Here is a 72,089-nt window from a genome sequence, read left to right as displayed (position 1 = left end):
AGATTGAGGTGGAACGGTGAAATGACTTTTGGAAGGAATTTGGGGTTTATTTTCAGAACCACTTTGATGTGATGGAGTTGTATGAATGGTTCTTGAATTGTTAATGCCTGGATCTCACTTACTCTTCTGAGTGAGGTAATAGCAATTAAAAAAGCAACTTTCCATGAAAGGAACTGTAATTCACACTTATGCAAGTGTTCAAATGGAGGACCCATAGGTCTAGTGAGAACAATATTTAGATTCCATACAGGGGAGGGTGGTACCCTGGGAGATATTATTCTTTTGAGTCCTTCCATAAATGCTTTGATGGCAGGTACTCTGAATAATGAGAGAGGTCTGTTTTGAAGGTAAGCTGCTATAGCAGCAAGATGGAACCTGATCCAGGAGTACGCTAAACTACATTTTTGTAGATGGGGCAGGTAACATATGATGTTTTGGATAGAAACATCCAGTGAGTTAATGTTATTTGTGCAATACACAACAAACCTTTTCTGCTGCATGGGGTCCGGATGCATGATCTCTCCATCGTTCTGTGTTAGTAGGTGTGGAGAGGGTTTTCATTTTTGATGTGGTACTACTGAGAGCTCTAGTAGTGTGGTGTACCATGGTTGTCTTGCCCACGTTGGTGCAATGAGAATCAATGTGAGGGAGTGTTGCTGTAGCTTGCGCACAACTAACGGAATGAGTGGGAGAGGCGGAAAAGCATACGCAAATCTGTCTGACCAACTCATCCATATCGCATTGCCTTTGGACAATGGGTGTGGATACCTGGCGGCGAAGCTTGGTCATTTGGACTTGGTGTGTGGCGAACAGATCTATCTCCGGTTGGCCCCATTTGTGAAAGAAAGGTTGAAGAACTTGAGGATGAAGTTCCCACTCTTGTATCTGTTGTCTTTAACTTAACAGATCCGCAACTTGGTTGTGAACTCCTAGTAGATGCTCTGCGAACAGAAAGATTTGAGGAATGGCCCACCTCCATATCCTCTGCGCTAGCCGGGAGAGCTGTAACGGCATCGCTGCGGCGGCTTTTCCCGCTGTGTGCGACAATTTTCAAAAAGCTGCGTTACATGACGAGCTCAGCTCGTCATCAGCACACGACCGCTGTAGCTGATGCTGAGCTCGTCATCAGCAGCGAAGAGGTTAAGGAGTGTGTTCCTCCCTGTTTTAGGGTGTAGTACATGGCTGTCATATTGTCGGTACGGACTAATACAGCCTTGACTGATAGGTAATGTTGAAATGACTTTACATATAGAAAAATAGCTAACAACTCCAGATGGTTTATGTGGAGTAGCTTTTGTTGTGGTGTCCATGTGCCCTGTACTGTGTGCTCTTTTAAATGTGCTTCCCGGCCTGTGAGAGATGCGTCTGTTTTTATCACCACCTGTGGAACTGGCTCTATGAACGGCCGGCCTTTTGAAAGGCTTTTGGTGTTCTACCACTGCAGAGAGCGATGTGTCCAGTCGTCCACCACCACCAGATCTGTTAGTTGTTGTTGACCCTGGTTTTGCAGGTGGCGTATTTGGAGTCTTGTGTGTGGCACTAAGAAGATGCAAGATGCCATAATTCCAATTAATTGCATCAACACTCAAGATGGTAGTGAGTGTTGCGGCTGGAATGTTTTTATAAGAGCTTGCATACTTTGTATCCTTGCTGGATTGGGGGATGCAATTGCTTTGGAGGTATCTATTGTGACACCCAGATACTGTTGAGACAGGGATAGTTGGAGATGTGACTTCTTTTGATTTACTATAAAGCTGAGCTTGTGTAGCAGGCAGATGGTCTTATTCCTGTGCTCCACGTACTGGTGGTATGACTTGGATTTTATTAGCCAGTCGTCTAGGTATGGGAAGACATGAATGTTGTCCCTTCTGAAGTGTGCTGCTATTACTGCTGCTAGACACTTTGTGAAAACTGGAAGTGCTGTAGTTAGTCCGAAAGGAGTACCTTGAACTGGTAATGCTGACAGTCTAGTACGAACCGAAGGTACTTTCTGTGAGCTTGGTGGATGGAAATGTGGAAGTAGGCGTCCTTGAGATCTAGGGTGGCAAGGAAGTCGCCTTGTTTTAACAGAGGAAGGATCTGCTGTAATGTGACCATATGGAAGTGGTTGGACTGAATGTAAATATTTAGGGATCCCAGGTCTGAGGGAGCCGTCCTTTTTTGAGATAAGAAAATATAGGGAGTAAACTCCTGTGTTTCGATGGTGTACTGGGACTGGTTCTATTGTATTCTTTTGCAGTAGAGAGGCAACCTCTTGTTTTAGGAGTGTGAGATGCTCCTGTGACATGGGACGCTGTCTCGGTGGTATTGTTGGAGGAGTGGAAGTGAGCTCCCCGCAATAACCTGACTGAACTATTTGTCTCACCCATCTGTCTGTGGTGATGGAGTTCAAGACAGGTAGGAACTGTTGTAATCTCCCCCCAACAGGAGTGGAATGGTCTGGGGGGAGGGGAGGGAAGTCACTGCTTAGGAGTGGAGGCATTGCAGTTGTTACCTCTGCCTCTACCTTTAGTGTTGTTACCTCTATATCCTCCTCTGTAATAACCTCTATTGGGCGGGGATTGGGCGAACGCCTTGTAAGAAGAGGAGGCGTTGTCTGTTTGAAAACCTTTGGAGGCGCCCCTATAAGAGGAGCGACGAAAGGACGCTCAGGGAGTTTGAGTTTTTAAGGCTCCCATGTATTTAGCTGTGTCCGTATCCTTTTTCATTTTCTCCATTGCATTATCAACTGTAGGACCAAAAAGATGTTGCTGGTCAAAAGGTTGATCAAGGAAACTGGTCTGTACCTCTGGTTTGAACTCAATGCGCAACCAGGCACGACTACGTAAAAGTACGGATGTATTTATTGCTCTAGAGGCTGTATCAGCAGTATCTAAAGCACAACAGATTGAGGTATTGGTAATGACCATGCCTTCTTGTATTAAGTCAGAAGCCCTGGCCTTATATTTGTCTGGAAAATGTTGCATAAGTGTTTCTAGCTCATCGTAATGAGCTCGATAATATCTTGCTAACAGGGCTCGAGTGTTAGCAATTCTCAAGACATTGGCTGCTCGTGAGATGGTGCGTTTTCCTGAAGCATCTAAAAATGTGGACTCGTTATCAGGGGTGGAGCATCCCCCGTTATCTACGAGTTTGCTCTTTTCCTAGCGTTTGAGACTACTAATGAGTCTAATGGCAACTGGCCTTTGATGTATGCTGGGTCAGTTGGAGCTGCTTTATACTGCTTTTCTAATCTGGGATTAATTACTCTGGCTCTGATAGGGTCTTTGAATACCTCTGGTGCGTACTTTACCACTCCCTTAAGCATTGGTAATGTGGTTGTGGTTTTATGTGATGGTAGTAATGTATCCATCAGGAAGTCTTCCTCTGATGGATCAGTGTGTAAATCTACCCCATGAAAGGTGGCTTTCCTATGAATGAGTTGCGTAAACCCTATAGTATCATCTGGAGGAGATGGCCTAGAAGGGTATGTGTCATCTAGTGGCAGATCTGGGGCATCTGGTGCGTTATAATCTTCCCAGGGATCATCTGATGGGCCAGGAATATTGTCTGGGTCATCTATAGGTTGCTCATTTTCTACCCCCTCTGAATAGTTATCCTCATCCTCAACATCCTCTGCTGGTGCAGGGCTGTGCGTTGTGGATGGTGAGTGTGCAGGGGAAATGTCCAGTGGTAGCTCTGGCAGTGGTGAAGGAATTCTTATGGGAGAAGTTTGAGCATGTTTTTTGAGAGGAGCTGGAGGTGTTTTGGGAGGGTCTAGTTTACTTTTTTCAGGCACTGTAATTATAAGTCCAGTTTTTGGATGACTAAGAAGTCTTGTTTAGGATCTGGGCGGAAAAGCTCTTCTGTGGAACTATCCTTTTTCGGCATTGACTTGTCTTGTTTGGAGCCGAGTTGCTTTGAAGGTCTTGCTGTGTCCATTACAGTCTTTGGAGCAGATTTTGGTTTCAGTTCCGAAGACTTGTGGTCAGAATCTTTCTTGGTGTCGTGTCTCTTGTTCGGATCGGATGTTTTCGGATCCGGAATTATTGCTTCTGAAGCACGTTTCGGGTCGACAACTTTAGGTGCCGAAGTGTGTTTCGTGGGGAAGTGGACTTCGGGTCGACTTGTTTCGGTACCGGAGTTGGCTTCGGTTCGATAGTCTTGGGAACTGTTTTCGGTGCTGAGCGTATTTTCAGCTCAACCAGTTTTGGTACCGAGGGTTGCCTTGGTGCCGTAGTCCGTTTCAGTTTAAGGACCTTTTGCTTGTCGGGACAGACAGGCTGAGTCCAGCCCGAGACGCCTAGAGGCTTTTTAGGATTCTTCGTTGCCGAGCCGTAAGGCGGGGCGTCGGAAGCTTTTGGCTGGTGTGCACCTGGACCCGAAGGTGGAAGTGGAACCGAAGCCTGGCCCGGTATGGGCGTGTGAACAGGGTCGACGCTTGTACGCACAACCTGTTGACCAGCTGGAAGAAGATAGTCATCTTCTGATTGTCCTTCGGCTCCGGAAGCAGAATCCTCGGCTTCAGAAACGACTCCGTCCTGCTGTTGTTCTTCGGACTCTAGATCGAATGGAGCCTCGTCTATGATGAGATCGGGTGTAGATAAAGAGGACTGCGCCATGACTCTTCAAGCTCTATGATCTCTGATAGTTTTCTTGGACCGGAACATAGTACAGGCCTGGCAATCTCGACTCTCGTGCTCTGGGGACAAGCACAGATTTCACAACTCATATAGAGCAGTGTGGGGAAATTTGTGTCCACACAGAATGCACTTCTTGAAGGGTGTTCTTTCCATGAGCCAATGGCACAGTTGGGCCCGACTTCCACGACGAGTGCTGGAATCGAGAAGCGCAAACCTTCATTTGACGGGAGTAACAGGAAATCGCAATCGAAGACTATACCGATGGTATGATGGAGGACTGGAAGTCGAAAGGAGATCGGTAACGGGACCGAACGATAAACACATCCGTGCCCGATGACGGAAAAAAACAATCTGAAGATGGAGTCGATGCCCATGCGCACTACACTCTACAGGATTCATCATCTACCAAACAAAGACACTTCCAAGACAACAACAAAGTGTAATGATCCGGGCCCACCACCAGATGGCGTTCTATGCACTAGTGTGTGATCTGCAACCCATAGGCCTTGAACAAAGGTTTTTCCTCTTCCCACCTCTGAGTGAGACAGAAGTATAGGGCTTACCTCCCTTTATACTCTATCCTCTTCTTTTTGTAAGCTGGGAGGGTACACATTCTAAATAAAATTATTTCAGCGGGAGTGTGTATCCCCTCGCCTTTCTTTCTTGAAATGATCTCTCCGCCGTCTATGGCTTTCTGGGGTACCTTCCTCAGACCGTAAGTGTTGAATAAGTGCCTTTGATTGTGCAATTGCCAGAAATATTGAAACCAAAGGAAGAACACAGAGTGGATGTAGGGACCAAACTTGTAGATAACAGACACAGTAGTTGAGAAGGTTCCTGGTAATGTCAAACGAGATGCAGCATTATTAGCTATTCGCCAAAGAGACACTGCTACTCCACAACATCAGAAGGAGGTAGAGCTGTAAAAAAAAATCTCAAATTTGTCTCTATTGGGAAAGACACCTTAGGAGTGAGTCCACAGAGACCCCTATGAAGCGCACACCTAGTAAGCTACGCAGCTGCTGGTAGTATGCTCATGCCATTGTGCATTTTTTAGGTGCTACCAAGAACATACAGAGGCTTGCAGCCTGGCCTGTGCTTACCATTGGCTAGCTTTTCTGTCACACAGGTGCCTGCTCCTTATTTGTGTTCCAGCTGGTCAGTCTGTTCTTTCAAGGTGCATTGCCTCGATACTATCTCTTGATTGGCTGGATTCTATGCTTCCTCCACTTGCCTTTTAGGCACTACCTGTTTCATTTTGGTTAAGCACTCTAAGAGAGTGCATGTGTTTTGCCACAGTCTACCTCTTAAATTTCCTTACACTCCATGTTACTCAGTCACCTGTGAGGTTCTCCTCTACCCCTCCATGTTGCGTTCACTCTTGTGACGTCCTCCTTTGCTTTCTCACCCATGTGCGTGTTTCCCACCCATTCCTTGTTGATATCTCATCAGTTTCCGCTCCCCAACATCGCCTAGAGATCCTCGAAGCACCTGTACTCCTCAAATCCAGATTGATAAGAGTGCATGTCTACAAAATGACCCGGTCCACTTAATTTTCTTATTTAGCTATGCTGCACAGCACTGAGGAGGCTACACCCACTGCGCTGAGGAGGCTGCACCCACAGCGCTGAGGAGGCTGCACCCACAGCGCTGAGGAGGCTGCACCCACAGCACTGAGGAGGCTACACCCACAGCACTGAGGAGGCTACACCCACAGCACTGAGGAGGCTACACCCACAGCGCTGAGGAGGCTGCACAGCGCTGAGAAGGCTGTACAGCGTGGCTAAAAGCTATTGACAAAGCCAAATCGTTGCAAAGGCAAGATATTTGCTATCGCTTGCAATTTTCTTTTCTGATGCTGCAGAGCATTTGCAGAGAGCATTTTGCTGATGAATCAACGCTGCACACCATCGGCAAAATGCACTGGCAAAGTTAATAGGTCACAAAGGTGAGTGCGGTTGTTGGTGTCAATTATTCTTGAGTGAGCTCTCCACATAAAGTAACATAACCCAAGGTGAGGGAATGGTGGTGGCTTCCACTTCCACTGCCAAAGAGGGACATAAATTAGATAGAAAAATAAAATGACTGGACGGTTCTCAGATTTTGTATTGTAAGACTTCACTCCGCTAAAAAGTGTCCCTTTGCAGCTTTGGACACGCCACATAAAGCTGCGCAGCAGTGATAAATAAAACAAACCATGAAATCGACCTCGCATTCTCACAGTTACAAAGTATGAACCATACTTGCTACCCATGGACGCCTAGCAGTCTCCTTCTTAAGGGAGGCAGCATTCAAAACGTGGAGGTTATTTGAACGTTTTTTCTGGAAACTAACATCTACAGATCCACTCAGATATTAACACAAAAAAAAAAACATTCGAAAGCAGTTGATAAATACCTTATTTTTTTATTTATATACACAGTATATTTAAAAATAGCATTTACGATTTAAACTTTCTGCAGAAAAAAAACCTACTTCAAATGACATTTAGAGCTTACTGAACTGAAAAGCAAGCATTTCCTTCGACACCATAGAAGGTTGCTGAATTTCGGGACACAAGCCATAAGTTAGAAGGTGCACGTCTTAATTCTAAATGAAATGCAAGGGACTGTGCTACTGTGAACACCTAAAGGCCCCCAGAAGGATCCGGAAGGCTTTGGTACCTATGAGATTACAAAGCAGACTGCTGTAAGCAGTAACAAAAACAAAAAGAAGAATTTTAGAAAACACACAGACCTGCAGCAAGAGGTAGGCTAAGAAGGTGCATGGTGCAGAAGGCCTACACTGACAAGCCATAAAAAGGTATATACATTTTTCACTACAAGGCATGTGAAACAAGCTGCAGGGCTGGAGACCCTAGTGTACCCTACTGTACAAGAAAAATGTGTCTTCAGCAATTGTGATTGAACACATGTGCAAATACAAATGGCACAAAGTCGAGCTTTGTTCTCAACAACCATCAGGCTAACAAGTAACTGGGAGAGGAGGTATTGCTCATGGAATACTACACATATTCAGGCAATACAAAGTCAGCTCTAGATTACCAACCGCTACGTGGTTTGGTCATTTAACTTGGTTTTGGTTATTCAGTTAGACTCTAATGCCATGTACCACTTCCTTGTAATTAGGTAGCCAAAAGGATAGGTTTTACATTACTTAAAACAATCTCTACTTAAGTACAACTGGTTTTGAAGCTATTATCCCATATTTATTAACACCTTAGCTGCGTGTAAACATTTCTCCCCAGTGCTGCGCTGTCCATTAGAACTAGTGCTGAATGGACGTTCAATGGTCGTGCGCAGCACTGGGGAGGTAGCGCTGCTGACGACCATTGGCCGTCAGCAGCACTTAAGGGGTTAATAAGGAAAGCAGAACAAACCAAGCAGTCCTTATTCGAGAGTTCAAGTGAATACTGTTCATAAACCCAGTGTGCGAGCATCTCCCCTTCTAACAAGTTGGCATGACCTGGAAGCATAGATGCAAGTACTGTTTGCAGCCAACTCTAGAGGAGCCATTTTAAATCCAATGTACCAACTCCGCCCACCACTCTAGATGGCAATCTGGTGGTGTTAGACAATGTACTAGCATGGAAAGCCATTCAGAATTCAGGCATCTGGGGGGGAACCCAACAAATAAGGCCAGACTAAATATCTAGACATTCACACTATAGACGTGAAGCATGTTTCACAATAAAAAATATATACCTGAATGCTGAATGGCCAACTGTGTCTGAAAGTTTACATAGTGCTCCAATGTGTTCTAAATAAGGAAACAAGTATAGACACATAACCAGACATGGTGACCAACTGGAAGAAAGTCTGGAGTTCTGTAGCAAAATATTGCCTGAGCATGTATATAAGGAAGCCAAAATGCTGGTTCAATAGCTCGATGACTTGTGTATTCCCTGGAACTAAAAGAAAACAGCCTGGTTACAACTATTCTGAAAGGATTAAGTGATGAAAAACTACTTGATTGAGACCTGCGAAATGTGTCTAACGAGCAGTCTCAATTGATAACTTAACGGTGTCAGACAACATTGCAAGAAAGTTTTGTAGTCAGGAGTGAAAAAATAGTATTCTTTTCCATGCCACCTCTTATCGCACTTGGGACACAGACCTACATTCAGAATTCAACAACAACAATACTCGATATGGTCTGCAAAACTGTGCTCAAACAGGAGGCCCAACTTAAACCATTGACCACCATATGCTGTTATGCAAAAAAGCATAAATGAATGCAGGGTCTTCATTGTATCGACATAACGTGCACCTCCAACTCGTTCCAATAACACAAAACAGGATAATTGCATCACACAGAGCCAATTACACAACACTACATGAACGCACATAGCAATTAATAATATAAAGGACTAACTAATATTTTTGGCAATTACATTTTAAGCTCAGTTTCAACAGTTTGGCACAAGTGAGCTAAGTTGCATATTAGGAGTAGGCGCAGTGTAATCCAGGACTTCCATTTGAAATATGGCAAACTATCCCTCTGCACTTACAGACAGGGTTGGGTTATGGATTCAGATATAGAACTGTTATTACAGGACAGAAACAGCAACATTTGGGGTATAAAAGTCTCAAACCTCACAAAGAATCTGTCCATGATAAGATCAGAGGTGTAATAACGTTTAAGGCTTATTACTGAGTGACCATTCACAAAGAAACACTGAAGTGAGTATCAGTGGAAACCAACGGAGGGGTTTTAAAGGTCCACGAACATCAAAATGATGATTTTAAGCCCAGAGGGATTCATGAGGATATATTATTAAATAAGACCTACAGACGATGCAAAGCTGAGTGTACACCTCAAACAGGAGTGAAAATGGCAAATCATTTTGCATAAGATTGTGGCCAGTGCATAAAAACACCACACGACCAAATACTCAAAATAACGACAATAGGCACCTCTAAAGCTGTGGGGCAGATGGTTAAGAGCAGGGGAACTAACAATGCTAGCAAATGTGAAGGGACAAAGGGCAACACGAAAGAACCCATAAATTAGGGGTCTATATATTATGAACTGCCAAAAATCTTCAGTCTAATAGTCTAGCAGAAAGTCTCCAATCTACCAAAGTGCACCCCACTTTGGGTCTTGGGCAGAGGACTGTGCTCGTACTGCATCACCAGAGAAGAGGGCTTCGATAGTCCAGCAGAAAGTCTCCATGCTACCAAAGGGGTCCTAATTTTATTGCTGTGCTCCTACTACATTAACACAGAAGGGAACACAGACAGTCCAGCAAAAGGTCTCCATGCTACCAACGGGTCCCCCCCGTTTTAATTCTAAGGCAGACGGCTGTGCTCGTGCTGCATTTCCACGGAAGGAACACAGACAGTCCAGCAGAAGGTCTCCATGCTACCAACGGGGTCCTTGTTGAATTAAAAGGCAGACGGCTGTGCCCGTACTACATTAACACGGAAGGGAACACGGACAGTCCAGCAGAAGCTACCAACAGGGCCCCCAGTTTAATTCTAAAGCAAATGGCTGTGCCCGTGCTACATTACCACGGAAGGCAGCATGGGCAGTCCAGTAGAAGGTCTCCATGCTACCAACGGGCCCCCCTAGTTTAATTCGAAGGCAGACGGCTGGGCTCGTGCTGCATTACCACGGAAGGGAACACTGACAGTCCAGCAGAAAGTCTCCATGCTACTAACAGGCCCCCCTGGTTTAATTCTAAGGCAGACGGCTGTGCGTGTGCTGCATTACCACGGAAGGCAGCATGGACAATTCAGCAGAAGGCCTTCCATCTACCAATGGGGCTCCACCAGTTTAATTCTACGGCAGAACAGACTGCTGTCCTCGTACTGCATTACCACTGAAGGTGACATGGGCAGTCCAGCCAAAGGGCTTCATGCTCCCAACGTGGCCCTAGTTTAATTCTAAGGCAGATGGCTATGCTCGTGCTGCATTACAACTGAAGGGAACATGGAGAGTCCAGCATCAGGTCTCCACGCTACCACGGGCCCCTAGTTTAATTCTAAGGCAGACGGCTGTGCTCATGCTGCATTACCACAGAAGGGAACATGGACAGTCTACACAGAAGGTCTTCCACCTACCAATGCCCCTCAGTTTCATTCTAAGGCAGAACAGACAGATGTGCTCGTTTTGCATTCCCACGGAAGGGAGCATGGATTGTCCAGCAGAAGGGCTCCCAGCTACCAACAGGTCCGCAAATCAATTCTAGTGCAGATGGCAGTACTTCTACTGCATGATGGGGAATGGAGCATTGCACTACACAATTAAAGAAAGGTAGCCAATGAGACCAGGCTTGATGTCTTGAGGAGACTTTAGGCAGCTGCCGTTGTCAAAATATATAAAATGCAGCGAATTGTCTCCTTGTGGAATACATGACAATGAAGAGCATGTATAAGTAGAATTGTGGAGAACATTACCTGAACATGCCTAGTGTATGGTATTTGCCACACTACCAGATGTCATCTTCTCTGTGCAGAATCACTACCTCATCCACTGGAGATCCAAAGGTTGGCAGTGTCAGTCTTTCTTCTGAATGCCTGCACCTTTGGAAGTCAATTCAGACAACGTCGAAGGGCACTCGCCCGCTTTCAGTTTCATTCAAGAGACCAAAAGGAGGGGAGGAGACATTCTGAGGATTAAACACCCAACTATACTGTAAAAAAAGCTCTTAGTGGACGGAATAAGGCCGAATGCAGAAGGCATTACACAGGAGGGGGATCTAGTCCTCTACAAAAATAGGCTGACCAGTGGTGTTGAGGTTTAATGTGAATATGTGCACCCTGATGCATTCACATCACAGTAACAGACTTACAGACCGAGAAACAGATCAGGGACGACATAATACAAGAAGTCACAGTACAGCTTGGACAGAAGGTGTGCCATATTAAAATGAAGCATGGCTGAAGAAGCCACTTCGCCACAGAGTAACGCTCATTTAGACAGTTGTCAGAAGAAGCAAACAAACTCCCACAAGGTGATATTTTTCTATTAGGAGTCCGCTAACACCATTGCTCAGGAAGTTCATACATGGGTCACCAAAGAGTTAGTCCGTGCTGATTCACACAACAGAACTGTCAAATGGCCCCTCTTTATGGGAAGACCAGGAGAGGTTACCTAGCCATAGGAAAGGTTCATTTACAGGCAGAACCGTGCCCGCCAGCAGGATCACAGGTGGTCCTCGTAGGCACAGCCAATAATGTTAAGTAAGGTGGGCTGCGTTTTTAGAGGAGCATGACGCAGGAGCGAATACACATTTAGTTATTGCTAGAAATACTGAGCGGGACTGACCCAAGGCGTCCGATTGAAATATGAAGGACAGTAAGCAATGTGTCAGTCTTCCTTTGTTGAAAGAAAGCAACTCTTTTTTTGCCACTCTCTGGTTCACCAACAGGAAGGTGAGCAGAATCTGTAGCCCTTCTGTCCTTCACAAGTGAGAATAAAGTATTTGCCAGTGGGGGAAATGTTCTTTAGGATCAGCAGTGGGGAAAAAGAGGAAGCATGTTCGAGATACAAGCAAACAAATGCATAATATAATGAGGTGCGGGTAATCATCTGATAAAACCGTTAATAGTTTCCACATTTTCAAGGTGCACATTGTCTCCAGCCAAACTAAACCGGGTCTTACTCCAGAGAAGGTTTATTTGATGTAGTGAGATATTTATTATTAGTGAACTTCTTTTTGACACTGGTTATTGCAAATTCCAGATATTAAATTAAATAAAGCAAAGTAAAATCTTCTGTCAATAAGCTTTTTTTATACAAAGAAAAAAACGTTCTTTCTTGATCTATTGTGGAACTACAAAAACTCAAAAGGCAGCATGGTGACTTAGACAATAAGGAAAATGCTACTTACCAGTATGCATCTGTTCTTGGCATGTAGAGCTGCAGAGTTGTACACTTAGCATTAGATCGCCACCTGGTATTGGGCTTAGATTATCATGTATGGCTACTGCCTAGAACTTACAGCAACCCCTCCACACATACCACCCAGGCAGCGTCCAATGTCTATAGAACACCTTACTCTGCTCAAACAAGAAGTTCTGTCACTTCTACAAAAGGACGCAATACAAATAGTTCCTTTACAAGAACAAGGAACGGGTTTACTTGCTGTACTTTCTAATTACCAAGAAGGACGGGACACCAAGACCAATTCTCGACCTCATCCCCTCAATCATTACATACAATCAGATAATTTACATACAATCAGATCATTTACATACAATCAGATCATTTACATATGATCACTTTACAACAAGTGCTCCCACTGCTGCAACAAGGCGATTTCCTTACAACACTACACCTAAAGGACGCCTTCTTCCACATTCCTATACATCCTGCTCTCAGGAAGTATCGAAGGTTTGTACTAGAAGGACAACATTACCAGTTCAAAGTCCTTCCATTCGGAGTGACAACGGCACCACGAGTATTCACAAAGTGCCTAGCAGTAGTAGCAGCACATCTCAGGAGACAACAAATACATGTCTTCCCTTATCTAGACAATTGGCTCATAAAAGCCAAGTCATTCAATCAGTGTGTTCAACACACTCAGACAATTCAAACATTGCACGACTTAGGGTTCACAATCGACTACACCAAGTCGCACCTGCAACCCTCTCACATACATCCATATCTAGGGGCTACAATAAACACGTCTACGGCTCTAGCGTATCCCAGTCCAGCAAGGATACAGAGCATTCAAGCCTTAGTCACAGCTTTTCAACAGCAACAATCTCTGCAAGCCAGAGTGTTCATGAGATAAATAGGCATGATGGCATCTTGCATCTTCATAGTACCATATGCAAGACTGCAAATGCGTCCGTTACAGGAATATCTAGCACAACAGCGGAACCAGGCTCAAGGTCAAGTAACAGACCTGGTGTTGGTAGACAGCCGAACACATCGCTCTCTGCAGTGGTGGAACACCAAAAACTTGACAAAAGGGCGGCTGTTCCTCGTACCTTTTCCACAGCTAGTGCTCACAGTAGACGCATCCCTCACAGGATGGGGAGCCCATCTCCTACATCATACAACTCAAGGACAATGGAACAGTCTACAAAAATTGTTCCATATCAACCATCTAGAGCTGCTAGCAATATTCTTAGCACTCAAAACATTACAAGTACAAGTACAGAACAAAGCTGTCTTGATCCGGACGGACAACATGACAGCCATGTATTATATACAAAAACAGGGGGGGGGGGGGGGGGGGGGGGGGAGGACACAGTCTACAACTGTCCCAGCTCGCACAGAGAATTTGGAGATGGGCCATTCCACAGAACATATCTGTTGGCAGAGCACCTTCCAGGAGTTCACAATCAGATAGCAGATCTGTTAAGTCGGCAGACACAACAAATTCACGAATGGGAACTACATCAGCAGGTTCTTCAACCATTCTTTCACAAGTGGGGTCATCCAGACATAGATCTGTTCGCCGCACACGAAAACGCAAAATGCCCAACCATCGCAGCCAACAATCTAAGGATGGAGCCGATGCCCATGCGCACTATCGTCCAAGGGAGGAGTCACCTATCTCGTGACTACAAAAACATCTTCCAAGACGACAACAACATGCAATCATCCGAGCCCAACACCAGGTGGTGATCTAATGCTAAGTGTACAATCTACAGCTCATATGCCTCGAACATAGGAATCCATCACTTAGCCCGATCATAGAACATGTGATGCTCGACATCCTCGAGTCTAGGGTGCACATTACTCCAACCTCGCACCTCAATTTATGGAACGGCAATGGATTTACATCAGAGCGTTCAAAGTAAAGTAAAACATTATCTATAGTTATCAACATGGTGGCCATATTTTTTTAGGCTGTCTCACCCAATCAAGAAAAGCATTACAAAGAGTCACATAAGAGGTGCGTCAGCTTGTGCGGTATCCGATCAATGCTTTTGTCATTTCCCTAACAGCTGTATCGCTGGAAGAGAAGTGCTCTCCTCAAGTGTCTGCTCCTTGTTTCAGCAGATGAAACTCAAGATAGGTTCTCGCCTTTTAGCAGTTCTCCATTTGCTTGGCCCGAATCTGCAGTTCATCTCCTTGCCTTGGGTCATCTCAACCCAGAAGAACCTTCTGCATGCGACGAGCTGCCTTGCTAGTCTCGTCCTCGGAGTCCGACTCGCTCTGCGAGGTTGAGCTGTTGCTGCAGGGAGAAGAGCATTCAGGGGAGCACAGGTAGTGCATCAGGGGGAGCCGATACTTCCCACAGAAATCAACAAACTTGATCTGTCGGACACAGCTGTCGAAGTAGACCCCTGCAGGATGGAAGGGACAGGCATTTAGTGATAAGAAAGTTCATTTTACTCCGGGGATGGAACCCTCTGCCTAGGTTCCATCCCCAGTAGTACCCTCTAACACAACAAAGAACCAGAAATGGAACATTACTGCGAACAGAGTAGCATCGGACAGAGGATTGCAATGCACTCTTGCTTGCAAAAGTCTGTTGTGTTCTGTAGCATGGAAGGTGTTAGTCAACACACACTTTCAGTTTAAAACAGGGATAATGAACTTGTACCCAAGCAACTATCTGTACATGAACATATCCATAAAGCCCAGCTCCCAGAAAGTCCTCTTTTAAAACAACCCTGCACACTGTTCATCTATGTTCTACTATGACCAACTAGAGGTTGAGATTAATGAACAACTTGTATGGATTAAACCAGACAGCAATGAACATCCCAAACTGTAAAGATGATGCATGTATGCCGCTTATTATTGTACTTCTGGAAGATGGCTAATAAGATCCTTGGAGGAGGATGCATGTTCAATGTCAAGAACATCTGCAAATAAAAGGTTAGTACCCATTAACAACGGTGTATCTAAGGGGACCATTTGAACATCTCCTGTGTTTAGGCACAAGTACTTTGCTAAGAAGCCTTTAAGTGTGTTTGTAGCAAACAAGCTTTCTCATAAAGTTTAATCAACCAGAGCATTCAATCTTGAACTTTGTTGCAGCATATAGTGCTGACATAAGGGATATTAAGCAGTCAACACGTAAAGCATAAACTAGTGTAAAGTAACAATTGTTATTTACAACACTTTGGTATGGGTTGGAGTGCTGTATAAAAAACAATTTGTCACCTACAGTGACAAGATGCAGGAAAGCTGTAAGCCTCCTTGGCTCCACTAGCGCATGCTTACAGAGGCCGTTCATCATTCTGTTGCTGGACGTGCTCATGACAATTCATATCAGTCAATCAATTACAGCTTTACAGTGCTAATTAATATTAAGTATGACATATCTTATATAACACTTCACACTGTACTTCTGTCATTTCTGCACACACTAAATAAGGATTATGTTACTTACCCTGTAAGCATCGGTTCTGTAGTGCTATAGATTCACATGCTTTGCATACTCCTGCCATCTAGTTTTGGATCCGGATGTGTGGAAGCCTTTCTTTGAACAGCTCTTTCGAGTCAAAAGTTAGAGTGGCTCTTCTTCTTGGTGATAATGTGTAAGGGCATCGATTCCATTGTTAGATTGTTTTTTCACAGGCAGGTGAGAATAGAGTGTAAAGTAAGTGTAGTAAGGAGATGTCCAATCATAGCAAAAAAACAGAAGGTAAAGGTAACTACAACAGCCACAGGTGTCCAGGGGAAGAGGGTGCATGCATGTGAATCTACAGTAGTACATGCCACAAACAGATGCTTATACGGTAACAATTTGTTTAAGGGATGTGTAGCTGTAGATACACATGCTTTGCAAAGACTAAAGAAGTGCTACTCAAAGCGGTGGCTATCCTGTGGGAGTTCCAGTTGTATGAAGTGTGTATGTAGCTCTGCCTGTCCTACATAGTTTGTGAAGTTGTGTGGTGTAGACCATGTAGCTGCCTTGCACATGTCAGCTAGTAGGAATTTCCAAGGAAAGCCATAGAAGCCCCCATTGTTTGAGTATTATGTGCTCTAGTGGGTGAAGGTAAAGTAATTTTGGCTTTAACGTAACATGTTTGAATGCACTTACCTATCCATCGGGCTATGCCAGATTTAGATATTGGCTTTCCTTGTGATGAAGCAAAAATGCAACAAAAAGTTGCTTTTCTTTTCTTAAAGTTTTAGTTCTTTCAATGAAGTACATGATGGCTCTTGACATCTAATATATGGAGATTCTTTCTGCAACAGAGTCTGGTTGTGTAAAGAAAACTGTCAACTCAATTGATTGGTTGAGATGAAAGTGGGAAGAAGACCTTTGGGAGGAAGTTTGGTTAGGTGTGAAGGACAACCAAGTCCCTATGACGTTGGAAGAAAGGTTCTTCTAAGGTTAATGCCTGGAGATCACTAGCACGTCGTAGTCATATAACGGCATTAAAAATGCCACCTTACAAGAGACAAATTAGAGGGGAGAGTTATATAGGTGTTCGAATGGAGGACCAATGAGTCTTGTGAAGAAAATGTTAAGATTGCAGGAGGGTGCAGGTGGAACCCGGAGTGGATTCACTCTTTTAAGAACCTCCATGAAGGCTTTAATAACTGGTACTTTGAATAAAGACAGGTGTTGTCTATTTTCCAGATAGGCAGCTACTGCTGCAAGATGTAATCTAATGGATGCGAATGTGAGCCCAGAGAGCTGTAAATGCATTAGGTAAGTAATAATGTTTTGTACTGTGGCATTAAATGGATTCATTTGTTTAGTGTGACAGTAACAAACAAATCTTTTCCATTTATCTGAATAGCATGTCCTTGTGGTACATCTACAATCTTCTTCGAGAATGGTCATACATTCACGTGGGAGATTGAGCGGACCTCAGGAGCCACATCACTAGGTTCAGTGTCTTGGGATTTGGGTGCCAGATTTCTCCATGGTTCTGCCCGAGAAGGTCTGGCCTGTAGGGGAGCTTCAGGTGGGGTACTACAGTCTAGTAGTGTGGCTGTCTGGCCCATGTGGGAGCTATTAGTATGAGTGTGAGATGTTTGCCTGAGTTTCCGAACCAGAAATGGAAGGAAAGAGAGGTGGTAAAGCTTAGGTAAAAATACCCTTCAACAATTCATCCATACAACATTGCCCTTGGATAGTGGGTGTAGGAGCCTGGAGGCAAAGTTTGGGCATTTTGCGTTGTTTGCGGCTGCAAACAGATCTATTTGTGGAAACCTCCATTTGTAAAAGTAGGGGGAGGAGGACTTGGAGGTGGAGTTCCCATTCGTGGACTTTTGGCCGCATCCTGAGGACATCCGCAAAGTCATGGTCTGTTCACAAGAAGTGTTCAGCTAACAGATGAATTTTGTGATGTAGAGCACAGCGCCAAATGGTCCGAGATATGCGAGAGCTGTGGAGAGAGCGAGTCTCCCTGTTTATGTAGATAGTACATGGTTGTATTGTCCATCCGAACTAGGACAACCCTGCCAATTAGGTATAGTAGGAATGCTTTCAATGCGGAGTGAACAACTTGAAGCTCTAGGTAGTTGATATGAAGAGCTTGATGCTTGGAATCCCAAAAACTCTGGTCTGTGGGGTCTTGTAAGTGTTGACCGCAGCATGTGAGTGATGCATCTGTTGTCAGTGCGATGTGGGGAACAGGGTCTAGAGAAGGCTTCCCCTTTAAAAGGTTATTGGTGTTCCACCATTGCAGAGAGGGACGAGTGCGGCTGTTTATCAACACTAGATCTTGTAACTGACCCAGTGATTGAGACCACCGTTGCTCTAGGCATTCCTGCAACAGGTGCATGCATAGCCATGCCTGGGGTAATATGACAGTGCAGGAATCCATCATGTCCAGGAGCCACACGATTGTTCTGTGATCTGCTGATTGGGTAGAAATTGGGAATTGAACATTTTGAATTCTTGCTGTAATGGTATAAGCTAATCCTATTAGTGAATTGAGGATAGCTCCAGCTGAATCTGTGGACGTTGAAGGTGAGATTTTGTTAAATTGACGCTGAAACCTAACTGATGAAGCTGATCTATGGTGGCATGAGGGTGTTGCTGGCATAGATGATGAGTACTGGCCTTGATAAGCCAGCTGTCTAGATAGCAGAAGACATGGATGTTTTGTCTCCACAGATGTGTTGCAACAACTGCAACTTGGTGAGTTAGAGGGGCAGGAATTGGTAGCGTTTTCCAGCTATCACAAATCATAGGTATTTGCAACAGGCTGGGTGTATTGGAACGTGGAAACAGGCGTCTTTCAGATCCGGGGCTATGAGGAAGTCACTGTGTTGAAGAAGTTGGCTCATGTCTTGGAGTGTGACCATATGAAAGCGCTCTGACAGGATGTAATGGTTTAGTGGCCTTAGAGTTAAAATGGACCGTAAAGATTCACCCTTTTTGGGGATTAGAGAGGATATCCCTTACCCATGATGGTGTAGACAGACTGGTTCTATAGCTCCTTTGGGAAGTAGAGCTTGAACTTCCTATTTAAGCAGTGTTTGATGTTTCAGTGATAGCCTGTGGGTGTAAGGTGGAATGTTTGGAGGTGTGGTGATGATGAGCGCTAGACAGTAGCCATGTTGGCTAATGTCCAACACCCACTGGTCAGATGTGATGGACTGCCATGTGGGTAGAAAATGTTGTATACGATCACGGACAGGTATTATATAGACAAGGGGGAAGGTGAGGAAGTCACTGTTTGTTGGTGGGCGTTTCACAGCATGGGAAAGCACGTTTGCCTCGACCTGTGGTATTGTTGCACCTGTAGGAGCATTTGCAGTAACCTCTGTTGGAGGAGTACTGATTTTGGCTACGTTGGTAAGAGGTGGAGGTTTCAGGAGTTGTGGTTTTGGAGCCCCCACGATAGCCGGAGCGGCAAAAGGAGCCCTGAGGTATAGCGGTCTGAAAGGCCCCTATGGATCTCGCCATTTGTCTTTTTAATTTTCTCTAGAGCCTCATCGACTTGGGGCCCAAAGATATTCCTTATCAAGGGTACATTTAAGAGATTTTGTTGTACCTCTGGCATGAAACCAGAATTACGCTGCCAAGCATGGTGGTGGAGCAGGATGCTAGTGTTAATTCCTTGTGCCGCTGTGTCCAAAGAGCCTAGCGCACAACGCATAGAGGTGTTAGATATAAGTTTGCCCTCTGCGACAAGTTCTTGTCTCCGTTTCCTGTGGTCTTCAGGGAGATGTTGGAGGAGCTACTCCATTTCGTCCCAGTGGGCATGGTCACACCTGGCCAGCAAACCCTGTGAGTTGGCGATCCCCCAATGATTTGCAGATTGGGCTGCCACGCTTTTCCCTGCTGCATCAGTGCATTTGAACTCCTGGGGGGGTGTTGTAATGTGCTTATTACTAATGCTGTCTCTCCACTGTGGTTCTCTCTCTGCCTGCTCAGCCTGATGTGATGTCACGTGGAATGTTGCGGTTGCTTTGTATGAGGAGAGATTCAGTTGGTGTGATGGGCTGAGCAGAGTGGACCTTGCTCCTGGTGGGGCATTACCAGAGATTACCAGATATTACTATTGATCTTCTTGTAACTGTGAACCTGTAGTTTACTTCAAGAATAAATCTTCTAACACCATCTACAAGACATGTCTGTGCCTCCTACTTCGTTTTAACACAGGCAACGATTTAAAAAGAACCCATGGAGTTACCTTGGATGGATTTGACTTTTGAAACTGAAGTAGATGAAGTAGCGCTTTTAATAAGGATATAAAGACTTGGAACTTAAAGACTTAAAGACTTCAAGTAAGTGGAATGGATGAAACTAGGCACCCCATATGCCCCACCAGTGACCCTGTCAACGGTCGCTCTTTGACTAGATTGTGCCAGTTTCTGTTTACCTGTTTGCTACCGTGGGAAAATGACTGACAGCTTCTGCTACATTGTCCCTGCATTGACTCAGACTGTCTCTTCAATAAGATTGGCAGTTGTGATGTGTGCTTAAGGAAAACTACATTTCAACTAAGCTGTTTTTTTATTTAATGCCTCATCACTCCAGTGGAAGTAGCGATGTGTGCTGGGCATTAACATCAGTATGGAAAGCAGCGATGCGCCATGGCTTTTATCAGCACTGGATGCAGTGATATGTGTAGGGAAAACTTGCATCCCTGTAAGGATTTGGTTGTATTTTTGGATATAAAGACTGCACTGTGAATTTGGGACTGAATTGAAATGCTCCTGCTATTTGTGTCCTCGTATTGTGCTCTCCCTAATTATCAAGTGACTAGACTTTGAGTGGAACCTGACATCGACTTGCTTTTTACCTTGCCGCATTTGGTTTTTTTTTCATGGGGGAGAAAGAAGACTAGCTGCATTTATACATATTTGATTTTCACATAGTTTTGGAATTGTTGTTGAGACTTAACATCGATTGTTTGTGCAACGGCGAGTGATGAACGTTGCCGTTTACCTTCAAAAAATGGTCGGAGCTTGGCCGAACTGCAGCGCGTGTTCTCCTCTCGTGAACAGTACCGCTGATGTCATACACAATACTTTCTGAAGAGTCTTGACGAGCCTTGACGTTACGCACAAGATATGCATGACGTGTGACGCTCATTCCCGTTGTTGTGCGGCCATTTTTTTCTTCACGTTTCCATGGTAACATCTCTGAAGCTCCAATACTTCTCCGGGAACTATGAAAACTACGTGTATATCACTGTTTTCAAGGAGATTGTTGTTTCCAAAGGCGGAAGATAATTTACTCGTCATGTGATTTTGAATATCACAGTTTTCAACACTTAAGGATTTTGGGCATTTTTAAATTTTGGAATTGATTTTAATATGGGGAGTATGTGACGTTTCCAAGCTATCAACAAGGACTCATCACAGTGTGGTTCTCGGGTGAGTCATCGCTCACCGGTGCTAGAGATTTATTAGCACTGAATGTTGTTGCGAGGGGGGGGGTTGCTCTGTTTTCTATTTATAGGTGATGGCAGTTATTTTTTTTTTCTCTGACATGCTTTGAGTTATAGTAAACTCGTTTGTGTATTGTTGTGTAGGCGTATGTCCTTGTTGTGACTGTTGGGACAGCATGGTTCTCTCATCCGGTAGCACAGAATGGGAACATTTGAGATATTGTCTTTTCTGGTTGCGCAGTATAGGAGGTGTGGTGTAGTGTTGTGTGAGTGTGTGTCCTCACCTTTATTGGTTGTTTTGTGTGTGCATTGCTCAGTATGTGGGGTATTGCGAGTCTGTCGTGGGTTTAAGGTTACCCCAGGTTTTTGATTTGCCTATTGTTATGTATTCATTTTATATAGGCTGTGTGTGATGTGATAACTACATATGTGGGGTAAGGGATACCCTAGGTTTTTGGTTTGCTTTGTCGTTTGTTTATAGGCTACATGGACTGTGTGTGACGGGTACACACATGGAGAGTTACCTCAAGTGTAGTGTAACTTCTCTTATCTGTTTAGATTTACCCTTAATTTTTGGGATTTCTGAGTTTATTCATACTCATTGTATTATTCGGGTGTGTTTGGGGTTAATAGGATACCCTAGTTTTGTTTTGGGTTAAGGGTTACTCTAGATTTTCAAGTTTTGTCTTGTGTTACATACACGTTACGTAGACTGTGTGTGATGGGTACACACGTGGGGGGTTACTTCTGTTATGTGTAACTTCTCCTATCAGTTTTGCTATTGTATTTTACCCTTGGTTTTTGACATTTCTGCAGCACTTTAGGAAATTTGTGCGCTTTTGGTTTCTTGCTATTTTTTTTTGTCTTGATCATTTTCTAGGAGAAGGTTGTAAGGATGTATTACTATGTTTTGGTGGTGCGTCCTCTTCTCCCTGTCAAAAGTGTGTTTACCATCTTGTTGCACTTTTGTGTTTATGATCGTTATTAAGGGGGAAGGATGTGTTATATATTGTTTTAATGCATTCTTCTTTTCCTGACTTGTGTGGGGAAAGGATGTGTTATATATTGTTTTAATGCATTCTTCTTTTCCTGACTTAATTTTCTGGATTTTATCTGCTTCTATTCCTGACTGGTGTATTCTCTTTCCAGACTTGTGCTTTTGTATTTTCTTTCCAGACTCGTGTATTTTATCTTCTTCTATTTCGTGATTTTTATCTTCTTCTGTTTCTATTGAATGTTTGATTATTAAAGGGGGAGATGTGTTGTAATGTGCTTATTACTAATGCGGTCTCTCCACTGTGGTTCTCTCTCTGCCTGCTCACCCTGTGGTGATGTCACGTGGAATGTTGGGGTTGCTTTGTATGAGGAGAGATTCAGTTGGTGTGATGGGCTGAGCAGAGTGGACCTTGCTCCTGGTGCGGCATTACCAGAGATTACCAGATATTACTATTGATCTTCTTGTAACTGTGAACCTGTAGTTTACTTCAAGAATAAATCTTCTAACACCATCTACAAGACATGTCTGTGCCTCCTACTTCGTTTTAACAGGGGGCATTACCGCTAACTTGCAAGTTTGCTCTTTGACGAGCGATATTGACTACTAGCGAGTTAGGTGGTACCTGTCCTCTGATATAAATGGAATCTGAGAGAGGGGGTTTGTATTTTTTTGCCCTCTTTTACAATTAACCCTGGGTGGTATTATTGGAGCCGTAATGGGGCGTTTGAAAATGTCGCCCGTATGATGTAACATACCCTTCAGGATAGTTAAGTTTGGGTGCCTATGTGTAGATGATAACGTTTTGAAAAGGAAATCCTCTTCTAGAGGTACTTTGTCTAGTAGGACGTCATGAAAAGCAGCAGCCCTGCCTATTAACTTCTAATATATGGTGGAATCATCAGGAAGTGATGGACGTGCAGGATATAGGCCAGGATCAGTGTCCCCTGGAGGGTCCACATCGTATGCGTTCCAGGGGTAATCATGTGGTGGTGTTCCAAATATGTAATCCCCTGCACCAAGTCCACCTATGTCATCAAAGTGGGATCCCTGAGGTGAGAAGTCTTGGGAGATCTTCAATAAAGTGTGGTTGAGATGGTGAATCTGGTGGAGGTGGTGATTGAAGTGGTAGAGGACTAGTTTTGTCCTTTTTTGGTGAAGTAGGTAAATCAATTGCCTTTTGAAAAGACCGCAGTCTTTTTGATGATGGCTGTGGTGTTGTAGTTGGCAGCCTTTTGGGGATCCATCCAGTCTGAGGCTGGATCTGCTTTTGTTTAGCGTCCAATTTCTCATGTAGTTTATGGAGAGTTGGTTTGACTGAGCTTTCGGCAGTCTTTTTCGGAGTCAGTCTGGAAGGTTTTGGATCTGAGCCATGTTTGGGTTTCGGCGCCGAAGATCCGCTTTGTGCCGAAGCAGTAGATTTAGAAGGTCAGCTCGGCACCGATGGGCGGGTAGGTGCCAGAGTTGTCTGTGCCGAGCCAGAGGGCAGGGCTTCTGAACCAGCCGTTCGATACCGACCATGGCCATGAGGCAGTGGTGGTCTGAAGGTCTCTTGTTCTAGAGGTGCTGTGTGTCTTTTCAAGTGTTCAACACAGGATTGAGGGGCAGGGGCTACACTTCTCATTGCTTCGGCCTTCAGTGTGATGTCAGTTACCTCGAAGTAGAGTTTGTGTTCGGATTGAGAACGGTCTTCAATAAAGAACGACTCTTCTGCTATAGAAGATTGTGGGTGGTTTTCTTCTGCACTGATGTCTCCATGGCCGAAGAGGTTAGAAGTGTCTTCGGTGCTCCTCAGCTGCATCTCAGGCTGGCGGTGCTCGACGGTCTCCAAGGGTCTTCAAGCGGAAAGGGTGACAGGCCTTGCAATCCGCCTCCCTGTGTACCGGTGACAAACAGGTTAAGATCAGATGTGAGCAAGACTGGGGGTATTTGTGTGGCAGTGGGTTGGGGGGGGGGAGAAATGGTAAGGCATCTGTTCCATTGCCAGCAGGGCCTTTTATGGAGGACGTGGTGGAGACAGAGTTCAGAGGCCCTGAAGGGGCCACAGAAGAAGCATGTCGACTCAAGTGATTGCCCCGCGATACGCACAGTAGTAAAGTGCGATCGAACAAAATACTGGTGCAATTTAGAGTGGATTGGGAACCGAAGAGCAATCCAGAACGGTCTCGACTTGGAGTGCAAGTACACATGTCTGAACCAGTCAGAGGAAATAAAACAATCTAACAATGGAGTCGATACCCATGCGCATTATAACCAATGGGAGGATTCCCCTAAACTTGTGACTCGAAAGACTTCTTCAAAGAAAAATAACTTGCACACATCCGCGGCAAACACTAGATTGCAGGAGTATGTGTATCAACTGCTGCACATGCCTCGAACCAGACGTTAATATTTCCCAATATAAGGAAATCACTGGGCCCAGTCTCTCTTTCCATATTTCGGCACTATGGCCTTTAGATCACCAGTTAACACCGAAGAATATTCAGCTCACCGAGACATGCCCTGGCATATTTGGTAGTATAAGGGATAAAAGGAGGGAACTTCCCAAATTAATATCATACAGTAGAAGAAACCACCCTTTCAACTACAGGTTGATCCGAAGCCAGTTTCTTGAGTGAGGCACTCCAATGCCGTACATAGTCTATGAGTGGAGGCGGACATGTTTATACACTGCAGGGAAAGCAAAGATTCACTCAAATTTCAAAAGTGCGAACTATAGCCTTGGCAAAGAAGGATGCATGGAGGCAAGTGATTTACAATCTCAAAGTCCTTTGGGACTTCAACATTTGTGCAAAGTACTATGAGCAGCAGAGTCAATCAGTTAATGAGGTTAGAAAAGGAAACTAGCCTCCATGCACCAGATTCAGGAGTGGAACAAAAACTTCTCCTGTCACTTTATGTTCCAGCGGGATCCAGCAGAAGGATTCCCACTTCGATGCCCAGCCTGCCCATTAACTATGTGCCCCCTAAACTAGTACCCATGTGTAGTTTCTGCCTATTCTGGCAAGAGCATGGAGAAGCCCAACCACATGAAATCTTGGTTGGGTGTTGGGAGGGAGGGAGAAACTGAATTAAAAACTTAGCACAAGGATATTCTTCTTTGTGGTTGCTTGCACTCTAGAAGTTGTTTGAATGCAACAAAATAGAATACGAATCACAGAAGCCAGAATCACCATAAAGGTAATTATTCCATACCCTTGAGTTCAGGTGCCATGTCACAGTCTCACTATGCCTGGTGTGCATCACACCACTCCCCTGTTTGTTGAATACGATTGCCCTACAATTGATGGCTTGCACCCAGTGAAAAACAGATAAACTGAGTCAACAAGCTTTTCCACATGACCGGCGAATAACAATCTTTTAAGCAAGTTGGAGTTGGGTTTTTACTGTTTTGACATTTGACCACTCTGTTTGATGCTTGGAAACACTTTGAGGACACACATATACGAATGCTTAACAAACTGACTTTTTTTTAAATGTCAATAATCAACAGAATGCCTCGCGATGCTCCGTTAATCGTTTCTCTAAAACCAACGCTTATTTAAGGAATATTGAGTGTTCTAATGACACAAGTCCAATGTATTGTGGGAATTGTAGGCGTTATACATGAGGTTGTTTCCGGATATACGTGGGTCCATAAGGTAGTTACATTTGCAGTATAATGTGAAGGCGGAACTTGGTTAGGAGAGTGTGTATAAAAAAACAGGTTGTTGCAATGAAGGGAACGCTTTTTTGAAAATCAAAGTCGGCAGTGATGGTTGGCAGGTATGTTTGTTTCACGGCATTAGGAGCAGTGTATCACAGAGTGTTTGTAGTGAGAGGAAAGGATATTGGTGAGACATGAGGAGCAGGTAGAATGGGGGAGTGGGAGGTAAAGTGAGATGTGAAGTAATGGGTGTAGTGCGAATGAAAGGAGGTGTGTGCGTGGTACAGAAAGTTTTAGAACATGATATGCGGATGTACTGTGGAAGTAGGGGGACAAGATCAAGGGAGAAGGCATCGGGAGCCGCTAATGGAATGGGTTTTGGAGAGGAGGATGTGATAATAATTTGTTTAATCTCACAGATTACTGTTGTTCTATTCAAATGTTATGACCTGGGGGCAGTCATGGGTGGCATTTTCTGTGACATGTTTTGTGGGGCTGAATACATAGAATATGAGAGAAAAGACTTATGATAAAAAGAATGTATTATATTTAGTGGTTATAGTTAATTAAAAAAGCTAGCATTCAGTATAAATTTTGCAAAACACACATGCACATGTAATGAGAGTGATTATTTGTCCATTTACAGTTACCCCTGACGAAGGGTTTGAGTCGCCCGAAATGCATTGGGTTTCAATAAAAACAACACTGCTTTGAAGTCAGCATACGTACGTTTCCATCGTGTTCTTGTACGAGGCCTGGAATGGGCACACCTTGAACATTTGAAACTAGAGAAACAGTATGGCACTATTCATGTGGATTTAAAATGAAGAAAAGAAAAAATCTGGAGTAATATTGTTTGAACACAAAGTTTAATTGGTTGAAATTAAGCATTGGTGTAATTACACTGTTTAGCTGTGCGACTGGGTTGGTGTGACAGCGTCGCACCACACTACCCGTGAAGGGGGAGACCGCATAAGCCAGACAAGCCATCAAGGAAAAAGGCTGTGCAGAACTTCCATGTTAAAAGCTGCACCTTCTGAAAGAAGACAGCCAGTGAGTGGTAGCTCAAATACCTTCTCAACACATTCCTGCAATGAGAACTGGTGCAGCTTTAGCTCGGGTAGAATTCACCTAATTGTTGGAGTTTGTTGAACTCTTCACACAAGCTTTCTATATATAGTAGAAAAAAACAAACAGTGAATTCTAACTTTGATGCCTGGAGTGAACACTATTGCATATAAGAAGATACGATTTCCAAACGTCAGTCACTCTTTCAAGGTACAACGTGAAGGTCATGAAAATATTCAAGCTGCCAAAAGTCACATTCAGCAATAAAACATGGTTTTGTCTGGGAAAACAATGGCTTAGAGGGCAAGCCAAAGTCATAAGAGAATCTTAAGAATTTAAGAGTGACTGTTCTCTGCTCCTCTGTGTCTTTATGGAAAAGACCAGGTCTTCCAAGGAAAGAGTTTGAAGCTTTGCCATCATTCTGGATGGTATAGCAACTTGAAAGGGAGCTAACCTACTTAACAGGTGAACAGACTCCAACAAAAAAATTATCTTTATTTCAAAAATGAGTCTGTTAAGAGTCTTTGTACATCCTCTAAAGGAGAAAATGTCTCCTGATCTATGAAGAGAGGCAGCATAAGCAGAGATTGTGGTGGTAGGAAGCAGCCAGGTATGTCACTAATGTTAAGGCACCATTTAAATGTGCCTACAATATGTTACGGCTATGACCTGGGGCCCAAAAGCAAATGAAGAACCATCTGCATTATACTGCCACTAGAGGAGTCTTTTTGGGCTGAATGCATGACAGTACTGACTGGGTCTGAGAAACCTAGGTTTATAAATACTATTTCTCAAGCCAAGCAATATCAGGATGTCCGTAGAGCCATCTGCTCAAGGGGTTCCAGGAACCAATGAAGCTCCAAGAATTTGTTAGTGGAGAGGCAGGATCAGGTCTTTACTTTCTAGACATTTCTGTGAAACAGGTGGGGAAATGTAGAGAGGAATTTGCTCTGACCAATTGAGATGAAGAGCATACACTAGTCAATTCTCTCTTTTACCCAAGCAAGATTCAAGTCAGAGGTGGTGGTGGGGGAACAGAACAATCTGAAGAAGCCCTCTCCTGTTTTAGCCCGACCACACAACTTGCTGATTTATATGCTATTCATGAGGAGCTAGGTATCCTCTTCTCAAGTTCTCCACTTGCATACTGCTTTTCTCCTTTAGATGAAAGGCCGAAGGAAAGATGCTGCCATGCATCATTTTGTTCCACAGCTGAACACTCAGTTGAAAAAGAGAGTGCATTTGCTCAACTTGCAAAATTACTGAAGTTTGCTTGCAAGGACTCTGACAACTTTGCCCAGCAGAAGGGAAAGAAATTACCTTAGCCCCTGAAATGCAGCTTCTAGCTTATATGGGGGTTTTATTTCCAAAAACACAGTCCCCAAGTGTTCGACCTCAGCAGGGTGCATCCCAGCGATACTGACGGGAGTCAGATATCAATTATTTGTTTGACTGAAGGCTGAAAGGACTGGCCTTAAACATTGGACTCCTGAAGACAATATGATCTAGAATATGGTTAGAAATGTTGATTTTCTTGTGCTGCAAGTCTTAGAGTTGGTCGAAATGAAGCATTCGAAGGAGTTTTAATGGTCTTGTTTTCAGCAAGCCAAGAGTCTGCATGAAGTCACGAGACCCAAGAACTTTGAAACTACCAAGGGCAAATCTGGGATTGAGCACAAGTGGGTGACTGTTTTAGTTTATTCCCCTCCTTGGCAAAGGAGAGGTTTTTCAGTGAAGTAGTGTGGCTCACTGGTTAGAGGCGGCAGACCCGAGAGCAGAGGACGGCCCGGGACCAGGGTTCGATTCCCGGCGCGGCAGGTTTCTGGACCAGGGTCAGCGGACTCGATAATTCTCTCGCCTCGGTGCCCACTCTGATCAGCGATCACACTCGGCAACTCTGGGCATTAGCTTGCCTCATCTTCACTAACGGCCCCACCAGACCGCCGGGGATGCCTGGTCTCACCCTGGAGATACCCATTAAGGGACCATCCCTCAGGGAAGCCAGGAAGGGTTTTGCAGCGGTCGAAGCGCCTTGGGACCCTACGGGTAAGTAGTGCGCTATATAAATGCCAATACATTTACATTTACATTTACATTTATACAGCAGAGTTTTCGGCAAAGACTAGCTCTGTAACATGAAGTCACTGAAAGGGCAGCAAGTCGCACATCAACTGAATATTCTAGCAGCGAATAATAAATTATTAGTCAGTTGTCAAAAATCAGGGTACTAGTCTTTGCTTGAACTTTGAGGAGTCTGTGTACAAGCCCATAGAGGCGCCTTCCAGGCACAGTACACAGGTGGTGGTTGTGTCTTCTCCAAGACCTAAGAACAAGTCCTAGTACCTGGAGCAGCTCTAGTCTGTGTTCCAGGAGAAGGATCTGAGCTGAGGGACAAGAGCTACTATCTGAAGATTAGGATCAACAAGCAGTCCTGCTAACTAAAAGCCTTGGAGGAAGGCGTGAGAAAATGAGACGCATAGGGAGTCACTTGGATTCTGCAACCCAGCTGGCAAGAACCAACTAATAACCTGAACAAAAGCACATGAGGCAAGAAGCCACAGACGACTGTAGGGATTTGTAGAATATACAGTGCCCAACATCTCCTGCACTAAGAGGACTATTGGAGTTGTATTCCTTTACACTAGAGCCGAGAAGAACTAGAAGGCTTCCCCTTTCCTCATGAGGTAGCTCATGCATGCTGCTCAGGTTCTCTCTGTTGTCTCAAAACTGGCTGGTGAGTATTTCTTTTTTTAACTGCTTGAAATGATCTAATAGGAAGATCAGTTTAAAACAGAGAACTGGTGCCGGAGGAAACAGGGTAACCAGACAGATGAGCAGAGCTTCTTCAATTTACAAGACTGACTAGGGATTTAGAAGGGTTAGAAACTAAACCCAGATGCAGTGTCAAAAGACAATTGAACACTTAAATTTATAGTGCTATAAATTACATAAGTACAAATCATGAAAGAGTGCTCAGAATAAGCCCTTATGGCATACATTTTCTGAAAGGTCCAGTGACACAAATCTAAAGTGACTCGTCTCATATATGTATATACAAGGTTAGTGCAAGCATATGGAAAAAACAACCCAGAAGTGAAAATAGAAAAAAAAAAGATTGAATAGTTTTCCACCCAACAACGTATGTGACTATGGTGATAAAACTTGAGTTAGGTTCTATTGTAAACATATGATCATAACGGTGGAAACTCACGCATTCAGCCTCCATTTGAGGGAAGCTGAAGAACAACCGACTAAAGTGCTTGACATTTGTGGCTGAAAGTAACCCATAAAAATAAATGTGCCAGAGTTCCCAAAAACATATCCGTGTGTATCTGGGGTACCTTTGCTATAGACCACAAATCTAAAATTTAAACTGTTAGGATGTGGACACCCAAAGCCATTAACATGGCCAACCCTCATGAGTGCAAGAGGAGACCTCGAGTCCAACCATGGCGAAAAGACAACGTGCACGGCACTAGTTCAGACTGCAGGCTGAAATATATTGGAAAGACGCTTCCTTTGAGACATAGGTTAGTTGCCTACAACAATGTTCAAACCACGGGACAGGCTACCTAAGCAACAACGGTCCTGGAAGGTAAACTATCCACCCACTGGAAGCCACATTTCACAAAAAGGACACCAGTAGGTGTCAAAACATGTGACATAAAAAGTGACCTTATGCCGGAGATGGTAGGAGAGACCGAATCAACTCAGAATCTAGAGCCAAGACGTACATATGAGTGGGCTCTTGGTGGAGGCAGGATTTTAATTGGAAACAGTTTGCATCACAGCGGCTAAAGGGAAAACCACAGGTGTGAGTGCCCTAGTTTTTCTGGACCTTTTTGACCGCAGTCAACAGGAGGTGGTAAGGAACCCCACTGGAGATCGGCAGTAATGATGGAACAAAACAATAGTGACTAATGGACAAGAAGGTCAAAGCCAGACAGAAAAATCAATGCTCAATATCCTGGCATCGAGGACAGGTCTCACTTCGCTGTGGTGTAATAAAGGGTTACGTAGACAAGAGATGCCAATCCTCCAGTCTGTCCTCTGAAGTTCAAATTTTACAAGCGAGATGCTGCCTAAGCACATACAGCACGGGTTAGACAATTCCAAGAAAAACGAAGTCACATTTGTACGTAGGAAAAGGGAGCTGGGGCAGGACTGTGCAGCGGGCCTGCAAGGAGTTTCATCCTCCTTACTAATGCATTCTCACTGATTCCATCAGGAGGAGCGACCCCATACTAATAATTCTCACTGATTTCATCAGGGGGAGTGCCCCAATACTAATAATTTTCACTGAATCCATAAAGAGCAGCGCCCTAATATTAATACTTCTGATTACATCGCGAGGCGCCCAAATATTAATTCTCACAGATTCCTTCAAGAGCGGTGCCCTAATATTAAGAATTCTCACCGATTCCCATCAAGAGCAGCGCCTTAATAATTCATCACAATGTTTATAGTTCCTTGGCCTTTGGGTACGTTTTCCTACAGTTTGATATTTTGTGCAAGAATCTAGCAAGCTATTGTTCATTACGAAGTGCTATAAAGGGAATAAATAAGTTACAGTCTATTGGATTACTTGAGAAAGCATTAATGGAGCAGACCATGCTGTCTGCAAGGATAGTTAACTGTCTGCAGCATGTTTTGATGGAGCCAGGGTTAGATTGGGTGTTGGATGTGCAAAATACGCGAGGCATCTAAAGAGGACACTAGTGGACCAGGGCTGCCCGTACTCCAATCGACTACCCTACCTGTCTCCATCTCACTCTCAGATGTTCTTTTTCATTCCTACTTTCATCCTTTGTCACTGTTTTCCCTTATTTCGCTTCCTCATCCGTTCTCCATCTTTTTTTTCCTCCTGTACAGGGATAAAGCCCGATGATGAAAAAGAAGTCCTGGGTGCCAAAAATTAATGTCGGCCTCCTAACTGCAGCTGCACTGGAACAAATTTGGCATTGAACTAGGGCATGGTGCATGTCATTAAAGGTCTTCAGTTTACTCTGGACAAGGATGAACAATTGAAGGACTTGCTCTCATCCCCTCGTTATGAGTCGGTTAGCATGGAAACTTTAGAGTGCATTTAGATTGCCTAATCGTTTGTAACTGAGGCAAGTACGAAAGGGAGCACTTTCTGTCTAAATCCCACTACGTTTGAGGAATCCAACATGCTGAAGGGAAATGACAGCCAATAAAAAGCAGTCAATGAGTGACAGACAACGATGGACTTGCACAGAAAGAGGAGCCAAAGGGAGGCACTCACCTGCACACTTAGGGTTGGGACATTTACTGGCGAGCTTCAGATAATGTACGAGGTTATCCGGAACGTCACAGGGGGCATAGGGAATGTTCCGGCTCTTGATGGTGCGTCCCGCCAGCTCAAGAAGGCTTGGTGGGGCATAGACGAGGTCTCTAACAAAGCGCACAACAAGCGGGTTCCCACGAAGACTTAGCTCCTGCAATTGCACTAGGCTGAGGATCTCCCGGGGCAAATAGGTGAGTAAGTTATTGTGCAGACTTAGCGAACGCAGTGAATGCACCCTGAAAAAATATAAAAAGGTAAGAAAAAGTCAATCAAATTAAAAAAAACAAATACCCAAGTACAAAAGCAAAACAGTCACAGAAAATATCACGGTGCATTAGCAGATTATATTCATGCAGAGAACATATTTATGTGGTCTTTGCTACAGAAATATTGCATGTTTAAAGAACTAAAACAGAAGGGAGAAAGACCTTAAGATACAAAGATGCTCACCTGACTCTGGCTGCAAGAGTAAACATCATGTTAGGTCATCAAAGGGTTTCCATGGTAATAATCCTTGGCAGCAGCCACTCCTACTTTAAGTGAACTCCCCTCCATTGCATTTCAGAAAAGGACAGGGGGGAGTACAATATGCATGTGTGCCCACTTTTTGCACTCCAGACGCACTATGGTATTAAAGAATGGGCCGTAGACACTTGTGCGGATTATACGGATACATATGTGCCAGTGCTATCTTGAGAGGGTTCTCTCATTTAATGGGGGGGGAGTGGTCAAATCCAAATGCAGGAATCACTGACTCTTTGGCCGTGCTATATAATGGTTGGGGGTGCACAGGCAAACTTTCCCCTGAGGCACCCCATTTTTAGGCTGAAAAGGGGTCCCATGGTCACTTGCTGCACCAACTGCAGAGGGATCTCTCTCCCCTCTTCAAAGTGCTGGACGGTAGCCACCTGCACTCTGGATCAGAGCACCTTTGAAGCAGCTGCTCTGTATTTTAATGAATGTGCTGCGCAAGTTCACGGATGCCCTGGGGGCAGCGCATTCATTGTAAAAGGGAGCACTGTCCCTGTTTGCGCCCAATGCACCTGTTTAAACTAAAAAAAGGCAGTCTTGGCGGATTCCAATTAGGCCTGCTGGGACTGTTATCCTTTCATTTCCTAATAACAAAACGACTGTCTATATTGAAGACTCCCTGCCTTTAATGCAGTCCTCTTTTTCTTTCCATGCCAAATGAAGGCAGGGTAGCAAGAAAGTTTTCATTACAGTTCTTCCTTTAAGTCATAGTAATGAAAGTAAGATTATAATGAAAGCTTTCTTTTGCAGCACAAAACCTGTATAGTAAAATCCATCTCCAGAGGCATTTCCAAAGGAGGGACCAACAGTCCGCCCCTTCTTGAGAGGATAGCTACCTGAAATGCTAATTACGCCTCGACAAGTAGAACCTCCCCATACACTACAACCCACCCAGCGCTGCTCCGCGACAAGTATTTTACAGTGTTTCTTTTCTGCACTGTACCTCCTCTTATTTATGCGAAAAACAAAAGAGAGCGAGGATGTAGGGGTACCTCCCGATCCCTTGGGTAAAGTTACAAAAACAATGTGGATGACCCTGTTATAGTGTGAATCTATCAATCACTAAATGTGGTAAGTCCAAGGACCCATTAGGTGTATTTAAAAGACTCCTCACACACCAACCTGGTTGGTGTCATGCTTCATCATTGGGGTCCCAACCGGGCAGCCTAATGCCGCCCGGTTGTGCTACGATGCCGGATTACAACGGAGCGGGTGTGGTGTGAATGTGTGATGTGAGTGTTAAAATACCTCTGAGAATCCTTGCCAAATAAATGTATTAGTGGCGGCTCAGGGTATGGTTAAAGGGCTATGTGATGCTACTAACAAGAAATAATGATCTGTAGTTGTCTAGGTGATGTGGTCTACCTGCTTCAGCCCATTAAAAAATTGAGGTGGGCTTTCTTCAGGAACTCGAGTTAATAACCTGAGTGGGAAAGTGAAGGCCACGTGAAAGGGTGAAGTACCAATACACGCGCCAAGATGTGTGGAGTGACTGAGTGTCGGTATACTTACTGAAACCGTTAGAAAACTATGGAGATAAAATTAGGGCAGCTAATGAGGGCATGGGCGGGTCTCTTCAGGTATACCAATTCGGTTCCTTGAGGATTCCCGCTGTGCAACCTACTGGGGTCTCCCGATGTCAAGGCCGGGACATCGGGAAACCCCAGTAGGTTGCACAGCAGGAATCCTCACGGAACCAAATTGGTATACCGGAAGAGACCCCTCCGATGTCTTGATTAGCTGCACTAATTTTATTTTTTGAACGGTGTCAGTAAGTATACAGACACCCAGTCCTCCTCTTCTTTAGCCTGGAGACACTGCTCCCCGAATAGCACTGAACTGGCCGCCGCCACGGTTAGAAAGGAATAGTGGCCATCATCTTGCACTCCTTTTAATCTGTGGAAGGATACATCTCCGCTGATTTTGGATATTTTGGCAGAGGCTTCGCTGCCACACACGGCTCAAAAATAGAGGCAGCCAATTCATAGTTTTATGGGCATGACTGGCGCAACTAGACCCAAGTCTCGAGGTCCATTATGGAGAGGAGAAATGCTTTTGTTGTGTAACTAGCCCCCAGTCCTACTGCCTCAAATCTAGAAACTATAGGGACCTACTTTGGTGGTGGCGTCACTGTGCTGCCCCAGTCTGGGAACAGGAGTCGCCAGGTGACCATGTTCTTTTCTGGAGTGTGTTTATCACTGGAAGTGGATGTTCGCAGCGACCACCCATGTACACCCCACTGCAATATACTTTGCGAGTAGGCTTCTTAGGTCAATTGAGTAGGGAGTACAGAGGAGAACTAATATGGTAGCAAACTTCTTTGGCGCAAGACACACCTGTTGCAAGTCAGTCTTCCTTGGAGCACATTTGTAACACCCATCAGCGGCTCTTTGCTTAGTAAGTCAGCCTACCGCTGGGTAGCATCAGTCCTGTGTGCACTTCTGCCTTTGTTTCTTGTTCCTTTTCACTCTGTATCACTTCATGGCAAGCTGCTCAGCTGCCTTCTGGGCAACTACTAGATCAAGGGCAAATTTCTCTATGCGGTTTGTTCCACAAGGATTTAGATATGTCCTATAAGGAGCACTGAAGTCTGCAACCCTTCAATAACATAGGCACTCAGTCACTGTAAAGGAACTGCTGTCTGCCCAAAACAACCAGAAGACGCTACCAACTGTAAGGCCTCTCAAGGCCCAGTCTACATAATACGTTTTCAATGCCATCTTTAGAAGGATGGAAGGCTGTGCTGGCCTTTCCAGAACTTAAACCAGTGACCAGCAGATCACCCAGATGGCGGTGGTTTTCATTCAACTCCTTGAACAAACATCTAGCTTTTATATTTTGTTTGTGTGTTTTGTGATAGACGTGGCAAGAAACACTCAATAATAAACAAGATAGAGTGACTGTGTGCCTGCCCACTTCAATCTAAAATATTCCAAAAATGGTCATCTAAAATGTAATTTTTGGAGTCTAATGTCAACCAGATTTTCCTATCTTTTGTACATTTGATGGACAAACGCTCATTTAATATTCTAACACTCTGATTTCGCGAGTTAATATTTGTCGAAAAACTAGCAAACTGCTTTAGACATGGTTTTACTAAGATATTGTAAAGTTCGATACGTACAGCGGCTTGCTATAGTTATTCACTGCTGCAGCCCCCTTTGTGAGATTTAATGAAAAAGGCTGCTCAGATCTAGTCAGCTGTCCTCCATAACTTGGGGCGATACTGAAGATTACTCTTTACAATCAGGAGCTTTAAAAACAGCATGCACGAGCGTCCTGATTAAGTGATAGAAGGAGGCGGTCACTTACTGTGCCAACTGTGGTGGTACGCTCTGAATCTTGTTATCACACAGGACCAGGTAGCTGAGATGAGCCAGATTCGCCAGCTCTGGTGGGATGGAGGAGATGAAATTACCGCCAAGGTACAGAAATTCCAAGCTGTAAGAGCAGAGAAAAGGAGTTAATGTTCACATGAACCCATGCTTGGATTTTATCAAAAAAGTAATTACCAGAAATTGCATAATTCTTGGAAGGTTCAGTAGTGGTTATAAAACTTGTGATCATGTTTGGACTTTGTGTTGCGTCATTCTTGTCGGCAGACATTTCTCCACCTGCACTGCAGGGACTAATTAAACAGTGCTCCTGTTTTAGGTGGTGAAATGCCAGTCTGCAGTATGGAGGGTAGCGGGGCCACTGGGGATGTGGTCCACATTGTGGGATGTGGGTGAATTGGAGTACCCTTCCATTTTTTTTTTTTTATTAAATCACAGAGGGGCAAACTTCGGCATCAGTCGGTGTTAGCCTTGTGTTGAAATGTCTGCAAATCCTTGAAATCCACTTGCAACCCCAATTATACAGGTGCAGCACCAGAAGCAGCGGGAAAGTAGACTGCGAATAACAAGAAAAGTATTTGATATGTGGCCTTCAGGTGTCATACTGCATAAAACTGTACACTATCCCAGCCCGGGTGGGCCTGGTGCACACAGGGACAGCACAACATGCCACAGAAATAGAACACAAAAAAACAATAACAATACACTGCTCCTGGTACAGGTGTGAATTCACGTCTACACCAAGTCCAACAGTACCGCCATCAAAGTCAGACCAACGATCTGAAACCACTGTTCTAGGGGCAAACTGACTGTTCCACTTCATATATGTATGGTGTGCAAAGAATTTGTTGCGGGGTGACCCATGTGCTTTCACACCTGTGGCTGTGATACAGTGCAGGGGAAAAAGAGTTCCCTCATTTGCAATGGGACGCCTCCGTGAAAATGAGGAGGTGACCCCTTGGTTTTCACTGATACAAAGTGTGCACCAGCAATCACAGCATGCACAGCATTGGTCTTCAAACTTCTTAATGCTGCGCCTCGCGTGTAAAAAGAAAAAAAAACATAGGCCTCCCCTTCTAAGTTTTTACAATTACTCTGTTTATTTGGCAATGTAAAAATGCATGTAAACATATTTAAATATTCCAGTTGAGTTCTGTTACCCCTTTTACACAGTCCTAGTCAGGATATAAATGACAAAATATGGAAGAGCCCAAAATGCCCGTGGCACCGGGCGGCACCAGCGCTAAATGGAGCTCTGGATCCGACACCTCGTGTCCATCGGTTGGCGATGTCCACCAGAGACCAATGCGGGCCCGATCCCCACCGTGTGTTCAAGATTTCCATACAGTAGGTTTACAGACAATGACTCAATGAAACGCACTGACAGGCCGCGGTTATCCCCGGCCCTACGGTGGCCAGTCCGGATGTAAACAAGCCGTGCACGATAAAAGCCGCTCCTGGGACGGGCACAGACTGTGCAAAGGGCACCCGTCCACGCCAGGCAGGCGGGCGGGGGCGCCGACGAGCACCGCTGCTGATGAAATCCGAGCGGTTCTTGCCTGGTGCTCCGAGGAGAAGCTCCTATGTGACCCAGAGCTGCGAGCCCAGCAGGCAGGATCTGGAGCCGCACCCGTGAGAATGCACCCTAGGTGGGACGGGGGGGGGGGCCGTCCTGGCCGGACCACAGACTACCTACAGAACCCCCTTGGTCCTAGAGACATCTCAAGGCATGGGACAAGTGGGCCCTGGCCCGGGGCCCTGATAGAGCCAGCTCTGTTCTGCAGTCTCTTGCTTTGATAACCATACATCATTTTAAAACCGATTTCAAATATCGTTTTCCTTGAATTTATTTTTAATTTGGGTGATGTGTTAGAGTCTATTACAGACATTTTGCAGTCAAATGTATGTTTTCCAACACCATGCAACATCCATCAAAAAAGCTTTTTAGATCAAAATGGACCTCACACATGAGAAATGGGATGGAGGGGGGGGGGGGGGGGGGGAGAAGGTCACAAACATTTGTAATAATATTTGTGAGCTCCTGTTGAATTATAATATTGAAAACATGCGTCACTATCCCTGCATATTAGGTGCAAACCCATTTAGAATTTGGACCAGTGCGCCAGCGCATTGTCACTGGCCTGCCCAAAGAGGGCATGAAAAAGCTGAAGTTAAATCAAATATAAAGCTGTTCTAAACAGGGGCCACAAAACATGTTTAACCCAGGGCACAAAACATCCTGCTAGACTCGGCGGTCCCCGAAAACAAGCGCCAAAATCAGCTGCCCCAATGGCAACGCAGCGGGGAGCAGGCAAGAGGCTGCCATACCGGTCACACACTCAAGAGTTAAAGGCCTCACCCGTCTGCGAGGCACGGCAAAGCTTCAGTAGAAGACTGACTTTTGTCTGCGTCCGTCAATGGTTAAACAATTGGTAGGAACCTCTGGGGAGGCCACTGTAAATCTTACATCATCAAGTTAGACTCTACAAATACCTGCCAGGGAGCTCAAATTAGGTGTTCCGCCTTTAATATACGTTTAATCGATACACTGACAAGAAGGATTAGCAATGTCTTAACAGTTAAACAGTTTAAACAGTCCACGTACACACGTATACTCAAACACACCATCTCTGGCATTAAGGTACTGCACAATAAAAACCATAACAAATACAAATTATAATCACTAATTATAAATGAAATCAGAGTGAACATGTTAAGAAAAGTGTACATTCAAACTGATATTCCCACCTATTGGTTTACAGTGCTTAGAAACAGTGAGTGTGTCAGTTAACGCTTTGTAGACAAAGCATGCTAATTTCAAAATTGCTAAATGTTAGAGAACACAGGATGGTGCAGCTCTTGGCCCCCCTGGACAAACACACTGAATTTTTTTAGGAACAGGTAAAAAGCCCCGACTACCAAATGGCGGGCCGACACCAAAGATGGGGAGAGTCGTGAGAACTGACGACAATCACTCCTTGTTGCCCAGAGTCCTCATCTCAAGGGCTTGCACTCTTGGTGTAAATTCTAGGGTCAGTGGCTTAAACCAATCCCACGCTACGTGGAATATGTCTTTCCAATCACCAGCCTCACGCTGGAGGACTTCGGCCTTGTATTTGCTTTGCTATTGGATGTTGCCTAGTATCCCTTCCACACCTCAGATCCTAATTCCTCTGTAATCCAATTCTAGATCTATGATGACCTCTCCAGTGTAAACAATGGATCTAGAGACGACATCTCTTCCTTTAATGTTCTTAAAGGATTGAAGATAGATGTACCACTTGTGGTCTGCCAGAGAACTCCCAAACCCATAGTCAAGGTTGCTGACACAAATGTGAAACATTGTATTTTGAGCTTTCTAGGGCAGGATACATGGACTGCTGGTCACGGTCTTCCATGTTAAAACATGCAGACTGCCAAGCTTCTCTTGCAGAATTCTGCCCACGTTTAATAAGAACAGTACAATACACAACACAAGCGATCACTGGATGAAAGACCTGCAGTGTGGAGGCTGGAGCATGAACTTGTGAAAAAAGCCTTCAGGATGCACACAAAGATGTGCTATCCTGGGTATATTCTAAGGGCCACAAGAGAACCTCCAGGTGGCATCTGTCAGGGAACAGCACTGTGTCCCTCTTCCCAACAAGCGTGGTTGGATTAGGAGCGATCTTTTCTGTATTCAACTCCTCAGTGCCCGTCTCTCCAAACCTCGTGCTATTTCTCTGCATCACTTCCATTCATGCAGTGGGATTGCTTACTCTGAATGCAGTAGTACTGCCAGGAAGCAGCGTCCAGTGGTCCAGCTCCCATATACCTTACAGAACCCAGCCGCCCCACTTCTGCTTTACTCTCTCAGATCTTCCCACACTTTCGGTGAACATAGGCTTAGTAAAACTGAGCACTCTACATATTAATGCCAGGGATTTGCAAAGAACCCATCAGCATAAACAGAATGCATACGAATTATATATTTTAACGCAGCACAAATAAGTCTTATCCTTTATAGCTGTAGCACACGATGCGCCTCCACTCTGTCCCTTAGTAAGACCCGGAGTTAATAGACAGTTTCCACTGGTCATAACGCCTAAAGTCATTCTCCTTGTCAAAGAACTAATGTTCAAGCCATATAGATGCAACACGTTCTGTTTATGTTAAACCGAACTATGTACATGAAAGGTTAGCCAAACCTTTGATACGTATTTGTAGAGACCTTTTCTAGGATCATAATATCGGCCGATTTCACCCACGCTCTCACCAAAATAGCCTCTTTTGCTAAAGCAATGCTACAATGTAAATGCATGTCTCTGTGACAAAATAAATGATTAAATATAGAATTATAGATGCGTAATGTTACCGATACCAAGGCCAAATCTGTGCAGAACAAGAGTCATACACGTTCTCTTGATTTGTGCCAGTTTTTAGCAAAAGCACAATTATGTACTAGATAGTGATCAAAATAGATTAGACTAGATTTAAGTTGAGTAGGGGGTGTTTTGCCATCTTTCACAAACTACTGTTCTGTTTAGTGAATAATGAAATGTCTTATTCTTTATTTTCGTATTGCACCTGAAGCGATTTAATATTTATATAACTGTACATTTTTTTTAGGTGAGCTTTAGAGTTCTGTTTAGTGATAATGATCCGACTAACAACGACAGACTGATATTTGGATTGTTGAACTGGAAGTTGGTTTTAACATCATTTTAAAAAAAAAACAATTTTTATTATTTTCTGATCAGTTACAAACACCATTGCATCCGCCTTCATTTACCTCCCCCCACCTCCCCCATGTTCTTGTTCCATCCCTTGTATATTACATAATTCAATGGATTATCTTGTAACCTCCTACTTGTCTTACTTGAACCCCACCCACTTCCACCCCCTCCCCTCCTCCCCCAGTGTGTCGCCCTGTGAATATCCATTTCAAACTTCTTACTGCGATTACACTACAGCGTGGTTAATCCTATCGTGTGTCTGCTAGTATTTACCATTTCTATTAGCCTTGTCCTAGTCTTCTACCTGGTGAGTGTTCGCTAGTGCTTGCACCATCATTTCCCAGGCCCGTGCTGTTTCAAAGTCCTTTTCTTTTTTTGTACGTTTCACTTGTGTGAATCTGAGCGTACTGTCGCTGCTGGCCCACTTCTGCAGCTCTGCCTTCCACATTCCGATAAAGGGGCCCTCTTTTGCTTTCCAGCGCCTCGTTATTTCCCTTTTAGCTAACAGCAGCCCCAGGTCCACAAACTTACTATTCAGCTTTGTTTTGGATGTGTGGGGGAACCAGTGTAATATATGCAAGTTGCCATGTCATATGTTAAACTCCTTTCTGTTACCTCATTCAATAAGTTTCCCACTTCCTTCCAATAATCTCCTATCTTTGGGCACTCTCACAGCATGTGTTTTAACTCCACTTCTGCCCTCCTACATCTGGGGCACTCTGCGTCTTCCACATTAAAATACTTCTTAATCTTTCCAGGCGTCAGGTATGCTCTGTGCAATATAAAGAAATGCACTAACTGGAATCGCGCATTCTTCGTGCCCTTCTAAGCTCTAAGCACTATGTGTTCCCAAGCCGTTTCCGGTATCGGTTTCCCAATTCCCTCTTCACCCTCAAACCCTCTAGGGGCGCCAAATCTTCATGTAACATTCTCTAGTATAAACACGTGACCGCCTTAAAAGTTCCCGCCGCCATTACCACGTATTGACATGCCTTCGTCACTTTGGGTTCTTTTGTTCCTTCTCACCACTGCAGTCGTATGGCATGCGCCACCGCCGCGTGCAATAAAAAGCCTCCCCTGGGAAGGTCATACCTGTCCTGCAAGGCCCCGTATGGCAACAGTTCCCCGTCCTCATACAAATCCCCGATCATCTGTATTACAGCGTGCTCCCATTCCATCAATGGCGTCCAGTCACTCCTGTGTGGCAACGCCGTAAGTATCCCCAACAGTATTTCTGGCGCATAAGGACATAGCACTCCGCTTTGTGCTGGCTGCGATTCCAGCACAATCGTAGTGTCTTCTCCTCCTGTGTAAGGTCGGCCAGGTCTAATTTCTGCTGTAAGATTATATAGAAAAGAAAAAAAATAAATAAACAGGAGAGAAGCGCCAATACTGATACTACAACTCATATCTCAATGTCTTCCAAATAAAGAATTCTATTCAAGACTGGGAAATGCTATTTAATAGCTATTTATTAACCAAATTAGGTTGCTAGATATATTGGATGAACCTCAGTACATCATTAATGAATTAGTACAAATAATGAGAAAGGACACAAAACAGGATAAAATCACAATCAAACCATCATATAGTCGCTAATCATACATATCAGTCATCCCACTACCATTCACACATTCATGCACACCGGCTTCACACAACCTGGGAAATTCAATGAACCAGTGTGGGAAGCGATAGATCTGCTAGACATTTACCAAAAACATTCAATAATAAATTTTTAGCAAGACAATGCACAAATAACAAATGAGTTAAATCAATTATTTGACAAGGTTTTTTGCAAGGATAAGCATATAATGGAAAGATCCTAGTTTCATGCAATTAAACATAAGGATAACATTAGCAGATCATGAATACGCCTACACGTTTCGAATCCCCCCCAATCTTAGGGATTCTCTTCGGGGCCAAATGATTCTGAAAAAAAGGAAACAGAAACCTGTGTAAAAATCTTATGGACACGGGACACCGGAGAGCACTACAACACCTCAAAGACACCCAGCTTACCACAACGTGTGGATCCGGAGGAACAAGTTTCTGGCAGGGGAGCCCTGCAGTCATTTTAAACAATCAAGGGGGAAAAAGAACAAGAGAGAGAAGGAAAATAACAAACGATAAATAAAAAAGGTTCTCAAGGGCAGCTCTTCTAAGAATCCTAATAGCTAGCCTGTGAACTTTACCTCGCCAGGGAGAGGACGTGTCCTTGGTGGAAGGGTCACTGCCGAGGGACCTGGGGGGCAGGGCACATTATTAGTATGTGGCGTGTGTGGGAAAAGGAAAGAAAAGTAGCGTAATTGGAACAGTCTCCCACCATCTTACTGGCAGGTCCCGGGGCCGCGGGTAGCAGTGAAGGGGTTCTTTCAAAGATTGGCACAGATCCAAAAAATGAGAGTTTTGTGTCCCCGCTGAAAATAAAGCAATGCGGCGGATTTAGAAACTAAATCGTGGTGAGTGTATAACTAGAACGAGAGCGCCGATCCAAAGCGGGACTCACCAAGGCAATTCAATTGTCGGATGCCATCTGGAGTCAGTCAGCGGTCGGGATGGCACTAATTACCCACGCATGCGCAGGAGAGGTATGCCTGCGTATCGTGGAGGCTCCGATTTAACGAGGAGCAAAGTGCAGAGTGGCGCTGATTACCCAAGCATGCACAGGACGGGTGTTCTAGTTATACACTCACCACGATTTAGTTTCTAAATCCGCCGCATTGCTTTATTTTCAGCGGGGACACAAAACTCATTTTTTGGATCTGTGCCAATCTTTGAAAGAACCCCTTCACTGCTACCCGCGGCCCCGGGACCTGCCGGTAAGATGGTGGGAGACGTTCCAATTAAGCTAGTTTTCATTCCTTTTCCCACACACGCCACATACTAATAATGTGCCCTGCCCGGGGGGCGGAGCGAGCCAGCGTCGATGGCGGACGTGTGAGCTTTCGGCTCCTCGCCTAAGCCCCTAAAATATCCTGATAAACTATCCTATCGCATGCCGGCGTAGCTGTGTTCGGTGCCTGGTGACCCCTGGTACCCCCAGACCCGATTGAGCGGTCCGGAGCGGCCGTTGGTAGCGGAGAAAACCAGGAGACGTCCCGCGAAGGAGAGAGATAGCGGACCAGGCCTGAAGCCGCGGCCTGCCTTGCGGAGCAGACCGCACGACGTCACCCGACGTGCGGCCCCAAACACTGGAGGAGCCGGGGCGAGCGGTGCTGAACTCGGCGCGCTGCCGCCAGGACACACGGGAGAGCCCCGCCGCACCACCCTAGAGCCAACGCCACGACACCCCCTCTCAGCCACACTTCAACGGAGAGGGCGAGCACGGTGCCGACTGAACTCGGGCTGCGGTACCTTGGGAGGCACGCCTTGGTTCGTCTGGGAGCACGCGCTCAGCGACATTACAGCTAGAAGGACACCGTCGCTGGCAAACCCGGTGGGGTTGGCATAACATCCGCGAACTGCGGGGGCCTACACAAGAAGCTTACCGGAGGGGACGCTCTCGACATAGCCGCCATTTTGGCCCACATGCTCCTCCAACGCTGGTGTGGAAGCCGGGAGTGGTGAAGGGGTGAGCGAAGCACCACTCTCGCGGCCCTGTATAAACTGCGACGAGGCGTTTCTCAGCGGCAGAGCCCCCCCTTCAACTGGGAGGCCGTCATGGGGAAAAACGATGCAACGCAGGCCAAACTCTCGTTTGAACGCCGGAGGACGAAGGGGACGGAGCCACCAGCACCAGAGGCCTCCCCGAAAGGGGCAGCGGCGACAACGGCACCTGCAGACCTTCGGGACTTGCTGGCGGCGATGGAGAAGGGCATCCAGAACAGCATCGAGGCTGTGGGAGCCAAGATAGACGCTTTGTCGGATCGCATGGACCGCATGGCGGAGCGAGTAGACAAACACGCGAAGCGCCTAGATATGGCGGAAAGGCGCCTCACGGAGGCCGAGGAGGCGCAGACTGAGTGGGACAAAGACCGTCGGCAATTCGGCAGGCTGCTCCAAGTGATCCGTGACAAGGCCGAGGACTTAGAAGCGCGCTCCCGCAGATCGAACATTCGTATAACGGGAGTAGCGGAATCGACTCGGACTGGTAAGATGGAGCTATATGTGGAGAACATGCTGAAAGTGCTGCTTGGGGAGGAGGCCTTCTCCCCAATGTTTATCGTGGAGAGAGCGCATCGCACTCTGGGCCCTCAACCCCAACCTGGCGCGCCTCCCCGACCCATCATAGCAAAGCTCCTGAACTACAGGGACAGGGACACTGCCTTGCGGCTGGCTAGGGAAAAAGGCCAGCTCCAGATGGAAGGCATGAACATATCGCTGTACCCCGACTTCACGGCCAAAGTGCAAGAGGAGCGCCGTCAGTTCGTACCGCATAAGAAACAGCTCCGCGAGCTGGGACTTGACTACGCGATGCTTTACCCGGCCAAGCTGAGGATTAACACTGGAGGGAAATCGTACTTCTTCACAGACCCTAAGGAACTGCAGAAGTCGCTGAAAACGTGGGCCAGGGAACGTAAGGAACATCAACAGCAGCACGGAGAGGACTCGGGGGCAGCATCGAACTTGGAGGAACAGGACTGAAGCGGTGCACCCAGTATGTATTGCTCCCCACTGCGGATAGTGCCGTCGGACATGCCGCCACAAGGAAACTGCGCGATCCCATAAGGTGAGCTGTCCACCGGAACCATTTTGGAACACTAGATGTGAGACGGGAGTAGTGTCCACACTGCGAAGCAACCTGTTTTGCAGGGACAGACTACAAGTGCCGGAGTGGCGCTCAAAGTATTGACATTGAGAACGGGTTTGGGGGGAACGGGGGACCTGGGTGAGCTCAGTGTAAGGCATTGGATTACTTTGGGGCTAGGCAGGGGTGCAGAACTGGAGATAAACTTTGAAACCGTTGGTGGTTCTATGCAGTTTTGGCACGCTTTGCCCCTGTGCTTTTGGTTGAGACACTCCCCAGGGAGTTGGGACTTGTACTGCCTAACAATTTGAGGTTCTTGAGTTGATGGGGATTTGTGGGGGGCTCTGTCTGGCCGGGTTGGGGGAGGTCAGCTGTGGGTGGGGAGGGGACAGGGGGGCGGGTTCTGGAACCGGGTTTGGAGGGTTTGTTGTTGTTCGAAAGTTGGGAGGTCCGTGGTTTGCTAGGAGCATCTGGCTTGGAGTGAGTGCGTGTGAATGGAGTGCCTGTCTGACCGCCTTGGGTACTGGTGCCCTGGGCTGTGGCGCGCCACCTGCCTACGGCGTTACTATGATACGTTGTGATCTGCGATGTCGGCTGATGTAGCGTCTGAGCACCCACAGGCCCGACGAGCACTGACCCTGCTGACCTGGAATGTGCGAGGGTTAAACGACCACCGCAAGCTGAGGAAGGTTCTGAGCTTTCTCCACAGACATCATGTGGATGTAGCCCTGCTGCAAGAAACACACCTACCTGTACATAGTAAGATGTTGCAGTCCAGAGGGTTGGCGGGAAATATAGTGGCAGCAGGCTTCACCACACACGCGCGTGGCGTGATTACCTGGGCTAACCCCTCCTCGAGATTGAAACTAACCCCGATACATGTGGACACAGAGGGTAGATATGTGATTGCTAGGCGTGCGGGGAAGGGGCTAGATCTGCTATTAGTGAACGTTTATGGTCCCAATCATGATAACCCGGAGTTTTATGCAACACTGTCGACCACATGTAGGGCATACGCACACTCCAGAACGCTATGGGGGGGGGGGGGGGGACTTCAACTTTGTATTTGACCCTGACAGGGATCGTTCCGCTGGCCCTGCTCGAAGGCCAGTGGCATCTGCTGTCTACATGAGAGCGGAGATGACAAAACTGGACCTAGTGGATGTGTGGCGGGACAAACACCCTATGCAGGGCGGATTCACGCATTACTCGGCCTATCACAACATCCATACTAGAATTGACTACTGGCTAGCCTCCTCTTCAGTGCTTGGCGGCATCAGCTCGTGTACAGTCCTCCCGCGCACACTTTCAGACCATTCCCCAGTCCTGATCAGTCTTTCCACCGCCAGGAAGGGGATCCCGCCTTACACTTGGCGTTTCCCGCCCTATGCTCTGCTGGACGACGCCTTCCGCGGGGAGATGGCGGAAGACATAGAACGCTACTTCGCCACCAATCTTGAATCGGTTGATAGCTTCTTCACTGTATGGGAAGCCTTCAAAGTGTATATACGAGGAATGGCCATGTCCAAACACTCCAGCGTGCTGCGCTCCATTAGGAGGGACCTCTCCGACTTAGAAAACAAGCTGGCGGACTTAGAGAAACGACAACTGGCTAATTCTGGGGAAGACGCTGGACAGGCGCTCCCACCCCTGCTGGCGGAATACAATGCGCTTGCGGACAGAGAGGTCCTTTACATGGGCAAGTACGCCACCGCCCGAGCTTACGGGGAGGGAGAGAGGCCGGGGGCATTGCTGGCCCGCATGGTCAAGGGCTCCCGGAGACCATTAGTGATAGAAGAACTGCAGACCCCGGAGGGTGAAAGGGTAGTTGAGGAAGACCAGATACTGGAGACGTTCCGGCGCTATTATACGGAACTTTATCGTTCCAAGGCGGGGGGTGCGGAAACGGAAATTGACGATTACTTGGACTACATCTCAATGCCGTTCCTCAAGAACTCAGACAGGGAATTTCTTATGGCCCCCTTCCACGAAGACGAGATCTTAGATGCACTGGGAAGCATGCGGTCGGGGAGCGCCCCAGGCTCTGACGGTCTCACGGTAGGCTTTTACAAGGCATTTAAAGACCTCCTGCTACCGCACCTGATCGCCCTCTTTGATACCATCTGCGAGGATGGAGAGATGCCGCCCTCCATGCGAGAGGCCTTGCTGGTTACGATCCCGAAACCGGGGAAATCTCCGGACCTCTGTGGGTCGTACAGGCCGCTCAGCTTGCTGAACGTAGATGCGAAATTGTACGCAAAAGGTGCTAGCCAACAGACTGGCTCTACTGGTACCGGACCTGGTGGCACCGGAGCAATCTGGTTTTGTGCCTAGCCGAAACCTGACTTATAACATCCGTACGATACTGGGTACGATACAGCATGTTAAACAGGAGAATCCCGCGTTGGCGATATTTCTGGATATGGAAAAGGCGTTCGACTCTGTCGAATGGCCGTTCATGATCAGAGTGTTGCGAAAATTGGGACTGGGAGAACCGTTCTTGCAGAGGATAGGGGCACGTTATCACTTTAAAAAAAAAAAAAAAAAAAACAAATAATGTGCCCTGCCCCCCAGGTCCCTCTGCAGTGACCCTTCCACCAAGGACACGTTATCTCCCTGGCGAGGTAAAGTTCACAGGCTAGCTATTAGGATTCTTAGAAGAGCTGCCCTTGAGATCATTTTATTAAATTTATCCTTTATGTTATTTTCCTTCTCTCTCTCTTGTTCTTTTTCCCCCTTGATTGTTTAAAATGACTGCAGGGCTCCCCTGCCAGAAACTTGTTCCTCCGGATCCACACGTTGTGGTAAGCTGGGTGTCTTTTAGGTGTTGTAGTGCTCTCCGGTGTCCCGTGTCCATAAGATTTTTACACAGGTTTCTGTTTCCTTTTTTTCAGAATCATTTGGCCCCGAAGAGAATCCCTAAGATTGGGGGGATTCGAAACGCGTAGGCGCATTCATGATCTGCTAATGTTATCCTTATGTTTAATTGCATGAAACTAGGATCTTTCCATTATATGCTTATCCTTGCAAAAAACCTTGTCAAATAATTGATTTAACTCATTTGTTATTTGTGCATTGTCTTGCTAAAAATTTATTGTTGAATGTTTTTGGTAAATGTCTAGCAGATCTATCGCTTCCCACACTGGTTCATTGTGTTTCCCAGGTTGTGTGAAGCCGGTGTGCATGAATGTGTGAATGGTAGTGGGATGACTGTGATATGTATGATTAGCGACTATATGATGGTTTGATTGTGATTTTATCCTGTTTTGTGTCCTTTCTCATTATTTGTACTAATTCATTAATGATGTACTGAGGTTCATCCAATATATCTAGCAACCTAATTTGGTTAATAAATAGCTATTAAATAGCATTTCCCTGTCTTGAATAGAATTCTTTATTTGGAAGACATTGAGATATGAGTTGTAGTATCAGTATTGGCGCTTCTCTCCTGTTTTGTTATTAGGCTCAGCCTTACTGATTAGAGCCACCCCTATTTGCTCTTAGGTAAGATTATATAGGATAGCACATGCCGTAGTATTCCTTTCCCTCTCTTATTATCTGGGCCCCTAAACTCCCTTGCAACCTCCTGTGTTAGCACCTAGAGTTGTGCCGCTAAGTAATATAATTCAAAATCTGGGACCGCTAAGCCCACTTCAGCTTTCGGACGTATCAAGGTGCTCAGTGCAACCCTTCTCCTTCCCACGCCCCATACAAAGCCTATTATCAGGGAGCGCAAAGACCTAAAGACTAAGTTCGGTATCCAAACCGGCAGTGTCCTAAAGTAGTATAGCAGTCGCGGTAACGCTACCATTTTCAATAAAGCAATGCGGCCCATCACAGACAATGGCAGTGTGGACCAAAATGTCATATTACCCTTCAAGGCTCTCACACATCGTCCTATATTCCCCTCCAGAATGTTCACACCTAGATATACCAGACACGTCGGCTCCCAACGCACTATGCTCATCCGCTCCGGCGGGCGCCCAATGTGCTTTATCGGGACCAGGCATGTCTTGGCCCAATTTACATGGAGCCCTGAATCATCTCCAAACCCTGATAACAAGGCCGCTGCTCCATCCAGCGCTGCGTCAGCGTCTCCTAAAAACATCAGCAGATCATCGGCGTATAGCAAAATATACTGCTGGTCACCCCTGAAGATTAGGCCCTCACAGTGTCTACCCAGTCTCGCTGCCAGGGGCTCTATCACTAGCGCAAACAGTAACGGGGAGAGCGAACATCCCTGTCTCGTGCCACGTGCAACTCCATATTGATGCGAGATCAGCCCTCTACTTTCACTCTAGCCACCGCATCCTTATATAGCACCCTCGTCCAGGTCACGAAATCTTCCCCTAACCCAAAACGCCTTGAAGTTGCATGCAGGCACCTGCACTCTAATCTGTCAAAGGCTTTTTCTATATCCACCGACAGCACCATTGGGTTCAAAGCACCTTGATCTATCTCTACCATAATCCGTATCTGCTTCCGTATATTATTGGCTGTATTTCTGGTGGGAATAAACCCTGCTTGGTCATCATGGACCAGATCTGTCATGTGCTGCAACAGGGGGGTCGCCAATATCCTGCTCAAAACCTTATAATCTGTGGTCAACATGGACAGTGGTCTGCAAGCAGCAATATCTGCGCTATCCTTCCCAGGCTTTAACACCGGGATAACAAGCGCTTCTCTCATGGTACTAGGGAGACAACCCAGCTCCTTCGCTTCATTACAAAACCTCCAGCAGTCAGGGGGCCAAAAGATCAATAAACTGTAGGTAATTGGTTTTAGCATCATTAAGACAAAACCTCACTTAGTATATGGGACGCGCATGGTCCACATTTTTCCTTTCTAGTAAGTGCAGCAGCGATTATAGATTGTGCTTCAGATTTTTAAGTGGGTCTAGCAAGGGTGTACACTAAAGGGAAAGACAAATGGCAGAAGCTTCGAGGCACACTGTTGGATTATTTGTGCGACAGAGAAACCTGACAGGAACACAATCAGGCTGTATCAGGGCATAGTTTAGCTGCATCCAAGACTCTGGTGTATGCATTGGCACTGGTAACTTGTCTTTTGCAATGATCTGGTCGCTCTCCCTCAGGGGTTTATTCTAGAGCCAGAGCGGCAGTAATCTCAACATGGAATGCCGAGGCTGGTCTGACTGAATGCTGTTTTGGACGAGTCTTGTCTGTGGTCTACTAACTGGGGTGCAGGGTGAGAAGAGCTATCCCCAGGTATCCTGAGAAGCCTTTATGGAGGTAGTCTCCACGAAGCTTGAGTGTCTTCGCTCTACGATGCATCAGGAGCACCTGAGTGGAGTCTTCAACCTATGATGCATCAAGAGCACCAGAGTGGAAGCTGGTCTAGAGTTGCATCAAATGTTAAATGTTGTATACTTGTAAAGCGCACAGCTGCCCCAGCAAAGGGGCGTCCCGGCGCTGTATACCGCTGGGGAACCCATCCTGGCTTTCCCTGTGAGATAGTCCCTCCTGGGCATCTCCAAGGTGAAGACAAGCATCCCCGGCGCTGATGGGGCCGTTAGTAGAGATTAAGCAAGCTATTGCCCAGAGTTGCTGAGTGGGACCCATGGTTGGAGTAGGCACCGAGGCGAGAATTATCGAGTCCGCTGACCATGGCCCAAGACCCTGCCGCGTCAGGAATCGAACCCTGGTCCCAGGTCGACCTCTGCTTCCGGGTCTGCCGCCTCTAACCAGTGAGCCACACCACTCTACCTATCAAGAGCACCAGAGTGGAATCTGTGCTAGAGTGTCTTCAGAGTGGAATCTGTGCTAGAGTGTTTTCATCAGGAACACCAGACTGGAAGCTGTGCTAGAGTGTCTTCGCTCTACGATGCATCAAGAGCACCAGAGTGTAAGCTAGCCTAGAGTTGCATCAAGAGCACCAGAGTGGAAGATGTGCTAGAGTGTCTTCGCTCTACGATGCATCAAGAGCACCAGAGTGGAAGCTGTGCTAGAGTGTCTTCGCTCTACGATGCATCAAAAGCACCAGAGTGGAATCTGTGCTAGAGTGTCTTCAACCTATGTTGCATCAAGAGCATCAGAGTGGAAGCTGTGCTAGAGTGTCTTCAGCCTATGATGCATCAAGAGCACCAGAGTGGAATCTGTGCTAGAGTGTCTTCCCTCTACGATGCATCAGGAGGCGCACCAGAGTAGATTCCGTGCTAGAGTGTCATCGCTCTACGATGCATCAAGAGCACCAGAGTGGAAGCTGGTCTAGAGTTGCATCAAGAGCACCAGAGTGGAAGCTGTGCTAGAGTGTCTTCGCTCTACGATGCATCAAGAGCACCAGAGTGGAAGCTGTGCTAGAGTGTCTTCAACCTATGAGCAATCAAGAGTACCAGAGTGGAAGCTGTGCTAGAGTGTCTTCAACCTATGATACATCAGGAGTACCAGAGTGGAATCTGTGCTAGAGTGGCTTCGTTCTACGATGCATCAAGGGCAGCAGAGGGGAATCTGTACTAGAGTGTCTTCAGCCTATGATGCATCAAGAGCACCAGAGTGGAATCTGTGCTAGAGTGTCTTCCCTCTACGATGCATCAGGAGGCGCACCAGAGTAGATTCCGTGCTAGAGTGTCATCGCTCTACGATGCATCAAGAGCACCAGAGTGGAAGCTGGTCTAGAGTTGCATCAAGAGCACCAGAGTGGAAGCTGTGCTAGAGTGTCTTCGCTCTACGATGCATCAAGAGCACCAGAGTGGAAGCTGTGCTAGAGTGTCTTCAACCTATGAGCAATCAAGAGTACCAGAGTGGAAGCTGTGCTAGAGTGTCTTCAACCTATGATACATCAAGGGCAGCAGAGGGGAATCTGTACTAGAGTGTCTTCAACCTATGAGCAATCAAGAGTACCAGAGTGGAATCTGTGCTAGAGTGGCTTCGTTCTACGATGCATCAAGGGCAGCAGAGGGGAATCTGTACTAGAGTGTCTTCAACCTATGATGCATCAAGAGCACCAGAGTAGAATCCATGCTAGAGTGTCATCGCTCTACGATGCATCAAGAGAACCAGAGTGGAAGCTGGTCTAGAGTTGCATCAAGAGCACCAGAGTGGAATCTGTGCTAGAGTGTCTTCGCTCTACGATGCATCAAGAGCACTAGATGGGAATCTGTGGTAGAGTGTCTTAAACCTATGTTGTATCAAGAGCATCAGAGTGGAAGCTGTGCTAGAGTGTCTTCAACCTATGATGCATCAAGAGCACCAGACTGGAAGCTGTGCTAGAGTGTCTTCGCTATACGATGCATCAGGAGGCGCACCAGAATGGAATCTGTGCTAGTGTCTTTGCTCCATGATGCATCAGGAGTACCAGAGGAATCTATGCTAGTTTCTCTTCGCTCTAGGATGCATCAGGAGCACCAGAATGGAATCTGTGCTAGAGGGTCTTCGCTCTAGGATGCATCAAGAGCACCAGAGTGGAAGCTGTGCTAGAGTGTCTTCGCTCTATGATACATCAGGAGCACCAGAGTGGAATCCGTTCTAGTGTCTCTTCGCTCTATGATGCATCATGAGCACCAGAGTGGCCAGCAGATAAAAGGGACATCATAAACAGTGGGGGCAGGGTAAAGCCAACTGCTCATAAACAAAGGAGAAGAATACATATCACACAGTGTGGCTGCACTCCTCAACTAGTTCCAGACCCCCTGAAGTGGCTATAAACTGCTAGTGCAGTTTTCTTGGCGACTCCTTTCCATGGAGCTCTTATACCTCCCTTTTCATGGAGTTCTGCAGATTAACACCTTGGCTGCTAGAGGTTCCCCCTCCCGATGCTGGAATCACAGAGTTCCCTTTATTCATGACGAGCTCAGCTCGTCATAAGCACAGCTCAACCGTCGAAGGGGTTAATAACCTCAAACTTGGGCTGCTTGGGATAAGAGTTACGCAGTCGCACAAACATTGCAATCCAACACTGCATGAAAGACTTAAAATCTGGCGCCTGCTGGGTGTCACTTAGTATCAGCTAATCGCCTTGCATGAAGAGAAAATATAGCACAATTTTTAAGAAGGTGCATATAATGTTAAACTGAATAAGAGTATGAGCTTCTAACCAAAGGAAGCTCTTTTTTGATATAGCTACCACCGTTTAAATAATAACCCGTAATCTCCACAGATCCAGCTTCTTCATGCCAGATGGGTGTCTGATCATTTTAATATCAGAGAGACAGGGCTGCTGCTTCCAGGACATGAAGGGGTGTGGATGGATGTTGATGTGCCTGGATCTTCAAGGAGAGGATTCCACTGGATGGCACCTAAAAGACTACCTCCGTCAGGAAAGGACAAGGACACGAATGTCGCAGGCTTTCAACAGAGGATGCCAATCCGAACCGTGGACACATGCCTTTTGGTCACTTTTACTGCTTGCCAAGGAAAGCAGTTCTTAATGCAGATATGCTTTTAATATCAACAACGTAACCACAACATTGCTTTTCTGATAATATTTCATTCTGCCTCCAGCTAATAAACAACTGCCAATGAGCAGCCAACTTGGTAAAATTAAGCAACAGTATATGAATCTTAGAAATTAAGAAAATGGCAAGCAGTGCTAAAGTCCAGCAGGATCTCTTCCACCAAACATGGGCAGGGCAACAGAGACAAATGTTGGCTGTAATACTATTGAACAATTGTTATAAGTAGATATGAATTTTACTAGTAAGAGGCAGCAATGACCACGATGCACTGCAAGCAACAGCAGAGCAAACTAAATCTCAATAGGCTGCAACTGCTTGCTGGGGTCAAGTGGAAGGGTTGCATGGGCAGACAAGGCTTGCAGGAGAATGGGCACTGTGTCACATCGCCCAGGCCATCAAAGACCATTGTTCTAGTTAAGGAAAGACAAAGAGGTTACCCGGGATATGACACTGCAATGGAGACCTAAGCAGTGCACAAGTCCTTCAGCACTCGCAGCGTTTGCTGCTTAGGCAACTGAATGAAAAAAAGACAAAAAATGTTGCATTATGCAATTTGTCCCGGAGTGATCCACTTGTGATTCAGAGTCGCAGGTACTCTCCCGCCAGGTCGCCAATCACAGACCAGAATAGTGTAATGTTTCCAAACGATCAGTGGGGCGGTTCGCCCCCACCACTGAGATAAATAAAGTCCTCAATATTAACTGAAGCGCTGAAGGAACCACACATGCAACCAATTCAAAGAACGGCGTGGACCACTGCAGACAATGCTTCTCACTTGGCAGTTCTTCAGATTGGGCAGGCTACAGCGAGAGTGCAAACAAAAGAACCCCCTTGAGCTGCCATCATTTCATGGGCATGCCAGGATCAGACACGCATGGACGATGCCAGGGGACACAATATCCATTGGCACAGCTCTGGAAAGCTCTCCCTTCTCCACACAGACAACTCTCCCCAGCCGATTCCCAGCAGTGGGAGGACTGGGACACCAGCCACGCAAATCTATCAATGTTGTCTTTTTCATTCAGTTTTAATCTTTGCTTTAAAAAACGTGCGTTCAACTTTTTTAATCTGTTCTTTCAGTATAGAAAGAGTGACATGTCTTCACATCCCCTGCTGGTATAAGAATAGAGCATAGAGACGGGTCCACCTCAAGCCTACATGGAGATATCTCAAAGACAAGAGTCCTGAATGCTGGCTTTAAAAGCCTACGAAGCAAAGCAGCAGCATTCTCCCACAAAAAAAGAGCAGCTTAACTGCTGGCCACACTTTAAACACAGCAAGAGAAAGAACGGTTACATTAGACACTGAGAATGGTGTGATGGATAAACATTTTGCATGCATACTTAGAATAGACCTCTGAATCCTGGGAATAAAAAAGATAACAATGAGTTTGGGCTGCCGAGACCACATCAGAGGCTCCTGGGATGAAGAAGCTGAGATTTGACAAGATGAGAGTCTGACTGTGACCAAACTTGAGAGCACAATAACTCAGGGCCCAGAAACAATCTGAAGCCTGTCCCAGACGGTTATGTCTGGATAGGGAAGGATGGAGTGGAGAAATCTGCACCCAGTGTCCAAGAGACTCCGAGACAACGACGTTCCTACACAGCTAAGCATTATTTATTTATTTTAGAAGCTTGTAAAGCGCGCGGCTACCCCCAACGGGGGTGTCCCGGTGCTGCAGACGACCGGCAACCAGAGGGAATCGGTGAGAGCTAGATCATGGAGAAGAACCAGGTCTTAAGTTTCCTCCGAAACAGAGGCGCAGATGTAATGAATCTAAGATCCATCGGTAGTCGATTCCAAAGTTTGGCTGTGACCACAGCAAAGGCCCGGCCTCCAGTGCGTGCAAGACAAAAACGTGGGGCATGCATCAGGCGAAGATGATTTGATCTGAGGTCACGTGCCGACTGTGTAATTTTAAGTCCATGCCTCAAGTATGCAGGACCTTGTCCGTTGAGAGCCCTAAAGGCAAAGACCAGAGCCTTGAACTGTATGCGTTAATTCACTGGGAGCCAGTGCAGTTTAGCCAAATAAGGTGTAATGGAGTGGCGATAAGGAATATTACAAATCAGCCTGGCCGCGAAATTCTTCACTGTCTGAAGACGGTTAATGTTATACGCCGGGGCTCCCACATACAGACTATTTGCGTAGTCCAAGTGGGACGTAATTAGGGCATGAACCACTGTCCTCCGTGAATAGAGTGGGAGGAAGGGAACGATTTTTTTTAATCATTCGGAGCTTTCCAAAGCAGGATGGCGAAACTTTGTTGATTTGTGTTTTACAGGATAAAGCTGTATCAAATTGGAAACCCAAATTGCGGGCAGCTTGTACTGGCTCCGGGGGCATGATGCCAGGCCTCTGGAAATAGCAAATGAGAATGTCAATAGGTCTGTTCTCTGCGAGCTGATGTGATGTTTAATTTTGTTTCTAATTTCTATTGCAAGCAAAAGCATTACAAATTAAAAAAATAATAAAACACGACATCCTCAAAAGGTGTCAGTCATATTCTTGCAGTAAAAAATTTGAGATTAAAAAAAACGGCTGCATAGTTTGAAGAAGAAAGGGTGCTTTGTAGTAGGCAGCTGTACTTTGGACAGGAATAGAAACCTGTTTTGGGTCTTGCCTACTGAAAGCCATTAGTTGCGTGTTGTCAAACACCCATTGTGAACAATACAGCAGACTTGTCTTTGACTTTGTCCCGATGCATGTTATCATATGTCACCGTGCTGCTGGATGAGTGATAGCGGGTTTTTTTTATTGCCTGCGAGAGGACAGGTTAGGAGGCATTTTGGAAGTCTAAGGGGCAGATTAACAAGGAACTGACACATCTCCATAGATGCGTCTGTTTACTCGCGCCTACGTCAAATATCCTTGCGCCACCATGGATGCGCTGTATTTACAATACAGTGCTCCATGGCGCAAGGATTAACAGATCTGTTGGCTCAAAAGTCACGCATTGCTCAAAGTGGTATCGCAAGCACGATGCAACTCCAGAAATTTATTTTGAGGCCTATACTTACTGTACTGAATCACTCCTTATGCCTGCTCCAAGCAGGTGTAAGGTTTTGATGCAGTGGTGCCCTAAAAGTGACGCAGTAAAATCTTGTAGATTTCACTGTGTCACTTTTACGAGGCCTTCCTGCGTGTGAACGACCACACTGCATACATTATACCTAACACAGGTATAATGTGACACAGGGCTTTACAACGTGACACATCTCCCTAGATGCGTCACATTGTAAATAGGCTGCATTGTTTGCGCCGCCGTTGCGTAAAAAAAATTACGTAATGGCAGCACAAGAAGGTGCAAGGGGCTTTTAAATCTGCCCCCAAGCCTTTTGTACTCTGCTAGTGCGGACCGGGGAGGAAGGAGGTGTAAGGGGCAAATAAGGAAACCTCTCGCTATGCAGCTCCATTTCTTAGTTGTAGTCGGAAAATCAGATGGTGGCAGGCATTTAGAGACCAGGCTGGAGATCACCCACATTCAACAGTGATCCCCAGGTAAGTGGATGCCAACGTAACGGATCATCACTAAGCTTGAAAAGTCAGTGAAAGCAGAACCACTGTTGCTGGGTAATATCCCGGCTGAAATGTGGCCGTTAGCTGTTGCCAACATATACTCAGATTTGCAGAATTCCCAGTCAAGCGCACAGTCACACGCCAAATACGGTCATTTTTAATCTCTCACTTGATGCAAAGCGTTGATTATGCACATTCCCTCTCGCACCTAATCTTGCTTAATGTCACAAAACCTCTCATTCTTACCCTCTGGGTTTAGTCAGGGCCACACTATCAAAAAATTCAATCTGTATCGTGTCCACAAAAACCATTTATTTTAACGATATAACGTCATCAAATATGAAGGCGGACTCAGAAGAGGCCAATCGAGACTTAAGATTTACCTCTTCAATGGAGTAACATATAATTAGGGCTCCCGGTTTTATGGTATTAATTTTTTTAACATTTCCGTCTGTATTCATCCATATTTATTTTTTGACAGTCTTATTGGTATTTATCTATATTTATTTTATGTATTCAAAGAATAAATGTAGCTGTAAAATGGTATATTTCTACATTTATATAACTATCCGACGTGCACCCAAACATGGATGCCGGTCGTGTTTTAGCAAACTAAGCAGCCATGTATTACAAGAGACTACACTCACAGGTACATATTAGCATCATACTACAAATAGATGTTAAAATATGCCTGTATTTAAGAAAATCTCCTGTATTTTAACCCTCCATGCGATCTGCCTGCTCAGCTGTTGCCTAGAATTCATTTTACCAACGGGACACAGAGAACGAGGGCTGCCCGTCGCTCTGATTCCAAAGAGAACATTGTTTTTCAAGTTTCAAAAGGCGAATAATGAGCCTTTGAAGTTCATAGAAGGCCCATTATTGCAAAGAAATCCACATGAAGCCCTGCGCACCTGACGCCGGAGGAATGGCGCACCATTTTATAATCTGAAGTGAACAGATCACTCACAGCACGTGATTAGGACTACAGTGACACAAATAGATGACAGGGTGGAAGCCCCATACAGGCTACACACAGATCTTCCAGTTAGTCCCGAGGAAGACCCCACCAAGACGGTTATAATTTCGCACTTTTTTCAGGGGTCGAAACGTCGACACTTTATTATCAAGTGTTGATGATCACTCAGGACACTAAAACTAGTAAGTGGATTAATCTCTTACTGGGCAGATATTTTTCTTCTTTAAAATGTTAGCACTGTGTTTAAATATAATTTTTCCATCTAGTATACGTCCATGTATTTTGTGGAATGTTTTGTCACATGTAAATATTTTAAATGTCTGTGCACATCTAAGTCTTAAAAGTTAGTTCAAAAGAACTGTTCTGACTGTATGTTAATATATGTATTGCAATAAGTTTACACTGATTTTTCCAAAAACGGATAAAAAATATATAGTGGAATATAAGAAATGTTTTGCGCGTTTTAGGTTTGGACATAATGTACATTTTGTTTTCTCGTTTGTTTTTTTCATTTGTTGACTGCTCTCATCCATTTGGAGAGACACAAATGCAAAAAAGGTGATTTTGATTTTTAAGAGTGGCAGAACCACTATTTCGCATTTAGTAGAATTCATGAAAGACAGTATGCCGCCGAAGTCCTAGGATTGTAGTGTGGGCAGACATTCTGGAAGTGGCACAACACATTAACAAAACATGGCCGATACTAACATATTCCCCAAATATTTGGAAGAATTCCGTGAGCCTCGTACTTACACTACACTAACAAAGTTCGTTTGACAAACCTGCCTATCAGCAACAGACTTTGTCACTAATTCAAACGTTCAAGTAAATGAGAGCCGGGAGGAACACCTGGCAAACACATATCAGTAAATTCCAGGAATACAGGAACACGAGCTATTTGGCTGAAATCCCAGAGTGCTACGATATCTTCCAAGAAGGAGTCCAAAATAAGCATGCAAGCTCACTGTACACACGAGCATTGCCCAATACACATGGTGGTATAACAAACCAATGGCTCCCGCCTATGCTAGAGCTAATGGATTTAGCTTTGATGGGTTTTATCCATTATGTACACCAGTGTGGCTGCTGTTCAGCATGGCAAAACATTAGTTGGGTGGGGTAGAGTGGATTGGGGTAGAGTAGAATGGGGAGTGGAGTGGGAAATATTGGGGTAGATTGGGGGTGGGTAGATTTGGGCAGAGTGGAGTCAGACAGATCAGAGTGGGGTAGATTTGGTGAATTATAGTAGGGTAGGATGGAGTGGGGTAGTTTGGGGTGGATTGTAGTACATTGGAGTGGAGTAGACTGAAGAGTGGAGTGGAATATTTTGGGGTAGATTGGGAACAGTGGAGATGGGGAAGTGTGGGTTGGAGGGTGGGTGGAGTAGATTGGAGAAGGGTACAGAGTGGGGTAGAGTGGGTGGATAGGAATGAGGTAGTTTGGAGTAGAGAGAGTTGGATTGGACTGGGGTAGATTGCAGCAGGGTGGGATACACTGGTGTAGGTTGGATTGTGGAGGTGTAGAGTGGAGCTATGTGTGTCGAGGAGTGCGTGGCGTGGAGTCATATGGTGTGGCATGGAGTGAAATATGCATGGTGTAGCGCATGGCCATAACAGACAACACATTTTCAATTGAAATCACCGTTACATTTGCACTGAAAAACGGTTTTAATGGACACAAATGATAATGTGTGTAAATGTCATCACATAGTGAACTGACGGGTTTTGATCCTATTCAAATATTTGTTTCCACCATACTTGAGAATTACACAGAAAAGAGCTTTATTTGTACTAATTCTGATATATTCCGAACATCAGAAGTTTTTTGGTGTGGTAAAAATACGAAACCTTTTAAACCATCTCCTCTTACATGGATACTCAGCAGTACTGCCACATAAATTCTTCCACTTTGAAGTCAGAAAAACAAAAGTAGACGCTAAGCTCCGTCTGAAGACGGAGCTTGACAGTTGACCTCTGTCTTTAAATGCACAGCAAATGTGACCAGATAAGATCAAGATTCAAGGGCCTGTTTACAGAAAGCAAGTGCATGGAGGAATACAGGAAACAGGGTTTGGGCAACTGGAGGACGAACTCCAGCTGGAGAGCCTTGAGCAAATAAAGGCAGCAAATAGAAAGTCAGAAAAAGGAGTTACAAGCCACAAAGCCAGTGGTAAGAAACGGGTTAAAAGTGTTCCAAGGTAAGCTTTCTGAATGCCCAAGATGTCATTATCAATCCAGACTGTTGCGCTATCTGGTAGGCTTCGACCTAATAAAAGATCACAGGGCTTGACCAGGTTCTACTGAATCCCTACAGCCTAGGGTTTATGATTAACATCTTTATGATACCGTCTGCAGTTTCTTAATGCTTTAACAAAGACGAGCCCGTAAATAACATGGCCATCACTCGGGACTTAGCTAACTTCAAAGCCTCAATCGTGCCGCTTATCCTCCTACCTGAAATGGACGGCGTCTCCGTGAATCTCTCGGTTGCTTTAGCGAAGGCTGCGGGCAGCTAATGCCCGATCTCCGAAAGCCGCCGGGGTTTCTTTAATGACGTATTCAGTTTGCGCGATTACAGCGGCGATATGAGTGATGGGTGATGTAGTACTAATTTGTACTGCGGTGCATAAAGCATTATTTGCGGGTGGAAAACATTGGCCCCCTGTACCCACTCAAAGCCTTTTTTTCCGTCCAGGATGCTCTTCAGACACTCTTTACTACCACTTGTACCCCACCCATATCTGCTCAGGGTCTCTCTCTTCAGGTCAAGATGCTCTTCAGATGCATCTGTGTCTCACTGTGTGCCCTTCACACACTCCTCCCTACCACTTGTTCCCCCTGGGATGCCCTTCATAGGCTTGACAAATCCACTCGACCGCTCGCATTTGCAAGGTAAATTTTGTGAGGTCGAGCTATTTTTAGGTCCTACTGGCGAGTAGGAAAACATACTAACTTTTATCCTTAAAACGGAGCAAATGTGACAAGATAACCAGATTTAAAGGCCTTCTTATTGCTCACAAAGCAAATGAGCAAATAAAGATGCCTTTAAATCTTGTTATCTTGTCACATTTGCTCCGCTTTCAGAGACGGAGGTCAAGTAAGTTACTGTTCGGTCGAGGAGATTTTTCAAGGTACTAGACCTGAAAGACTAGTACCATTTTTCAGGTTTGGCGAGCCCTGCTTCACACACTTCTCCCTGCCACTTGTGCTCTCTGGGGTGCCCTTTGCACACTCCTCACTACCACCTATGTCCACAAAGGGACTCTACATATACTCCTATGATCACCTGTTCCCCAAGTAACTGCTCAAATCAGGGCCTGTCTCCAAGTTGAGATGCATGTTCACCATCACATGATCTCTCCCCCCCCCCCCCCCCCCCCCTCCCCGGTACCTGATCAGCGCCTCGATCTCGACCGGGATGCTCTTCAGCCGGTTGCCTCCGAGGCTCAGGGAGCGCAGCCCCCGCAGCTGGAGCAGGGAGCCCGGGATGCAGGTGAAGCGGTTGCCGCTCAGGTTAAGCACTTCCAGGCGCTGCAGGCGGCCCAGCTCCTTGGGCAGCGAGCCTTCGTGCAGCCGGTTGTTCTTGGCCAGCAGGGTGCGGAGGTGCGGCAGGCCCAGCAGCTCGGGGCCCAGCAGGGACAGCGCGTTCCCGCTCACGTCCAGCAGCCGCAGTTCCCGCAGCCCGCCCACTGCCGGGGGCAGCGCCGGGAGCCGGTTATAGGGAAGCAGCAGCCGCCGCAGGGCCCGCCGCCTCTCCACGGGGCCCAGGAGATCCGAGGACAGCGTCCGCAGGCCGAGGCGAGAAAAGTCCAGTACCGGCCCCTCCGAGGACTCGGGGCCCCCGTCTTCCGGCTCCTCAGAGACACCCGTAGGGAGCCGCGCCGCCTCGGCTCCAGAGTTCTCCTCCTCAAAGACCTCGTTGGAGTCTTGTTCTCCCTCTGCCGGGGCCCCCTCGGGGTCCTGCTCCGGTGACTCTCCGGGAGCGCCGCTCTCGGGATCCTCCATGGCCGGTAACAGGACGGGACTGTTAGTCTCTCTTCAGTGTCTATGCCCTCTCAGCTGCAGGACCATAGTACAATGCTCTGTGTTTACGCTTGTGCGCCCATTGGTGGCTGCAGTCGGCCCTTCATTCCACGCCGTCTCCCATTGGTGGTCGATGTTAGCTAACAGTCAATGACACTTGTCATTGGTGGTTGCAATATGTTTTTGTGCCTCTCGATTTGCCAGCACTCTTCTTTGATTGTCCCATTTCTATGTCGTTAGTTAATGAGCAACTTATACAACTTTCCAACCCCGGAAACTGCATGGAGTATAATATAACTCGAGAATGTCGGTTGTTCCGTGCAAGCAGCATCCGGAGGTAGAGTAGTGTGTCGAAAATGCATTACGTATTATACAGCTTACCGGGCCTCACCATCCCATAATTGGATGTCCACCCGCTTGTTCCCTTTGTCACGTCAGAAGGGGTGAGTCCAACCCCCGCATTTTGCTGAGTCATCATCCCGTCCCGGAGCGCTGCAGGGTTCGCAGAGGACACTGTGTGCATCACAATGACGCGGCGGGTTCTGGCTGTACTCTGGCCCGGTCACGCTCGGCGGATTTCTGCACGGAAAAGAACAGCATGTCCTGGCTGTTCACCGAAGTTGCATTTTCTAACATCTTGGAAAACTGTACACCATCATTGGAAGTTGCTGTATGTTTCATTATGTGCGCTCACATCATTTTAAAGTGTGTTTTATTACTTTATTGTTACTTTGGTACATACTAAGTTCCGTTTATTATGGTTATCTTTTACTCCTTACTTATCTAATCATAATCTTTAAATCTGGTTAACATTACCCTATTTCTCTTGTCTCGTCTTCTTTTTGATTTAAATAGGAGGGTTTTTCATCATTGTGGTACCCCACCGTCTGAGGAGGACTCAGGTGCAGTAGGGTAGAGGGACTACTCCCGAGTGCACACCGCCAAGGCTGCACCTTACTTCGTTGGTGTTTGGGGGGGGGGGGGGTATTCTACAACAGCAGGGCGGCAATAAGAGACTACTACTCGTGTGCTCCGTTCGTGCCGACGATCACGTGCACCAACGTCACCCTTTATTAAATACTCCCCCGGCCCAGGGAGTTGCGTGCAAACAATGTATTGTAGTGGCCGGGTGGCTCACCACATCCCATCCAACCTCGGAATTTGAAAATACTAATAAAGTTCACACCAACAAAATGTCATCAGTCCTACGACTTCCCAAGAACAGCTCAGATACTTGCTAGCGGGCACCTCCCTGGTCAAGCTACCGCCGGGAAACCTTAACACACAAAGTCCCTCAGCCGAGGGCTCGGTGCTGGGTTGTTGCGTAGCTCATAGCAATGGTGTCGGCCTCGATCTAATTCACTTTCGGCACCCGGTTGGTTACTATGGTGGCTAGGGGCAGGCCCACTTTGCTCGGCCACCCCACTCGGTCATTCTCCTTCCAGGGTCTGGCTTGTTTCCTCAGCCACATCTGCTTCCTCCTCTTCCCACATGCCTATCTCAGGCTCCAGTGCGGCCTAGCTAGGTCTTGGAACTTTCTTAACCCTTTCGATGCTGATGACGGAACGGTTCCGTCATGAGCATCGGTCGGGCTGTGCTGATGACGGAACCGTTCCGTCATGACCACGCCCGTTTTCATTAGGGCCCAGCACCGGCGGTAAATCGTGGCAGCACAGATGTGGTTAAACCAGGACATGTTGCGGGCTATGCGCTGGTTCCCTTTTTCAGCCACTACGAGCATCCCCTGGATTTCCACCACCTTCCACGGATCATGCTCAAACGGTGTGCGAAACTTAGACCCTGGGTGTCTGTCTTTTCCCACCACATAGTCTCCTACCTGGATATCAGTCAGCCGGGCCCCTCCTTTCTTGCTGGCCCGGTCAATGTTCTTTTGTCGGCGGGCCTGAGACTGCTCCACATCCAGAATGGCAGGGTCCAGGCTTCGCTGCTTGATATGCCGTCACACACAGCTCGTTTTAGTAGGAGATCATGGGGCGCACATTTGGTCGTGCAATGAGGCGTTTGACGGTAGGTCCTCAGAAACTGGTGTAGGCAGGTTTCCAAATTGGCGCTCTGAGCCACCCCAATCCTCAAGGCTTTGTTTAAGGTCCTCAAAGCGCTCCAGATCACCATTAGCTTGCGGCCACTGAGGCGTTATTTTCCGATACCTTATGCCATACTGCTCGAGGAATTCTTGAAACTCTTGTCCCTGGAACGGTGGTGCATTGTTCCTTCGGAGTTCCACCGGCAGTCCCATCAGGGCAAAGTTCTTCTCCAGTTCCGGCTGAAGGTGTTCAAATGCCGTCGAGGATACTAACTCCACTACGAGCAATTTCAAATGGCTTTCCACCAGCACCGCCATTTGCCTGCCATCCGGGACACTCCCAAAATCCAAACTCACTCGCTCCCACAGTGACATGCTGGGACCTTCGGTAATGATTGGTGCTTCTGGGGGGTCAGCTCCTGTTATTAGGCACTCATGGCACCTCCTTATTTTGTCTTCCACAATCCTGTCCACACCCGGCAACCATACTTTCGTTCGCAGGCGGGCTTTGGTCTTCTCTATTCCCTGGTGCCACTAGTGTGCCAAGTCGATCGTGCGGTCACGGAGGGTAGCAGGTCACACCGCGCTCTCCTCGGCACCTCCACACACTTTATCAGTATTCCTTGTCTTCGGCGGACCTTCGGTCATTCCCGCTGAGAAACCACTTCCACTGATGATCACGTAGCGTGAGGGCAACGGCCTGCAGACATTGTATTGTATTGTATTGTAATTGCATTTATATAGCGATTACTACCCCATACGAGGCGCCAAAGCGCTTTTTTGGCAGGTAGCACGCTACTCCGGGACCCATAGAGGATTAGTGTTGAATTAGTATAGTGAAACATGCAAGTACATTTTAAGTGGTGGATAGGTTAGTCAGTTATTTGGATATAAAATGATAGCAGAAGTATAGAGGAGGACAAAGGTTTGTATTTATTTATCGCTTGTTGACGCACACTATTCCGGAAACCTATAAAGGATTAGTGGTTGTAAGAAATGGGGGTTACCCAAATCTCCAAGGGGGTAGCATGGCATCAAGCGGGCAGGCCAAACTTCGTGGACATGTGAAGCATTCACGCAGTACCCACAGACGACACACCAGGCACACCACAAAAGAGACACAACTCCACCTTTGGTTGGAAAAGAAGAAGTTTTTAGTGATATCTCCAACCTGTAAGGTAAAAAGGAAAAATACACTGGTAATCACAACAAGGCGCCAACTGGCACCCAAGCCAAGTACTTCAGTGGGGGATTATTTACATGGGACAAAAAGGGTTGAGTCCAAAGTCCATGCTGAAAGGAAAAAGGATGGTTAACTAAACACTAGACCTGGGGCCAATCTGGCGGGGCCAACTCAGGCTCTCACCTCGGGGGTAGGCTGTAATTGCAAAATCCAACATTATGCATAAATACACCTCATGCGTTATAACGCCAATCCCCACCCCTGTAAGGGAAGAACAGAGCATCACAGCACATACTAGACAGGAGCACCTGTAATAAATCAGTACAGCAGGCTCATTAACAAGGGGCATGAACAGAGGCCTGGAATACACGTCAGGCCAGCACCGGGCACAGCGCTATCACTGGCAGGGGGCGCTTTGCGATCTTCTAGCGCTCAGGGCTTCTCAACTTCCAGGGTCCTGAGTCACAAAGGGCACAGTTCCTCCAGCAGGGCGCAATCCTCCCAGCCCACTGCCTCCAGAGGGGCCACAACTTCCTGGGGGCACCGACCTCCCCAGACAGCGTCTGACCGGCGCACCTCATGGAGGGGAGGGGCGAACAGTTCCACAGCCAGCCCCAGGGGCACACTCCTCACCTCCTGGGGGGCTCAGGCCCACAGCATTCCTCCTCTTCTTGGCACCTCTTTCTCTCAGCGCTGGCGTAGGTCAAGGTCCCACAGTGTCTGGGACCTGGGTAGGGGCCCTCCCTTATCAGGGGCCCACGGGGACAGCAGAGGGGGGGTTTATAGGGGTGCAGGGCCCAGCTCACAGGCCCATGTGGCGGTAGCACCTCACAGCAGGTCCCCTCTCTTCTTTGTCCCCGCGCTGACTGACTCTCTGGTGGCACTTCTCCCCATTTATACCCTCCTCCCAGGCAGTGCCAGGACCTTCTAGAATGTTGGCAAATCTAGCCTAAACTGGTTCTAGGGGGGGGGGGGTGAGCACCCTGGGTGCCAGGCTTTCCCTCCAAAAGCTAGGGGTAGCTGGGTATTATTATCTAGACCGCTGACCTAACGCAGTCAGGTGGCACTACCCAGGGCCATTGCATCCATTTTAAGAACACAGTACATTTTAGTCAGGTACATTTTTAAAATGGGGATTGTTTTCTGCACACCATTTAATAACATTTAATCTCACAACAGGGCAACTCTTACCACACATGGTCCATACATATTTAATACCATGGGGGAGTCATTCAAATTAGGGGGGCAAAAAGCGAAAACATTTTGGGGAAAAAGGCCAAGTCCAACAGTGGTGAATTAATATGGTGAAATGTGAGGTAATTTCAGTGGTGGATATTAGTCTGTTACTTGGAGTGAGAAGGATAGCGGAGGGATAAAAGGGGAAGAAAGATTAGCATTCATATAGCACTTGTTACCCCTGATGGGTGTTGAAGCGCTTTTCTGGCGAGTAGCACGCCACTCCAGAACCCATAAAGGATTTTTTTTTTAAATGAGCATAGTATAAATGTGAAGTAATTTGAGTAGTAGATATGTTATTCAGTTATTTGGGCAGTGTATTAGTATAGTTGAATTTGGAATTTGAGAAGTGAACATGTTAGTCTGTTAATTTTGATTGAAAAGGATAGTGGAGGGATAAAAGAGGGAAAGTTTTTTTTTGTTAGGTCTTAGCAGCAGGAAGAGAAATGAGAAATAGGGCACCATTTCTGGCCCTAGTCCCGAACAGGCTCAAATAGGCAACTACCCTTGTCCTCTCCGCCCTTAGCCTCGATGCCTGGCCTGGTGTAGCCCTAGTATTCAGGTGACCCCTTCAGCCAATGGGAACCCTAGCCCTAACCCTATCCAATCACAACACTAGCCCTAAAATCTAGAACCAATAGGAGACCAGGACCTTACTGCCAATCTTAGCCCTAATCCAAGCACCCAATCAGTTCAAAAACCCTGATCTCTACGTCCAATAAAGGCCTTAGCCCTACCAGTAGTTCCAACCCAAGTCCAAGCAGCCAATGGTACAGGTTGCCCTAGTCCCTACTTCCAATAGAAATCCTAATGCTAGCCCTAGTCCCAACCCTACAATGATTGAATCACAGACCCAGAAACCAATCAGAACCCTCAAATACCCAACCAATGAGGACATTAACCCTAACACAATAGAAACACCAGATACAACCACCAATCAGTGTACACATGTGCCAACAACTAGCAGACCATATAAAGTCCCAGCGACCTCAGACAAGGTTTGCCACTGTGGTGACAATGGTGGTGAATATCATCGCCGGACTTTTCCTAGGTGAAGAAAGCAACTCCCATGGCAGCAAAAACTAAAATAAACTCCCTCTTCTAGATGTGGAATGCTAACAGCATTCAAAAGAAAACAGATGAACTCCTACACCTGATGGAAACTAAGGATGTGAGTGTTGCGCTTATCTTGAGACTCATCTCCAAGTAAGCCAGAAGCTTAACCTAGCAATCCACAGGGTGTACCGCACAGATCGCCCCAATGGAGCCAAGGGCGGAGGAACCGCAGTCATTGTCGGCACAAAAGTGCAGCACCACGAGATTGTACAACCACCAGTGGGGAGCATTGAAGCAACTGGCATACAGATCCAGACACCAGCAGGCCCACTACGGTTGATTGCTGCCTACTCACCCCCAGAAAAGCTACAACCAAAAGACCTAGATGCCTTACTAGATAGCAACATCCCAACACTAATTGGAGGAGACCTTAATGCCAAGCACCAGTGCTGGAACTCTCGCACTGCAAACACAAAAGGACACGCTCTACTTGCCCACCCAAGGAAGAAGGACTTTGTAGTGGCAGGCCTAACTTGCGCAACACACTACCCGGGTGCTGCACGGTACAACCCCGACGTCCTGGACATAGTTGTCATGAAGAACCTATCACAATCTATGGAGCTTGAGACTTTGACATCGCTGACATCTGATCACAACCCAGTATTGATCACAGTTGGAGATGTGATTGAAAACCAACAACAGGGCCCCAGGCACAACTACAAGAAGGCGGACTGGAGTCTCTACAAGTGAAGCCTGGAGGAGACACTGGCCCCTGGCCCCATACGCTGCATTGAAGAAATTGATCAGGCGGTCCACCACTTCACAACTACAATCCATACTGCTATCAAACGCAGCATCCCCCAGCAAGAGCCCAAACGCTGCTCCATCTACGACCTCCCGAATGGCACCAAGAAGTCGATAGCTGTCAAAAACAAAGCCCGGAGAGAGTGGCCCGGAGAGAGTGGCAAAAGTACCGCACCCCTGACCTGCTGAAAAATTACAACGAACTGACAAGACAGCCGAAGATGCAAATAAGCCAGCACAGAGGTGAGAAATGGGAAGCAGCTACAGCCAACCTAAAGAACTCGGACAACTCTCTATGGAGAATGACCCGACGCTTAACTGGAAAGAAAGAACAAAACCCACCCATACAAGGAAAGACACACCTGGCATGCAGCAACAGGGACAAGGCTGAGGTCCTCGCCGAGACACTGGAGGCATCCTTTAGGCCCAACCAGGCAAGCAAAATGGCAGCAGAAGTCGAACAAGGGGTCACAAAGCACCACCTGGAGCACCCGCCAGAAACCGAAGCTTCAACCATTGAGGAATGCTCAACAGGTGAAGTCCTAGCCCTAATAAAGAAACTAAAAAATGGTAAGGCTCCAGGGAAGGATGGAATAACAAACCAAGGAATCAAGATGCTCCCAGATGCTGCAGTGGATCAACTTACAGAGATATTCAATGCTTGCATGCAGCAGCAGTACTTCCCCAAAGCCTGGAAAGAGGCAAGAGTCATTGTTTTCCCTAAAGCTGGAAAACCACAACGAGATCCTGCAAACTACCGACCCATAAGTCTGCTATCGCTGACATTGATGACTCCCACTAGGCCAGATAATGCTTCCTGCACAACCTCCCAAAACACCTCTGCTGCAGAGGACACTCCAAAGCTCAATATTTTGAAACAACGTAACCCCACATGGGTGGAGAACGTGGTGATGTACCTACTTTCTTCCGCCAACCTCAGTTGATAGTACCCAGAGTTTGAGTTCACTTTTGACAACCACTGTGCCCCATTCAAATCTGTCACAATCTCATCAATGGTCGGGGTGGTGTGTCTTTCCTGCCAGATTGCCTTGTTCGGGAGCCTCATGTCCATGCACAGCCAGATGGCCCCAGGTTGTTTCGGCTTGGGTGCTATGACCAGGGGGGAGACCCTTGGCGTGGGGCTCAACACTTTTTCAATTACCCCTTCTCGTTCCAGACGGTCCAGCTCCGCCTCCACCAACCGTCTCAGATGAAAGGGCACCCTTCGGTGGCGAAGCGCGACAGGCTGGACTGACTCATGTCCTGGGGGCCTGCTTCTGCTTTGTTGCCCCCACCACTCTGGCACACATTTGTGAAATGTCCGTACTTGTTACATTTCAGGCACTGCCTCCCTTATGCTGGGCATACTCTCGGGGCATGCGCCCCCATGCCACAGTTCCGGCATTCTCGCCTCGGGCGCTGGTCTTTCTGCTTGGTACCGTTTCCGGCCCCTCGGCCATGCACTTTCTTGATCGCCTCGACCCTTTCCTCTTTGATGGGAGTTGGAAACACCGGCTGGCCTCCATCCGACTTCTTCGCTAGCACCATCTCCATTTCGCCAGCCTGTGCATCTGCCAGTTCATGTGATCTCCCCAGAATCAGTATTTCGTCCAACGTGGTTCCCGGCTGGCAAAGGATTAGTTTACGCAGCTCAGAGGATTTACACCCCGCAATCAGCTGGGCCCTGGCCTCTATGCTCGATTGACCACAGTGCAGGTACTGGCCAGCTTCCGCAACCTCGCGTAGTACATATCAATTGACTTCTCCCTTCGTTGTTTCGCTTGTCGCAGTTTAAAATGTTCATAATCCGGGTTAAGTTGTGGATCGAAGAAGCCATTCAGGGCCTGTATAGCTTTGTCGTAGTCCCCACTGTCCCCAGTGTCAGGCAGATCTTGGAATAGGTTGAAAGAGAGAATGGGAGCGACCCCACACCCAAGAGAAGGGGTACCACGCGCGCAGGCCATGAGGTCGCTCGCGGAGTCCGATCCCGCCCTCATCGCCAATGTGGTACCTCACTGCCTGAGGAGTACGCAAGTTCAGTAGAGTAGAGGGACTACTTCCGAGTGCACAACACCAAGGCTACACTTACTTCTTTGATGTTAGGGCTGGGGGGCTATTCTACAACAGCAGAGCAGCAATAAGACACCACTACTCGTGTGCTCCGTTCGTGCCATTGGTCACATGCACCAACGTCACCCTTTAATAAATACTCCCCCGTCCAGGGAGTTGCGTGCAAACAATGTATTGGAGTGGCCGGGTGGCTCACCACAATCATGAGTTTGTTATTCCTTCACGGCATAACATATCTTATGAACAATGAAATGTTACCCCATATACTTATGATGCAATATTCATATCTACATCTTTATGTAAATCAACTGTATTATGTTTTTCTTAGCCTGAACAAAGTCTTTTTAAACTGGAAAAGTGTGTTTTATTGTATACTTCAAAAACCTTTATTCAAATTTACATAAACGCATTTGAAGACATTTGTGGAGATGCAAAGGTTGCTGACGAACATTTCCATTGTGAGGGTGGTAGTTTTAGTACTCGAGCAAGTGGCACACAAGAGGCTTACGCTTGGGCACAGTGTTTACTTAGGTTGGTGTAGCTCTGTGTAGTACTATATATTATTTTCTGAAAAGAAGATTATATTTGTTAGTGAAGGAGATGTGACCTAACGCCAGAACTACCGACTTTGGAACAGGGGAACCAGTCTTGGCATTAAACTATCTTCCTATGATTGTGTGAAATCACTAATGGGTAGATGCATCATTGTTTCCATTTGCGATTTCTAAATTGCGAAAATTAAGGAATCGCAATTTAGAAATCGCAAATGGCAATGCATGAAAATGTAGCAATTTTGTTTGCGATTCATTATTTTTCCTTAATTGCGATTCACAATTTGCGAATCGCAATTAAGGAAACCCTTCCCATTGATTCCTATGGGCCAAAAGGCCCATAGGAATGAATGGGAAGGCAATCACATTTTGCGAATTCCATTTTGCGAATCGCAAAATGTAACTGCAATTTCAAGGGTGCCGGGGGTCCAAAGAACCCCTCCTTGCACCCCTGAAACTTAACTTTAAGATCCATTTACACACACACATGCCCTTGGGGCATGTGTGTGTGTAAATGTAAACTTTAAAAAAAAATGCAATTTGTGCATATTTGAAAGTTTTCAGTAATTTAGCATGAAGTTC

General features: G+C 46.2%; 1 protein-coding gene across 1 annotated transcript; it reads right to left on the bottom strand.

The window, feature by feature from the left end:
* Positions 1 to 12,242: 12,242 nt before the first annotated feature.
* On the bottom strand, positions 12,243 to 63,006 carry LRRC58 (leucine rich repeat containing 58). The gene is made up of 4 exons (XM_086935630.1): positions 61,932 to 63,006; positions 36,203 to 36,331; positions 32,318 to 32,595; positions 12,243 to 14,872 (listed from the first exon to the last, which is right to left on the bottom strand). The coding sequence occupies exons 1-4, from the start codon at positions 62,543 to 62,545 to the stop codon at positions 14,673 to 14,675; spliced, it is 1,221 nt and encodes a 406-aa protein (XP_086791756.1). The 5' UTR covers positions 62,546 to 63,006; the 3' UTR covers positions 12,243 to 14,672.
* Between the last annotated feature and the right edge of the window lie 9,083 nt (positions 63,007 to 72,089).

The sequence above is a fragment of the Lissotriton vulgaris genome, chromosome 8 (genome assembly GCF_964263255.1).
Source record: "Lissotriton vulgaris chromosome 8, aLisVul1.2, whole genome shotgun sequence".
NCBI lineage: Eukaryota > Metazoa > Chordata > Amphibia > Caudata > Salamandridae > Lissotriton > Lissotriton vulgaris.
Note: the sequence above shows the minus strand (reverse complement) of the source record. Positions and strands in the feature narration are given on the sequence as shown.

What these genes read in the sequence shown, in the direction of transcription:
- LRRC58 (XM_086935630.1), bottom strand. Translation starts at nt 62,545, where the DNA reads ATGGAGGATCCCGAGAGCGGCGCTCCCGGAGAGTCACCGGAGCAGGAC. An exon ending in GAGATCGAGGCGCTGATCAG is followed by an intron (nt 36,332 to 61,931) that starts GTACCGGGGAGG and finishes CTGCTCTTACAG; the next exon opens with CTTGGAATTTCTGTACCTTG. An exon ending in GTACCACCACAGTTGGCACA is followed by an intron (nt 32,596 to 36,202) that starts GTAAGTGACCGC and finishes ATATTTTTTCAG; the next exon opens with GGTGCATTCACTGCGTTCGC.